The 71,702-nt window shown below is 38.3% G+C and overlaps 5 protein-coding genes across 6 annotated transcripts in view; 2 read left to right on the top strand and 3 right to left on the bottom strand.

Moving 5' to 3' along the window:
* The window catches only part of LOC128373312 (follistatin-related protein 1-like), a 6,372-nt gene extending 4,839 nt beyond the window's left edge, over nt 1–1,533 (bottom strand). Inside the window, exon 1 of the mRNA XM_053333601.1 lies at nt 1,456–1,533. Coding sequence (XP_053189576.1) covers nt 1,456–1,533 — 78 coding nt within the window. The remainder of the gene's footprint in view (nt 1–1,455) is intronic.
* A 16,588-nt stretch (nt 1,534–18,121) lies between these two features.
* LOC128372407 (gap junction alpha-5 protein-like) lies at nt 18,122–24,441 on the top strand. The gene is made up of 6 exons (XM_053332441.1): nt 18,122–18,190; nt 19,102–19,266; nt 20,394–20,711; nt 22,090–22,155; nt 22,266–22,414; nt 23,794–24,441. Exons 1-6 carry the CDS (start codon nt 18,122–18,124, stop codon nt 24,284–24,286), a joined length of 1,260 nt encoding a protein of 419 aa, XP_053188416.1. The 3' UTR covers nt 24,287–24,441.
* Nucleotides 24,442–34,149: 9,708 nt separating this feature from the next.
* LOC128372409 (cytochrome c) lies at nt 34,150–38,529 on the bottom strand. The gene is made up of 3 exons (XM_053332444.1): nt 38,446–38,529; nt 36,425–36,599; nt 34,150–35,614 (listed from the first exon to the last, which is right to left on the bottom strand). The coding sequence occupies exons 2-3, from the start codon at nt 36,591–36,593 to the stop codon at nt 35,469–35,471; spliced, it is 315 nt and encodes a 104-aa protein (XP_053188419.1). The 5' UTR covers nt 36,594–36,599; nt 38,446–38,529; the 3' UTR covers nt 34,150–35,468.
* A 3,714-nt stretch (nt 38,530–42,243) lies between these two features.
* Nucleotides 42,244–54,030, top strand: rbm45 (RNA binding motif protein 45). Of its 2 annotated transcripts, XM_053332437.1 has the most exons (12): nt 42,244–42,519; nt 44,266–44,388; nt 45,183–45,309; nt 46,085–46,231; nt 47,309–47,374; nt 47,719–47,889; nt 48,572–48,701; nt 49,653–49,746; nt 50,155–50,315; nt 50,653–50,728; nt 51,480–51,619; nt 53,315–54,030. In XM_053332437.1, exons 1-11 carry the CDS (start codon nt 42,244–42,246, stop codon nt 51,594–51,596), a joined length of 1,488 nt encoding a protein of 495 aa, XP_053188412.1. In that variant the 3' UTR covers nt 51,597–51,619; nt 53,315–54,030. The 2 variants fall into 2 exon arrangements, with proteins under 2 accessions (XP_053188412.1, XP_053188413.1); XM_053332438.1 differs by lacking the exon at nt 47,309–47,374.
* A 2,071-nt stretch (nt 54,031–56,101) lies between these two features.
* On the bottom strand, nt 56,102–66,503 carry zc3h15 (zinc finger CCCH-type containing 15). Its single transcript, XM_053332440.1, has 11 exons — nt 66,321–66,503; nt 63,690–63,791; nt 63,272–63,374; nt 62,997–63,149; nt 60,020–60,111; nt 58,882–59,064; nt 58,192–58,272; nt 57,545–57,610; nt 57,217–57,330; nt 56,730–56,865; nt 56,102–56,487 (listed from the first exon to the last, which is right to left on the bottom strand). Exons 1-11 carry the CDS (start codon nt 66,393–66,395, stop codon nt 56,300–56,302), a joined length of 1,293 nt encoding a protein of 430 aa, XP_053188415.1. The 5' UTR covers nt 66,396–66,503; the 3' UTR covers nt 56,102–56,299.
* Nucleotides 66,504–71,702: the final 5,199 nt, after the last annotated feature.

The following is a 71,702-nucleotide window of genomic DNA, read 5'->3' as shown; positions in this document are numbered from 1 at the left end:
GGCTATTTTAGACTTCAGACATTCTTCCCTTAGTAAAACTCTCCTCAGCCGAAAACCATTAAAATGCTGCAGTACACGTTATTTTCAGTTTTAGATGACTCAGCGTTCTTGGTCATGTAATGTTTAGTTTTAGTCAACTTTGATGTTTTATTTTCTGAATAAGTCCACACGTCTGTTGTCTTTAATTGACATTTTTGACTGGGAGGTGATAAAAACAGCTGGAGAGGACAGCGTCTGAACAAACAACGAGCCGAGTGTGTTTAAACCGGAATTACAGCTGCAGGGCCGAGATTAGAGATCAGCTGCTGACAACCATAATCAGCAGACACACACACACACACACACACACACATACCTGAGGACCTGCTCACCGGCTGACAGCTTTTAGAGGAAAAACACATTTAAATAACAAGAAAAGAAGAAAAAAAAACACACATTCACACACACACACACACACACACACACACACACAGAAACACACACTCCAGGGCATATTTGGGTCTTTTTCCTGCAGAGGTCAGAGGTCAACATCAGTCTTGTCTGGATGATTATCTGTGATGGATTTACACCAGGTTCAGGAGTTTGAAACACTTCAGGAGCAAAAATGAAAAGTGAAAAACAACAAAACTGGAAATGTCATGCCTTTTTTTCCCCCTAAAGTCATCGATAAACTTGTCAGACATTTGTTTTTTCACACAGAATATTGAAGATATCATTGCTGTTGCTGTTATCTTACAAGTGTCGATGCACCAAATTGAAGATTTAGCCTGAACACCAGGGAATAGTGGAGTTCAGTAAACACAATGCAGTGACTATTTTGAAGCTTGTATGATAATCATTTTTGGCCAACTTCAGCCTGTCAGAACCTGAGAAGCTTTTCAACTTAAGCTTGAACATTTAACCTAAAATCTAAAACACGGGTGAAAATGGTCCATTTTACGTCTTTAAAAACTCGTATTTTCATCTTCTGTGGTTATTATAAACAGTTATTTTATGTTATCTTATCCGACCTTTTAAATTGACTCTATTTTTTCCTTTTTTATATTTATCTTCATTTTACTGTTTTAATGTAAATGTGATAATTATTTGGTTTTATGTGAAGATTGTAGTGTGGTGTTTTATGCATGAATTGTGCTGTAGAAATAAAGTTTATTATAACATTTACATAATTCTGAACATTGTTGTGTTTAATTGAGAGTGACTAGGAGTCAAATTGCTTTTGCAGACATACTTGGCTAATAAAACAGATTCTGATCATTTAAAACTCCTGAGAAAGCCTTGAATTAGGTTGACTTTACACATATTTCATCAAATTGATTTTCATTAAGGTGGAATACACTTGTCAATAATCATCTTTCTCATCATAATCTTTGAGGTTAAGTTACTGAAATGCTCGTATGTGAGACATTTTTGTTGGTAACTGAATGATAAATAATTCATTCACACTGAGTTTACCTTGGCCAGAGGAGAGGAGGAGACAGGAGGAGAGGCGAGGAGCAACGGCAGCAGCAGGAGCACAGAGAGGGTCAACATCTGGACAGAGGAGAGGAGAGGAGAGGAGAGGAGAAGAGAGGAGAGGAGAGGAGAGGAGAGGAGAGGAGAGGAGAGGAGAGGAGCGGAGAGGAGAGGAGAGGAGAGGAGAGGAGAGGAGAGGAGAGGAGAGGAGAGGAGAGGAGAAGATAAGAGAAAAAAGGGCAGAAAAGAAGGTGAGAAAAGAAATATAAATCATGCATTTTTAATCATATAACCAGGAAAGTCTTATCAGTTATATAATATTGTAATAGTGAAATATTCACTATTGTAATGACAATAAAATTACAAATATTACTCATATACACTCTAAATACTACAACTAATAATAATAATAATAATAAAGCCGTACCTTGCCAGATTAAACTCCAGAAGCTGTTAATCTCTCATCAAGCAGTTAAAATAAAAATTTTAAAAAACTGTAAAAACCTGTCAGTCTGAATTCAGGGAATCAGTCGCTCCACAGTTTGTTTGTTCTCTTGTTCAGTCAATAGAAAAAGAAATCACAGAAAAATCCATGTAGAGAGTTTAAATCCAGCCAACGATCAGCATCTGCTTTCCTCTGCAGTCAAACAAAGTCTGAGCCAGCAACAAAAAGAAAAGAGGAGAAGAGGAGGAGGGATGCTGGAAAAGAGACCAGCTGTCCAGAGTCTCTCTCACTCACTCACTCACACACACTCACACACACACACACACGCACGCGCACACACACACACCTCCTCCTCCTCCTCCTCCTCCTCTTCTCCTCCAGCCCCTGAAACACACGAGCTGTCTCCTCCGCTGAGGAATGATGAGAAGGCACGCGACCAGCTGACATGTTCAGACAGCGTTACACCGGGAGAGAGAGGAACGCTCAACTTATTAGTCCTGAGTGACAACAAGACGAGATGAAATCTTCTGACCACTTTTTAAAAAACCTTGTGACATTTTTCTGACACACAATTATACTGTCAAAGTGAATGTTTTTGATCTTTTATTATTAAAGACAAAGATAAAAGAGAGAAGCTTCATATATTCTCACTGTTAGTGCTTTAAATGGACACCTAAAGGTCAAAACACTTTACTGATAACAGACACTCTCACACTTTATTATCTACTCTTTATCCTTTAATTATGGCTATTTTAAGTCATTACTTTTCATTCAGGCCCATTCATTCATTCATTCATTCATTTTAAATTGCTATGTTTCTTTTCTATATACTTTTTTTTTTGTCTTTCAAGGGAAACAATATTTAGGTTTTTTTTTGCTTGTGTATGAAAGTGCATAATGAAAAATGACAATATTTAAAGAAATCTGAAATGAGTCCAGGTAAAGGACCAAGCACTTCTAATATAATAATGATAATAATAATAATAATAATAATAATAATAATAATAATGATAGTAATACCAATAACAGTAACAATAACTATAAGAAAAACAATAGCAAATAAATACAAATAAATAAAAATAACAAAATAACAATTTGTAAAACAATTAGACATTTAGTAAAAATGACACTATTAAAAGCCAGCTTAAATAAATATGTTTTCAGCTGTTGTTTAAAAATGTTCAGAGCTCACATCTCTTATAGCTTTAAGTAGACTATTTCTTAATTTTGGAGCATAATTAAATTAAAGCTGCACTCAATATTTTCTTTTGTGCATAATTATTCAATTTATTTAATAATTATTTAAAAACCCAAGCAGTAGATGATCTGAGAGCTCGTGAAAGATTGTAAAAGAATGATCCTCAAATCATTTAGAGCTTTAAAAACAAGAAAAAAAGCTTTAAATCTATTCTAAAATATACTGGTTATTAAAGATGAACAATTACACAACATAAATCAATTTAAGTGCCAAATTAACCTTTTTTTCACAAGTATATAATGAACAAATATAGTTAAATAAAAGAAAGAGGCCACCGCTCATGCACAAGGACACGACTCTCTTTACAGTAAACTATCTCCATTTTGACCCAGACATTTACTAAACACCAGTTTAGTCAAAGCTCAACAAGCTGCCAGAGTGGAGTCAACAGGCCAACGTCTTCATGCATGAACGTGTTTCATAGATATGTGTGACTTCGGATACTTCAGATACACACACACAATACTTTTAAGTAGGATTGATTCATTGATGTTTTGCCTCTGCACATGAGCCAATGTAGACAATTCATCAGCCTTTTCCTTTAAGGGTGTCCAAACTATTCCACAAAGGGTTCATGTGGCTGCAGGTTTTCTTTCCAACCAAGCAGAAGCTCATTTAATCAGCTGATCTCAGTCTTCAGACACTTGATTGGTCGGCTTGTGTGCTCTCGATTGGTTGGAACAAAAACCTGCAGCCACATGAACCCTTAGTGGAGCAGTTTGGACAAGCCTGAACCCCTTCAGTAAATCTCAGCCTGTGAAAACTCTGTTGCAGTATCACACTGTGACCAGCAGAGGGCAGAGTCTACATAGAGGTGGTAGTTATTCTCATCAGTACTTTTCACACACACACACACACACACACACACACACACACACACACACACACACACACACACACACACACACACACACACACATTACTCCAGATGACATTAAATTAACCTTAAAACATCTCTTCATTCTAAAAGGTATCATTTACATTATGGGGACTTACCTACATTACGAGGACTTCCTTTTTCTCCCCATACAACGATATAAGTCCCCATAATGTGACTGTGTAACCGATTTATGTCCCCACAAGATTAGTAATATACGTCGATTAGAATAACAATATTTCTGATAACAACAGAGAAGCAAGAAATATAAAATATATAAAAATTAATTAAATGAGAAGACTGAGTTGAAGGGGAGCATTTGAAAAAGTATGAAGTAAATAATATAATTTTTAAATATAGGTCTTTAAAAAAAAAGCATAGGTCACAAACTCCTGCCAAATAAATAAGATTAGAACATCAGTAATTTATGTTTTGCATACTTATCATCTCTTAACTACTTGAGAACAGGATGACTGTGTCCATTCTCTCTTAATCAAGTGTTTTAATTTCGGTCAAGTTCAGCTTCGTTCTCTCTCTCTCTCTCTCTCTCTCTCTCTCTCTCTCTCTCTCTCTCTCTCTCTCTCTCTCTCTCTCTCTCTCTCTCTCTCTCTCTCTCTCTCTCTCTCTCTCTCTCTCTCTCTCTCTCTCTCTCTCTCTCTCTCTCTCTCTCTCTCTCTCTCTCTCTCTCTCTCTCTCTCTCTCTGTCTCTCTCTCTCTCTCTGGTGTGACTGTCAGCTGTGTGTCAGAGGAGGTGCTGAGGTTCAGATAAACCAACCCTGCTGGTGTGTGCTACAACACCAACGGAGCGCCTCCTAAAAATAAAACAGGGAGGTCAGCCAGAGTGTGTGCACATTTGCATGATGTGTACTTGTGTGCTCTTGTGTGTGTGTGTGTGTGTGTGTGTGCTCTTTTAAGGGAAGGTATGTTATCGTTGTTGATGATAGTGGAGGTGTGATACATGCACACAAACATGAATGTCAGGTCCGAGAAGCAGAGAGAGGAGACGATGACAAGAACGAGCAGTCTGCTAACACTCTTTCCTCGTGTCCCAACATGATTCAGCCTCTCTCGTCATTTCAAAACAGAACAAGAGACGATCCATTATTAGTCCGTTATAAATACGCTGCTGACATGTTTTTGAGCTGATAAACCTTCCCAACATCATTTATACACCATGAACGCTGCAAATAATGAGAATATTCAGCAGTCAGGGGCCCAAATGAGCACTGAAGTAGGGTTTTCTTGCTGTAATAATTCTGTAATTAGAATTCTAGATTCTAGAATTCTAGATTCTAGAATTCTATGCTATAAAGAATCTAGATTCTAGAATTCTATGCTATAAAGAATCTAGATTCTAGAATTCTATGTTATAAAAAATCTAGCATAGAATTCTAGAATCTAGAATTCTAGCATACAATTCATATTTGTAAAACTTCACAAACAACTTAAACATCAGCAATTTATGAGTCGACTAGATTCAAATTTGATAATTAAATCATCATTTTGAGTCATTTTTAAAGATATGATGCTAAAATTCTCTCATTCCAGCTTCTTACATGTGAATATTTTCTAGTTTTCTCAGTCCTATATGACAATTAATAGATGAATAAGGAAGATGATCCACAGATGGTGAAAATAACTGACAGTTTCACCTCCAGACATATTTTACAACATATAAAAATCCTTTTTTTCAGGCTCATAATGGCATAAAATGGCATGAAAATCAACGGAAATCAAGATAACCAAACAGCATGTATTTGTTGCAGTTTTACAAGATAAAAAATCAAACACTGTCTTGTTTGTTCTTTTGTTCTTGTTGTGAGGTCGAAGCTGTAAAAACCTCGAAATCTTATCATCATCGAGTGTAACTAAAATGTCATTCCCCCAAATCAGGTGATGTGCATCCAAATTGTTCATTCATTGTTTATGACGAGTGATCCGCTGCTTTTAGTATATTTTGGTTTCTCTTCAGATTCAGATGATGTGTTTGATAAGAATAGGAAAAGAATAAGCTCCACAAATAGGAAGGAGGGATGGAAAGAGAGAGGAAAGGAGGAAAGAGAGAAGGAGGAAGGAAGGACAGATGGAAGGAAGGAAAGAAGGAAGGACAGATGGAAGGAAGGAAGGACAGAAGGAAGGAGAGAAGGAAGGAAGCACAGATGGAAGGAAGGACAGACGGAAGGAAGGAAGGAAGGACAGATGGAAGGAAGGAGGGATGGAAGGACAGATAGAAGGAAGGAAGGAAGGAAGGACAGATGGAAGGAAGGAAGGAAGGAGGGAAGGAAGGACAGATGGAAGGAAGGACAGACGGAAGGACAGACGGAAGGAAGGACAGAAGGAAGGAGGGAAGGAGGGAAGGAAGGAAAGAAGGACAGATGGAAGGAAGGACAGATGGAAGGAAGGAGGGAAGGAAGGAAGGAAGGAGATAAGGAAGGAAGGACAGATGGAAGGAAGGAAGGACAGATGGAAGGAAGGAGGGAAGGAAGGACAGACGGAAAGAAAGAAAAACTGCTAAACTGTGCTGAACTCGTAGAAAAGGGGGGTGTTTGTTTTAATCATCAAATAAATCGTAAACTCTTATTCAAGAAAATGAGTGTCAACAAGTTTAGTGGATCAACTTCATGTCAGGAAGGGGAAAAAAAAGGTTTCACAAAACGTTTCATTGTGGCGGAGCTCTAATCACCCCAAGCTGTTTAGAAGTAGATAAAGAGTTTTTTTTATATTTTATCAATCCTCGAGTGTCACGCAAAACTTTGTGAAAATCCCTGTTTCAAAGTTCAGCTTTGATGAAGGTCATGTGCTGAAAAGGGAACGCTTGTTTTTATTTAAAAGATTAAAAATGAAATGAGCTTTCAAAAAACATCTGAGCCAGTTTTATATTGTTCATTTTTAACCTTCCTGTTGTCCTCCCGGGTCAAAGTGACCCCGTCTGTTTTGGCTGTTCCTTCTTTCCTCCCTTCCTCCCTTCCTTCCTCCCTCCCTTCCTTCCTTCCTTCCTTCCTTCCCCCCTTCCCCCCTTCCTTCTGTCCTTCTCCCCCCCCTCCTTCCTTCCTTCCTTCTTTCCTTTCCTTTCCTTCCTCCCTTCCTTCTTTCCTTCCCTCCTTCCTCCCCTCCTTCTGTCCATCTTTCCTTCTTGCCTTTCTTCCTTTCATTTCCTTCCTCCCTTCCTTCCTTCCTTCTGTCCTTCCTCCTTCCTTCCTTCCTTCCTTCCTTTCCTTCCTTCCCTCCTTCCTCCCTTCCCTCTGTGCTTCTTTTCCTCCTTCCTTCCTTCTTCCTCCCTTTCTTGACTTGAGGTCAACAGGAGGGTTAAAACCTCGAGAAGCGTTTCTTACACTTCCTTAGACCAAAACTAAGCAGCTCCTGGTTTTATGAGGCGTTGTTTCCCGTCGGGTTTTTACTGTCACATGGTGTAACCGCTGTTTCAAATGAATCAAGGGGAACTCGACCCTTCACGACAACACACACACGCTCACTTGATAACAGCCCGAAGGAAACCAGTGCGCATTTGACACTATCACAAGTTCTCTGGAGAAAAAAAAAAAAAGGACATCGCCTCTAAAAACTTTCCATGCTGATTAAAAGGAGCCTGGAGTGATATTCTGTCATAATATTTAACCTCTGTGTCACCACACGGAGTCATGAACTGGCAGTGAGCTGGCACGTCCGCTCAAACTGTGTGTAATGCCCAATTTGGTGATATTGTTTCTTTACTTTAAGGCAAAAAAAGGACTCTGACTCTGACCTGAGCTGAACTGTGCTTGGAGTTTAATTGCTAAAAGTTAAAATGTCTTGCATTATAAACTGAAATGATAGACAGACAAGACTTGCTGATTGTTAATATGCTGATGTTTAGCAGGTATAATCTTCACAATGTTCACTATCTTAGTTAGGAGATTTAGCACTTGCTAATTAGCACTAAACAAGAAGTTGATAGGAGTATCTTTAAGTTACTTTTGCAGGTGTTCATAAAAAAAACATAAGAAGTCTCCCAACACACATCCAGAACCACACATGAGAGCATTTTCTAATCTGGTGCCCATAGACACCCGTTGGTTTCCTGATTCCCGTTTTGAAGCCTCAAATTTGGCATTTTGACCGACACCATCTTGGATTTTTGGAGCCAGAAGTGTTAAGAAGTGACCATATTTGTATAAGAGGGAGAAACACTCCAGAGTCCAACTACAGCACCTCACACACCAGCATGGTAGCAACTTATCAATCACAAGGTAGCCACGCCCATACTCTGCTTTATTGTCTATTTTACTCTAAATGGGATCATAATGTATTAAAAGAACGTCACACTCTATCAAATAAGACTTGAAACTAATGATTGACACCTTAAACTCATTAGGAAACTGTTTACCATGGTAAAAAATTAAATGAGATGTAGCGTAATCTTCTCATAGACTTCAATACAAATGGAGCCGGTGGAGTCGCCCCCTGCTGGCCATTAGAGAGAATGCAGGTTTAAGTAACTTCCACATTGGCTTCATTTTTCAGACCCAGAACTATATCAGCTTGGTGACAAATTAAACTTACTCAGCATACAGAGAAACTATAAAGTAAATCTGACTTTTGACCGGAAAGTTGTTGATTCAACTTAAAACTTGAAGTGTGATGAAGAGTGATGGAAACTGATTTTAGGAATTAAGAGATTTGACACAGATGTTTGTTTCTGTTTTATATTTAGCTGTGTAAATATAACAATAGCAAATAATAAACATGTAAATTAATATTGTAAGAAACCCAAACGCTCCAAAAATGCCAAAAGACTACTTCAATACAAGTAACTTCAAATGTTTGTCATGATTTATTGAGAGCTACTGAAAATTTGCTTGTTTGTTTTTTTTCAAATCTGTTAAAAATACACACTGAATTTGGATGGAAATTATGCACCACTTTCTGGCACAAAGTGTGTTCAGGCCGTCCTGTGTGGTGTGAAAGTGGAAGCTCCATTTGTATTTTAAGATTGTACACTGCAGTCACAGCAATTAGCTCAGTGAATAGAGAGCAAGAGAGACAAAGAGGGACGTATAGAGAAGAATAGAGTGACAAAGAGGAATGCAGGACGGGGACCTGCGGCCATTGTGTCTTAATACAATATCTGACTTCCTTTAGATGCCAGACACCACAAACACACACAAGCACATACATGAGAGTTGAATAGCAGGCAGCGAGGCACCAGCCCAACTTCCTCTGGAGATGGAGACGATGGAGACACAGGGAGAGAGAGAGAGAGAGGGAGAGAGGGAGGGAGAGAGAGAGAAAAAGAGAGAGAGAAAGAGAGAGAGAGAGGGAGGCTGGGTCCAAGCTACAGTCTCACACTCATTTGAGTTCAGACCTCTGGACACAAACTGTGCTCTAATCTGTCTGCTGCTGGACTGACACTCTAACTTTAATTAACTTTAATTAACTCAACTTTCTCTGTTCATTTATCCATCCCTCTCTCTCTCTATCTCTCTCACTCTCTCTCTCGTTCTGTGGCTATCTGAGTATCCGCTGAGAGCCTCTGAAGCTTAACTTGGACTTCAACACTCCAGACTGGAGAGTGGTTATAATTCACTGTAAACTACTGGGAGACACATCTGGACCTGTGCTACTAAATCACACATAAAACTTCTCCTGTTGCTGCTCACTGAGCGGGAGTGCCTTGCTCAACAACCGCTGCTGCTGAGGAAGAAGAAGAGGAAGAAGAAGAGAAGAAGAAGAAGAGGAGGAGAGAAGCCAGTTTACCTACTTTACTCAAGTTTTTGAGGCTGTAATCTCCACATCGCGCTTGCTGCATCCTAAATCAGGTAAAAAGTGTGTGTGTGTGTTTGTTTGTGTTCATTTGTGGCAAGTGGATTATTTAACGCAACATAAGGTCTCCAACTTTAATTTAGATGTTTATTTTAAAGCACTAAATATTCACTAACAGATTCACTATCACCAATTTCAAGCATTTAAATTTAATCAATCACCTGTTCACCTCTGAAACTGCATTTTTTTTAGACTTCTGTGGGACTCATATTGGTTAAATTACACCAATGCATCGTTCAAACTGTTGAGGAACTTTAAATGAAGACAATAGAAGTAATAAAAATGTGCAAAGACAGCAAACCTTTAACAGATTTAACTGTGTGAAGCTGGGGTCAGAAAAAAGCTGCTGTCATCACAAATTAAGCAACTTTCTGATGTCTGACCAAATCAGTTGAGTTTCATCAGGACAGACAGGTGTTCAACTGGAGTTTAAGGAGGTGTCGCTAACTTTAAAGGACAAGTTCACAGTTTTTTCAAGTCTTAACACAACTGCAGATGCCCAGATGTAACGGTGTAATCATTCCTCCTGTTCATACTGTTTATTAAAAGATCCTTTCAGTATAAGTGATAGGGGGGCAAAAACAAATTTAAAAAGTTAATCTGAAGCTTATATGGGCCTTCAACAGTCTGTGTTCATCATATAAAGTGGATATCTGCAACATTTTCAGTCTGTTTAGCATCAAATTCCCTCTGTGTGTTTCTCAGGACAGTGTTTTCCTGTTGAGCTGCCTGTGGTGGAAGTATAGAAACAAAAAGAGGAAATTAGCCACTAAAACAACTGTAAAGAAATCTACTTGATTTGGCTCATTTAGACGCCAAAAAGTTTCACATGAGCTTGCACAGAAGGAGGACTGTGGATTTTGGCAGCAGTCCTTTACATTGTAAGTGTATTATGAAGGGATTTTCTAATAACAACATGAGTGCTTATTTGGGCTCCTGATTGTTGTTTTAAGACAGATTTGAAAACTTGTGAACGTTTCCTTTAATAAGATGGCAAATAATGTCTCATTGCTCCCTGTGTTAGAATAGATTACACCTTAAAATGTTAAAATGAGTTGACAAGAAACAAAACAAACCTCTCCTAAAAATCTACTAAAAGACAAAAATATAAACTTTGAGGAATTATATTTAAACAGATTTATTTTGGTGGGTTGGAAAAGCTTGTGTGTGAAAGTGTGAAGGTGAAGAAAAGTGTTAATCACTCAGTTCAGGTAATTTAATGTCTAAGATCACACTTAAAATTTGAATATCATCTAAATTAATTTACAGATTTAGTTTTTTTTAAAGTTTTTTTTTATGTATATGTCAGTTTTTTCTCTAAATTCGACTCCCCTTCTTTTGATGGATGCCTTACGTTTTTATCCTGTTATAAATATAAACACTTATAATTGCTGATTATTAATAGTGTTAAGTTATAAATATTTTTTTATCGGATTGAAAACATCCTCGGGTCAGAGTGATATCAGCCGTCCATCCTTTATTATTGTAAACCTACAGCGGAAAGAGAAGTCATTTGTGTGTGTGTGTGTGTGTGTGTGTGTGTGAGTGTGTGTGTGTGTGTGTGTGTGTGTGTGTGTGTGTGTGTGTGTGCATGTGTGTGCCCGTTATCAAGACAGGATGCAGAACAATACTGAGTGCTGGATAACGGGCACAGACACACACACACACAAACACACACACCAGCACATACACACACATGCACAAAAAGGTCAGGCGAAAGTCTATACAAGGAAGTAATATTGTTATTAATGATGCTGGGAGCACTTGTGAACGACATAAATACACACACACACACACACACACACACACACACACACACACACACACACACACACACACACACACACACACACACACACACACACACACACACACACACACACACACATACACACACAAACACACACACACACAGTGAGTTCAAAGCGTTTTGGGTTTCTCAATAACAGGATGGGAGGGGCAATAAATGCTTTAAGAAATAAATGCACAATCTAAAAAACTATCTTTGATTCGAGACTCTTCAGATTTCACAAGATGTCGTCCGAATGTCTCTTTTTCCCTGCAGGCAGATAAAGTTCAGCTTATCGCACTTCTTCATCTATAATCAGGACAGATTTGAACAATGCGGCTTTTGAAACAAACTCCCAAATGAAACTGAAAATGCTCAGAAGGGTTAAATGTTGAAGATAAATGACAGACACAGAAATGGCAGTGACGTGTGATCTGTACTCTGTGGTTAAAGACTAAATGAGTGGGACTAATTCTGCATTTAAAGTTATAATATTGAAGATTTTCATTAAATAAATGCCTTATAAGTCACAATCTATTACTGAATGAGGTAGCAAAACAGCCACTTAGCCTATTAGCTTGCTGATAAAAGCTCTTGCATTACTTTCTCGCCATGCATTCAAATCACAACAGATTCACTCTTGTAGAGATATGGGTGACAAAACAATACTCTCACTTCAGCTGCAGTTTCATTGCTCCAAAATATATGATTAATTCTGCATTTTTAAGTTATAATATTGAAGATTTTCGTTATAAGTCACAATCTATTGCTGAATGAGATAGCAAAATAGCAACATAGCCTATTAGCTTGCTGATAAAAGCTCTTGCATTTGTAGTTTTATGATTATTACGAATCAGGGGTCGGATATGGGTGACAAAACAATACTCTCACTTCAGCTGCAGTTTCATTGAGGCTACAGTTTAATAGCTCCAAAACATACATGCCTATTAGCTTGCTGATAAAAGCTAGTTTTATGATTATATGTCTCGTCATGCATTCAAATCAAAAGCGGTGATCACATTCCTTTGTGATTAATTGCCTGTTAATGTGCATTTAAGGCAATAAAGTTTTTTTTTAAAAAGCGGTGATCACAACAGATTCGCTCTAGGTGACAAAACAATACTCTCACTTCAGCTGCAGTTTTATTGAGGCCACCGTTTCATTGCTCCGACAAGCAGCTTCTCCCATTAAATTAAACTCCGACTCCTCAGAAGTGGAAGTGTGACGTTCAGTTAATTCAATTATCTGGTGCAGCAAGAGACGTGACACAGAAAGCGGCGACACCCTATTTGGGTTTTCGGCAGTGAGGCATGGATGTATAAAGAGAACTGGATACAGGAAGAGTGCCAGGCTTTGACATAGTGGTCAAGCTGTGTAATTAAAATGTCATGTGATGCTTTATGGCCCAAAAAAAAGACTTGTTCCCATTGACTTACATTGTGAAAGAGGTGTCTGTTTAAGCAGTGGATGCATTTTTTTATTCATTTCACTATCAGAATTTGATCCTTTTGGTCCAAACACATTTCAAAAGTCTAGAAAAGCTGCATGACTGAATCGTTTCAGGCCTAAATCGGAAGGGGGAAGTTATAGTGAGCACACTGTGGGCACATTGGGCACAGTTTGTCTTCAGGAAGTGGCATTTTTGGCTTCATGCAGCACTGAGCAACGTTGACAGGATTTAATGGAGACCCGCCTCTGACGCTGTATCCTGTTCTTTTTATCCATAGAGTGAAATTGAGTGAAGTCCAAAAACACACCTGTAATCACTGCTTAATGTGGTATAGTCCCACCAAAGAGAACCAAGCTGAGATCTTTAAGATTGCAACTTTAAAGTCTCTCCCTTTCACTCAATAATGAGTTTCCTTTTATTGTTCCTTCATGTGGATTTTGGAGCTCTATGGTGCAGAGGTTGTTTTCACATGCATCTGCAGAAGAGAGGGAAAGGGGGGGGGGGGGGGGGGGGGGGAGTTCTCTGTGCTCACCTTAAATCTCAACTTGATTTCAGCCCTGTCTCCAAGATTACATTCACAACTCCTGTGCTTATGATTGAGCTCTTATTTTAAAGCACTTTACATTTTAATCTTTCATTTGCACTCTATGTCCTTTTAATGATTTTAAAGCAAATCATTATTTTATCCTGCAATCTTATATTTAATGCTCTATTCTAGCATTTTATTTCTCTCTTTCTATTTTTCTGTACTTTGTTTTTATTAGTGTGTGTGCGTGTGTGTGTGGGTGTGTGGGAGGGGTGGGGGTGTTAATTGTATGTTTTAATGTTTCTCAAATTGCATGTTTGTCTGGCACATTGAGTTGAGATTGTGTATGAAATGCGCTATATAAATAAAACTGCCTTGCCTTGCCTTGTGCTCACCTTAAATCTCAGCTTGATTTCAGCCCTTTCCTCAAGATTATATTCACAACTAAACTTGAAACCTGCAGCAGCTAGAAAGGATGATACTGAATGTTTGAGTGAAATGTTAAATATTAAATAAACTCTAATAACACTTTCTGGTTATGTTGAGACACTGGCAGCATTTGATAAAGATCAGAGAAAGATTGAGTCTTGGTTTAATAAGAAAACAATCTGCAACATGTTTATTAATAGTTAAATGAAACCAGAATTCATCACTAATCTTACCCAGAGTGCTTTAGTTGTCTAAACTTAACCGCAGGACCCAGGATCTGAACCCGTGTCTTGTGGCGTCAGAGTCCTGATTCTTCACTTGTGTGTCCTCCATCCACCCTAAACTCCCCCCGCCTTGACTTCAGAGCGATAAATTAATTAACGCTTCACTCATTTAGGCAGAGATCATGTTTGGTTAAGTTATATATAAGACATAATTTACAGTTACATAAGTGTGATGTTGAAACCTGAAGCCTTTAAAGGACTTTTCAGAGGACATATATTTAGATTTAGAAGATATTTGCATTTTTATAGATTATGAATATCTCAGTCAAGCTGTAGATGTAATATTAAGATTTTTTAAATTAGGTTAATTGAACATTATTTGTAGGAGAAAGCAAAAAGAGGACATTATAGCACACGGTTAAACAACTAACATGGCAACAGGTTGATTTCTTTAATATCTGGGTATGGCATCAATTCATTTGGCCACATCTGCTCAGCTATTAGTGATGTATTTTGCATTTTTGTCCTTTTTTTTAGTGGTGCATCTTCCTTTTCTACTATCGATATCATAACAAAATCTCATAAATAGAAAATGCAGAATGAAATCCAGCTATAAGACTTACTGTACATCTTATTTCAGTAAATATAACCTGTATAGTAGTCTAAACAAACCCTTAGCATATAAAGATACAGTCTAGATTGAGCAGTTTCATGCCTTTAAACAGCTAATATTAACCTTCATGTCGTCCTCTCGGGTCAAATTGACCCCGTCTGTTTTGACTGTTCCTTCTTTCCTACCTTCCTTCCTTCCCTCTGTCCTTCCTTCCTCCCTCCCTCCTTCTCTCTTTCTTTCCTTCCTCTCTCTTTCCTCCCTTCCTTCTTTCCTTCTTCCATCCCCCTTTCTTACTTCCTTCTGGCCTTCCTTTCCTTTCTCCCTCCCTCCCTCACTCCTTCTCTCTTTCTTTCCTCCCCCTCCCTTCCTTCTTCCTTCTTTCCTCCCTTCCATCCTCCCTCACTCCTTCTCTCTTTCTTTCCTCCCCCTCCCTTCCTTCTTCCTTCTTTCCTCCCTTCCATCCTCCCTCCCTCCTTCTCTCTTTCTTTCCTCCCCCTCCCTTCCTTCTTTCCTTCTTTCCTCCCTTCCATCCTCCCTCCTCTCTTTCTTTCCCCCCTCCCTTCCCTCTTTCCTTCTTTCCTCCCTTCCATCCTCCCTCCTCTCTTTCTTTCCCCCCTCCCTTCCTTCTTCCTTCTTTCCTCCCTTCCATCCTTCCTTCCTTCCCTTCATTCCTTCCTCCCTCCATCCCTCCCTCCCTCCCTCCTTTCCTTCCTTCCTCCCTCCCTCCTTTCCTTCCTTCATCCTCCCTTCTTCCTCCCTTCGAGGACAACAGGAGAGTTAAGCCAATATTAAGAACAAGAAGTTGAACTTTTCCTTAACAAATACGAAAGACTTGTTGACTCACAACAGTCGCTGCTTTGACTAAACCATGTTGGAGCTCAGATTTGGCATACAGATAACCTTGCAGAAGAGTAGACAAAAAAAAAAAAAAGTTATTAAAAGAAGTAAAAGAAGTAACTGCCATGGGCTTAAACTTTTTTTTTATTCAACGCCGTCAGATTACGTCACAACAACAACTCTACTAAAAGAAACAAAAAACAAACTGTGAGAAAATTTCTTCTCACAGAGTCATGAATACCAAAATCAGTGTGTCATTCAATATGACAATGCACTAAGGAAACCTCCACCAGGACAAATAATTACCTTTAAGCCCCACGAATTGTTCAAGGGAAGAAAAATCATCAGGTTTTTTTCCAGCGTAATGAACACATCAGTCTCCGGGAACCGCTACACAAGATTTATACTGTCAGTTATGTTTGTATTTTACAGAGAAGTAGTAGAAGTTATACAATGCATAAACAAGAGGCTGTGTGTGTGTGTTTTGGTGTGTGTGTGTTTGGTGTGTGTGTGTGTGTGTGTGTGTGTGTGTGTGTGTGTGTGTGTCAGCAGTGTGTGTTTACAGTAGACGTAGTTTTTCCTTCCCCAGAGACAGACTCAGAGGGGAGTGTGGGAAAGTGAGAGTGAAGCTAAACTCAGACACGGGCACAGACGTTTTTATGAACGGGGTCGGAGGGGGGGGCACAGGGTCACGGGGTCACAGGGGGTGAAGATAATAGAAGTGCTCCACCAAAAAAACAAGATAACAGTAACAATTGGGATCAACTGTATTCTTCAATAGCAGATTATTTTCTTTAAGGGAATATTACTTTCTTCTTTTGAGCTGCCATGAAAACTGGAAAAAACATGACTTCCTGAAAGCACCACGGAGGTGAAATTTAAATCCAGTGCCTTAGATATTCTCGCTTAGATATTATATACATAGTCTTGTACCTTTATTATTACAGAATATACAGAATAAAGCACCAACTTGTTGTGTGATAGTTTGATTTAAATTTATCAGTTGTGTTTTTTCCCTGCAGGTCAGAATAAAGTTTTGTTGAATACGGTCGTTTAGCCTCATTAGGTTAAAGCTAATTTAAACTTTTTACTTCAGGGTCGCCCACATGCAACATGTACAATCAATGGGAGACTAATTAAACCTGCACTCAAGTCTTTGTTTCACATCCCACAGTCACAAATCCAACACATATTCTCTCATATTCTTCATGTCCATGCAGCCCTATACTTCAGATTACTGTAATTATTTGAATGCAAGTGAATGTAAATTTGAATATTTCCAAGTTTTTGCATTATTATCTTGCAAAATCAATCAATCAATAGGGAACTAATTAATTGTGTACCTCTTTAACATCACATATTCTCATATTCTCCATGTCCATGCAGCCCTATGCGGTAAATTAGTGTAAACATTTGAATGCAAGTGACTGTAAATATGAAGTTTGCAGGAAAAGACCTACATATGTGAGAACAAGGTATAAATCCAAATGCACACCTTTTTGACCAATTTAACATGCTATACTTACACTGCATTCATTTACATGTTAGTATATATAGACATGTTTGGTGCATTGATTGCAGCAGAAAAGACAGGCTGCCTCTTTTTTGAACTTCTCTGCTTTTCACATTCTGGGTTAATGTTAATCATGAACATGTCAGTGGAAGTGTTTGAGTGTTAATAAACTTATTTTGTTGAAATAAAACAGAAATATGACTAAATTTGAACATTTCTAAGTTTTATATGTGAGAATCCAAGTCACGTTGGTTTGTTCTCAAAAATAGTTTATTATAGTTATTATCTTGCAAAATGAAGTTTGCAGCCAGAAGGAAGTTTACAAAACTGCACATCTTTTTTTGACTGATTTAAAAACCATACTTTGATTACATTAATTAATTAGTATATAGTGTGGTTGGTGCATTGATTGCAGCAAAAAGCCTTTTTTCTGAGCTTTCCTTAAAATGTTCTTCTGCCTTTTCACCTATTTTTGGAGCTTTCCCTCATTGTGTGTACGTAAATCACAAATATGACCAAAGTTTGCGTGTTCATACAACTTCTTTGTTGAAATATAACAGAAAGGGACGCGCAGGTGGTCGAGTGGTTAGAGTGCATGCCATGTGCAGCCGACCCCGGTTTGAATCCCGATCGGAGATCCTTTGCTGCATGTCACCCCGTCTCTCTCCCATGTTTCCTGTCTGTCTACTGCTTAATAAAGGCGTCTATGCCGACACAATCTTTAAAAAAAAAAGAAATATAACATAAATTAGTTCATGAAACTTAATCTCATGAACTAATGAATGCACAAACTGACCCACATAAACCAGTTGCAGCCATTAAAACCAGTCGGCTCTGTTCTCCAGGTGAATCTTCAGGTACCTGCAGAGCGTCGGCTGAGTGATCTGAGCTGAGCTGTGATTGGTGATGGCTGACTGGAGCCTGCTGGGAAACTTCCTGGAGGAAGTGCAAGAACACTCTACCTCCATTGGCAAGGTATCGCACAAGAATACACACACATATAAACACACACACACACATATATATACACACACACACACACACACACACACACGCTGGATGCCAGGCAGCGAGGCACCAGTCTGACTTCCTCTGTACATTGTGCTCATATACACACACTCAGAATAAGTTAAACATTAATATATTTCCGCACCATCCTGTTTATTCCAGGTATTCCAGTCGCTGCTGTTTGAGTCTACCGATAATAAATTAACTTTATGTTTCTTCTTAACATCTTAAAATCCTTCACTAACTGTTTAAATACAACCACCAGAGATTATTCCTCTTCACCTTCAGGTCGTCCTCCCAGGTCAAATTGACCCCGACTGTTTCTTCTTTCCTTCCTTCCTTCCTTCCTTCTCTCTTTCTTTCCTCCCCCCTACCTTCTTCCTTCCTTCTTTCCTTCCTCCCGTCTTCTTTCTTTTCTCCCTCCCTCCTTCCTTCCCCTTCCTTCCTCCTCTCTTTCCTCCCCCCTACCTTCCTCCCTTCCTTCTTTCCTCTGTCCTTCTTTCCTTCCTCCCCCCTACCTTCCTCCCTTCCTTCATTCCTGTGTCCTTCTTTCCTTCCTCCCTTCCTCTTTCTTTTCTCCCTTCCTCCTTCCCTCCTTACTTCCCTTCCTTTCTCCCTCCCTCCCTCCCTCCCTCCTACCTTCCTTCTTTCCTCTGTCCTTCTTTCCTTCCTCTTTCTTTTCTCCCTCCCTCCTACCTTCCCTTCTTCCTTCCTTCCTTCCTTCCTTCTCCTTCCTTTCTTCCTTTCCTTCCTTCCTTGACTCGAGGGTAACAGCAGGGTTAATTACACATTTTTGATTTTCATTCATCATATTAATCCCCATATTCTTTGAGTGCTTACTGTTTTTGTTGTGTGTTTTTTTTAATCTTTCTTCACAGGTGTGGTTGACCATCCTGTTCATCTTCCGTATCCTGGTGCTTGGGACTGCTGCTGAGTCCTCTTGGGGTGACGAACAGGAAGACTTCGACTGCGACACTGAACAGCCAGGTTGCGAGAACGTCTGTTATGATCAAGCCTTCCCTATAGCGCATATACGATACTGGGTAAGACACATTACAGTTACACCAACTACACTGGGTGACGAAGATGTACTGGGAGTGTTGTATAATATTTTTCCACCCTCTCGTTTGTTAATTGGATGGACAGAGTATAAAGAGCACTTAATATAAAGCTCTCCAGTCGACCGTCACCATCCAGTACAACCTCAATAATAAACATACAGTAGAATTATCACCTTTCTGATAATGTTAACAGAAGATGAACATTTATAAGCTGTGTAATGCTGAATTTATGGCAGAGTTATATTGCACAGGTATACCTTATAAAGTGCTCAGTGAGTATATACACACACTATAAACACTATTATAAATATCTAAAATAAACTTTTTCCGATGCATTCAGGGAAACTCCTACATCTGAGTTTCATGCACTGCAAGAATCAACATCTTAATTAAAGTTTAATCTTGCAGTACTGACTTGTTCTTTATGTTTGAGCTTCACTAATCTTAAATTTAAAGGGTTAAAATGTGAAAATAAACGTATGAATAACTTGCACACATTCTTTATTTGTGGACCCAGCATCAAATTTCTGCTTTTAATCCATTTTGAGAGGATTATGATAAAAATGTCTAAGTGGTGTAACCATAAAAACTTTGTACCAAATAATTCAACTTGCTTAAAAACAGTAAATAGTCAATGAAACATCATATCAACTAGTTTGGCATGATCTTACATTATAACTTTTATATTAAATAAAGCTAATGGAATACAATTGTTCTAAATATTACATTTAATCTGGGTAACCATGGAGATCAGGAAACATTTACAGTCATTATTAGTATAAGTCCACTTAAATACACTGTAGGTGGTATTAATATTTATCATTCTTTTGTGGTTACACCATTTGACATTTTCAGGAGCATTCAGTCTTACTTTTGGTTAAAAAATGGTCCAAATGTCATTTCAACATTTCAAGATATTTTTGAATCACTCGTCTTGCCAACCCTTATTTATCACTGACCCGTTTACTATAAACACCATAAATATCTCAAATAAACTTTCTCTGATGCTTTTAGGTAAACTTTTACTGACTGGTCCTTTAACTTTGAGTTCCACAAACCTTTAAATTTAAATGTTTTTTAATTATAAATCTGTATAAATGTCTCCACAGGTGCTCCAGATAGTGTTTGTGTCGACTCCCAGTTTAATCTACATGGGCCACGCCATGCACATCGTCCGCAGAGAAGAGAAGGCGAGGGCCAGAGAGGAGGAAGAGGGAGATGGAGGAGGGAGAGAGGACGATCCAGGAGGGGGAGAAGGAGGAGGAGGAGGAGGAGAAGGAGGTGGTGGTGGAGAGAAACATGAGAGGAGAGAAGAAAAGGATGAAGGAAAGGAAAAAAGAGAAGGTGCATCAGTAGGTCGAGTCCGTCTGAAGGGGGCGCTGCTGCAGACTTACGTGATGAGTATACTCCTACGAACCATCATGGAGGTGAATACGACGGTTTTAGCATCTTTAAGCTCATTGTTTTGATTTGATTCTTCATTGACAGTTTGATTCAATCTCTAAAAGGATAAATCCACATTAAAATACTCAGCGTCAAACAGCTGGCAGACAGTTAGGGACTAGTGTCATCCTCCTCCCCTCCTCCCTTCCTTCCTTCCGTCTGTCCTTCCTCCCGCCCTCCTTCTCTCTTTCTTTCCTTCCTCTCTCTTTCCTCCCTTCTTTCCTTCCTTCCTTCCTTCCTCCCTCCCTCCCTTCTTCCCTCCCTCCCTCCCTCCTTCCTCTCTCCCTCCTTCCTTCATTCTTTCCTCCCTCCCTCTTTCTTTCCTCTGTCCTTCTTTCTTTCCTTCCTCCCTTCTTATTTTCCTTTTTCCCTCCCTCCCTCCCTCCCTCCCTCCTTCTTTCCTCCCTCCCTCCTTCCTTCCTTTCTCCCTCCCTCCCTTCCTTCCTTCTTCCTCCCTTCCTCCCTTCTTCCTCCCTTCCTCCCTCTTTTCCTTCCTTCCCTCCTTCCTTCCTTCCTCTTCTTCTTCCTCCCTCCCTCCATCCATCCTTCCTTCTTTCCTCCCTCCTCCCTCTTTTCCTTCCTCCCTTCCTTCCTTGACTCAAGGACAACAGGAGGATTAAGAAAGTGGAACATTTAGCAGCAGAGGAGTCAGATATTTTTCTGAGGAGGTGGTGAAGACCAAACCAGAGCTCGAAGTAGACTGAATATTAGCCTTAAATAATCGCTGATGCTGCTCTGTGTCTGCTGGATGTAAAAAGACATTCAGATAATTACCTTTTTTATTACAACCTGGACCTTATTTCTAGCATAAAATACGATCATTTACTCACCCAGACAAATTTGGTGTCATTTGGAGTCGTTCGGACGAAATTAGCTCCAGTGATGCGCTGCGTATATCTGTCTAATGCGAGTACATGGGGCACCGAAGCACAGCCTCTATATAACGCATTATCTGCCGTGAAACTAGTTAATTTCACCATGATATGATACGTGATACGTTAGCGCTATTCCCCTCCGAGCCGTGGTGGCATGTTATCAACATCCGGGGTCTGTAGGTCGACCTACTAACCTCTGATCTGGATGATGTCATTTCTGAACGTCTCTACCACAGCCCGGTTTATCATTGAGTGGAAATCCTCCAGTGTTGTGATACAGACGTTTATTGACACATCCAGACGCGTATCTCCTGGCCTCACATGCCACCACGGGCAAAAAATACAGATATTAATCAAAGTAAACTTACAGAAACTGAGGCAAAAAGAGAAATTGAAGTAAAAGAAAGACAGCTGTGAAAAAAAAGTAACTTACAGTAATTGAATGTTGAAGTTGAATGTCACTGACTGTGATTGGCTATCCATACAGGTGGTGTTTCTTTGTCTGCAGTACTTCCTGTATGGGATCTTCCTCCATCCTCTGTACGTCTGCAAGGTAAAAAAACCCCAAATATATTAAGCATTATTTTAAATTAAAGGAATAATTCAGACCTGCAGTCATTCTCTCTCTCTCTGTCCCCCCCCCCCCTCTCTCTTCTCTCTCAGGCCTGGCCGTGTCCTCATCCAGTGAACTGCTACGTCTCCAGACCGACAGAGAAAAACGTCTTCATAGTCTTCATGTTGGCTGTGTCGGCGGTCTCTCTGGTCCTCAGCGTCCTCGAGCTGAATCACCTGGCGTGGAGACACTGCTTCAGGTGAGGAGGCTGCACAGGCTCAGTCTCAACATCCTCAAATTTAATTCTGGATTAGGATTGGCTCAGATTTAAGATGAATGTGAAAACAGATTCTCTACATGCATCATCAGTAACAAGAAGCAAATCTCATTTTTGACACTTGCTTTGTGACTTAAAATGGACTTTAGTGTCTTATGAGTTCCCCAAATGTTATGAAAGTGAACTGCTGGAGTCTTTTAAAGATGTAAAACCAGCGTGAGGGAATAAAGAAGGAGACAAAGTCACGTTATGGTGCTTTGGGTTTAAGTTATTGGTTATTAGTCAACACTGAAAGGTATTCATATGTAGGCTAAAGAGAAATAAGGATTTGTGTTTCTTGTGAAGGTAAAAAGGCTCTTTGTGTTAGGATGTAAACAAAGCTCTTACAACATCTTAAGAGGCACATTTCCGACCCGTATGAGTCCTGCAACTATTTTAAGCCTTCAGTGATTCAGCTTTTACTTCCTAGAATTAAATATAAAGGCCAAACTGCTTGAGAGACGCAAGTCCGGCAGAACTGAGACGTGACTACTGCATACATACCTCTTCTGAGTATGATCAGCTGACTTCAAGTACTTTTAAAACTTAATATCTGCCTTACTGATGGGTTGTTCAGATGTTGTCTTGTCATCATTTCACAACATCATTCTGTCTGTCTTAAAACAGTCAGGAGCCTAAATGAGAACTGAAACCTGTTTTTGTGGCTGTAATTATTCCTCCTGTTCATACCGACCGTTAAACCGTTAAAATGAAAAGTGATGGAGGACAAAACCCACCGTGTAATTAACCCTCCTGTTGTCCTCGAGTCAAGGAAGGGAGGAAGGGAGGGAAGGAAGGAAGGGAAAGAAGAAGGAAGGGAAGGGAAGGGAAGGGAAGGAAAGGGAAGGGAAGGGAAGGGAGGGGAGGGGAAGGAAGGATGGAAGAAGGAAGGAAGGAAGGAGGGAGGGACGGAGAAAAGAAAGAGGAAGGAAAAGTTGATCTGAAGCTAATATGAAGTTTCAGCCGTCCAAATGAATCAAATCAAGTCTTCATGTTTCAACGTTAGTGTTTTTGGTGCCAAAGTCTCTTTTTGTTACTATACTTCCACCACAGCTCAACAGGAAACACTAAGAGAGAATTTGATGCTATAAAGACTGTAAATGTGTCTGATATCACTTAAAATGACTAACTCACACTGATGAAGCTGAATAGAAGCTGATCATCTACTTTTAAATGACTGTCTGGACACACTGTGGAGATCTTTTAAAAGTCAGTATGAACAGGAGGAATGATTACAGCCATGATAAAGTGTTTCACTGTTCACATGGGCTTCACTAATTTAATTCTTTATACCAAAAATTGTATCAAACTCTTCATTTCAGGAAATTAATCCACTCCAGGAAGGCCGCCACTCCTGCTGAAGCTTCGCTGAGCCGCCAGCTCTCCATATCTCCTCCACCTCCATCAACGCCACCTCCAGATTTCAGCCAATGTGTGACCGGCTCCTCGCACTTCCTGCCGCTCCCTTTCCCCAACCATCATTTAGCTAACCAACAAAACTCAGACAACATGGCCACCGAGAAGCACAAAATGGCCTCGTCTGCAGAAAACGAAAACAACCTCCAGATGAACTGCTACTCGGCCGAATGGCAGAAGAGCGGCAACGGTCAGATGAAAGACGAAGATTACCTGAGGTCCGACATTAGCGGCTACAGCCCAGCGAGCAGGGACATCAGCTGCCCTCAGATCCAAAATGGAGGCCCAGATAGGATCTTGCCTTACTCTAACGGAGGGCTCTGCCTGAAGGACAAACGCAGATTGAGCAAAACTAGCGGAACGAGCAGCCGAACGAGAGCCGACGACCTTTCTGTTTAGAAATAAGACAGAAACAGACAGATTTTAACTACTCACACACACACACACACCCGTATGACCTTTATATTCACACACATGCACATAATACATATCACTACACACAGCCTCCATTTAATCCTGACTGTGCCTTGCTCTGTTTGGCTCTCACTGCTTTTAAAATGTGTCTTTTCGAGTCCGCAAATTGATCAAAAAACTACTTTTTCTGCCATGTGGAGGCCTTAAACAGCCAATAGGAGTGTGACTGACACATCATGTGACCTGAGCATTGATCAATTTAAGATGGCGACTATACATACTTGTTTTAGTCTGAAGAAGAACAAAGTGCTCGAAATGTCAATCTTGATATCTCATTAAAATTACATCTGCATTGGGAGCTTTCTTTCTGCCTCACGTGGCCTTAAAAAGACTCAGATGGAGAACATGAAGATGACAGCTGATGCAAAGACACTGGAGCTCGTCAGATTGCGCTCTCCATTTCATTTTCCTGGAGAATAAAAAGCAAACCAACCTGTTTCCTGTCTGCCAAAAGCTTTTATACCTTGTCACCTGATGTCTGTGGCCAATCAGGGAGCGTCTCTGCAATTAGTGCCACTTTGACCCAGGTGTCCATCTCCTTTCATTTGGAGTTAAAAGGTTCAATATTAATCAAATGTATCCTCTCAAAAGGCAAAGCATACATATTGTTAGTGAGGTTAATAAATAAGTTTCTTTGGAAGTGACAAACAAAAATAGAAGAAGAAAAGATAGTTTAAAGGGGAAGTACACTCCTCCTTCTTAAAGGGTTGGTCAAGGAATTAAAATCCCCCCTACAGGAAACCTGTGTGAGCAGAAAGACTAAACACACACAAGTGAACAAGCATTTCTCAAAACATCACAAGTTCACTGCTTCCTCTTCACATACATACCAACACCAACTCCAGGAAATAACATATTGGAAATGGAGAACGTAGTCGCCATAGTAACAATGTATGGCTATTCTGGTCACTCTCCTGGGATAAAATCTTGCATCTTGACGTGAAGTTTGAAACCTTGAAGTACCGGTAACTACGGCAACCTGCCATCCAGCTGTTGCTACAAGCTGAGCTGCACATCTGGAACAAAGCTGATCATTATGTTTTAATCACAGTGAAATCAACCAAAGTGCCGCTCTAACTGATGGTTTAGACTTCAACTTTATACAGCTGCAGCTTCACAATCTGCATAATCTGTCATACAATGTTCATATTTCACATCTTGGCTTTGGACACCGGTGTAGAAATGACGAATATGCAACGTTTCTCCTATATTAATAACCTCAAACTGATGGTAAATGTGCAGTAATTCAGCCAAAGATTCACTTTTTACTTTAAGAGAAGCTTTCATCTTTATACAGCTGCAGCCTCACAGTCAGCTTAATGTGTTATACAAGATCAACTCTCATTTTCATATTTTTCTTTCCTGACATCGGTGTAGAAATGACGAATATGAGTCAGATGCTGCAACTTTAAGCAAATGTTCCCTTCAAACTACAAACATTTTAACTGATTATAAAGGTTTAGGTCACCCAAAACTAACCATAATAATAATAATGATGATAATAATGATAATAATTAACTTTATTCTAAAGCACCTTTCCGAACCAAAGTTATAAGGTGCTTCACATAATACGATATTAACAGAATAAAAACAATAGTCAAGCATAAAGAGATGAAACATTAATAGGATGACTTCTAACCTTCGTCTAGCATTGCTCTACTCTTGACAAGCTGCAGCCCTTGAATCTACCCAGGAAATTAAAAACTGAGCCTTTTATATTTGGGAGTTATGACACTGATGGTGTTTGAAACCTGATGCCTGAAACTAGATGCCTCCAGTAACCGTGGAAACTGTGGAAAGTCTGCTCACTCGTCTTAGAGCAGGGGTGTCAAACTCAGGAAGTGGGCTGGACCATTAAAACCATTCCTAAAATATAGATATATAGATAAATATAAAATATATACTTTCCTATAATTAACCATCTACTTATAAAATCTATTCATACATTAGTCTTTAAAATCTGAATCACTTTGAAAGTCAGTTATCTCAGATCAGAAGCCTCGACTGTGAGAATATTGGTGCAATTTATTGAAATATTGGAATACATTTTCAGCAATTTTCCCGCCTTGTAAAGTCACCCATGGGTGCTGATTGGACTCCTTCGCTCTATGTTTGATGCCCCTGTTTTTAGAGTGTCGACTTCTTCATTTTCCCATGAGCCAACAAAAACAAAACTGGCATAATTCTGTGAAACTATTTTAATGCAAGCTTCTTTTCCTCGTCGTGTATACTTACTGTATTTCCAGGAATCTAATAACATGTTGAGCTTTAAGTTTGAAGTGCAGGACGACTTCCTGTTTAGAGACGTTAGTCCGAACCATTTCATCACTGGGAGAGAATGTGAAGCCTCTCGCCACCAGAGTGTTTTTACCTTATTACCCTTTGTGTCGTCCTACCGGGTCAAATTGACCCGTCTGTTTTGACTGTTCCTTCCTTCCTTCCTTCCTTCCTTCCTTCCTTCCTTCCTTCCTTCCTTCCTTCCCTTCTCTCCTTCCTTCCTCCCTCCTTTCCTTCCTTCTTCCTCCCTTCCTCCCTTCCTCCCTCCCTTCCTTCCTTCCCTCCTTTCTTCCTTCTTTTCTCCCTCCTTTCCTTCCTTCTTCCTCCCTTCCTACCTTCCTCCTTCCTTCCTTCCCTTCTCTCCTTCCTTCCTCCTTCCTTTCCTTCCTTCTTCCTCCCTTCCTCCCTTCATACCTTCCTGCCTTCCTTCCCTCCTTCCTTCCTTCCTTCCTTCCCTCATTTCTTCCTTCTTCTCTCCCTCCTTTCCTTCCTTCTTCCTCCCTCCCTTCCTCCCCTGACTCGAGGACAACAGGAGGGTTAAGTGTGAGACACCAAAGTCAGTTTGGATGACAGCCGGTGAGACTCTTGTGGTAATATCTCATTCTGACTATGATCTCTATCATCTGAAATATCGATTAACAGCTCAGCAGATTTCCTCACTTTTCCCCACGATATTATCAAGTGATTTAAAAGTGTTGAATACTTCTTATGTATTACTTTTGTATTTATTATTCTGGTTTAATAATGTGAATGATTTACTGTACATGTTTAACTCTCCTGTCGTCCTCTCGGGTCAAATTGACCCAAATTTTTCCATCCTTCTTCCCATCCTCCCCTCTTTCTTTGCTCTCTCCTCCTTCCTTCCTTCCTTCCTTCCTTCCTTCCTTCCTTCCTTGACCTGAGGACAACAGGAGGGTTAAAACAACTTTACAAACACTGTCAGTCTGTTCTGTCTCTCGACACTGTAACACACAGGTAAACTTTACAGACAGAACTATGAAAACACGTTATAGCCTGGAAGACGTCACCGGTTTGATTTCCAAAATCATGCAGCAACTATCTGGACTCTTGAAAGTTGAAATGTATTGCTAATATATATTTAATCAAACATGACTGCTTTAATATAAAGTACTGTTGTCACTGCTTGAACTGCGGGTGCAAAGTCCTTGCAGGTTTATTTGTTGATGTTGTTTTTTTGTTATGTTATAAGTTGGAAAAGTTTCTCTGCAGCATCAAGTTAATTCACTGTGTCGACTGAATATGGTTGTTTGAATATGATGCAGGCTAAATGTGTATGAATTAGCCATTTGTAACGTTAAATAAATTATTTTCTCAAATCAATAGTTGGTGTGCAGATTTTTAAGATTTTTAAGATTTTACTCAGGAGGGTTTTTCCCTCATTTTTTAATATTTAAAATGTTACTGAATACATATATTGATGTTTTTAATTCTTTGAAATCAATATTTTTTAATATATATTTAGTAAATAAATCATGGTGTGGGCTTATTTGGAGCACACGTGGGCTTAAATGGAGTCACAGTACCAATTAAACTCACTTTATTCATCAAATATATTTATTTTATATTCCAAAATCTACATGAACTAATGAATACATTTTACAATGAGAGATAAATGTTGCTTTATAAGAAATGATCCCCCTTATAAATCATGTCAGTATCCATGACAACACAGCTGAGCTTAGATTTTGGTGCTTAATGGGAACATTTACCCTAACAGCCGAAAACATTGGTTAGAAAATTAGAAAAGTCATCAAATATAATAAGTTACATTACTTTGATTAAGTACCTGAAATAGTTACATTACTTATTACATTTTAGATAAGATAAGATAGAGATAAGATTTTAGATAGAGTAACTAGTAATCTGTAACCTATTACATTTCCAAAGTAACCTTCCCAGCTCTGTTTATGTGCATGAATTAATAGAGCAGAAACACAACATATTTGTATTTAATTGTCAAAACAACGCAGCAGCCACAGCTGGATAAGCAAAAAGAAAACAAGGATTATTATTAAACAAGGGGGGGTGGTCGCCCACCTCGTGGCCCATTTGTTAAAAAAATGCATGCTAAAGTGCCCTCTCGGGAGCCAAAACGCGTGCTAAGGTGCCCTCCTGGGTGGCAAAAACATGCACTAAACTGCCCTCTTCAGTGGAGAGAACGTGCTGTATGTGCCCTTTTTTTTCTTTTCGCCCCCGCCCTTCAAAAAGTCTGCACGCCACTGTTTAAACATATCACTCTCCTCTAAAACAACATCAACCTGTAACTTGCAACTATAATTTAACTTGTTTGAGGTAAAAAAAAACAAACCCTCAGATTTGTTTATAATCCGTGCACACACATTTAAAAACAAACATGCCTGTGAAATCTTTCTATCTTTCATTACCTGAAGACTCTTAAAATGTCATTTCTGACCGACTGACTCAGTTCCTTCATCATAGCCGAGCTGGATATACGAGATATTCAGAGATACACAAGCTGATGTCAAAACAGTAAGACAGACAAGCTGCTGAGAAAGAATGTATATTTAAAGAGAGGGGCATCCCAAAAAAACTCATGCCTGGTTCCCATGGCAAACGTCCAGTTTTGAACAAGGACTGATGGAAGAATTCCCAGCAGGGTCATCTGAATATATCAGGAATGTTTGGGAACAGAAACAGTGCAGGGTTTCTGTTTCCTGCCGCCCCTCCTCACCCATCTGTGCATGGCAGAAATATTCAGACCACACAGCTTCATGCTTCATGACTGAATTATGCATCTTTATATTAGCTCCTAAATAACTCTGGCCATTATGTTGAGAGGCAAACTATTATTTATTTATTTATATAGCCTAGAAAACTAGCCGTCCTCTCTTCTGGCCACAACCGATCCAGTGATGTCACAGCAGGTGTTTCATATTTGACACTGCAAAGTATCACAACGATAAGGTAAGATATAAATGAGAAAAAAACATAAAGTTCACCTCCACCCAAAGTTACGTCTCCTCTTGTGTTCGAGCTTCTCTGTGCAGAAAGCATTTATCTTTGGCTGAAGGACGAAAGTTTCTCTGTGCTCGTTAAAAATCTGACTTCGAGAACATTATTTATGAAGTTACAACTAGTTTGGAGCCAGTTATTGTTACTTATTATCAGAGCAGAGTATTTTTCTTTTTTACATGTCTTAATAAATGTCTAGAAGGGGATCTTTACATTTAAAATGACAATAGAAAAAGGCAGGAGTAAAATGGAAAGAGAAAAAATTTAAAAGGCTTAAAATAAAAGTTAAAGGATAATGGAAAAACAGAAATATTCATATGGAAATGTGGAACATGTTTGTGTATTTAGAGCATTGTGGATGAAATAATGTATTGAAGCAAACTGATTCAACTAATTCAGGTTCAAATTAACAAAAGGACACAAATAATGTCAGGTATCAACTTGAGGTAGTAAGGCGTATGGATGCATGAATTTATGCAAATATTATCATTAAAAAAAGGAGTCAGTGTAAATTTAATAACCAGAAATGTTCATATGAAAACACTTATTTTAGCAGTAAAAAATATTCAACTTATACATTATTGAAACTAAATATTCAACCAAGTGTTTTCTGTCCTGTAATCACTAGAAAACTAAATGATTTCGGCCAAAACTGGAGAACTCTGTAGATAGTGGCGCCATCTTGTGGCTGAAGTGTGTAACTGCAGTGCTAAAACGACCAAACAGCACTAAGCTCTTCTTTTATTTTAGTCTGGTAGATTTAAACTCTTCACACACGTTAACCAACACAGAAGATAAAAGAATAAACCTGCATTTTTCCTCAGATACTTCATCACCAACTCACTGAGTAGTAATAAGAAAGAAATCATGAATGAAACATCGACACCAGGCTGACTGTACAGACACAAACAGAAGAACATCCTCCCTCCATTAAAAACTATTTACTTTAACCCTTGTGTCGTCCTACTGGGTCAAATTGATTGTTCCTTCTTTCCTTCCTCCTTTCCTTCCTTCCTCCTACCTTCCTTCCTCCCTTCCTTACCTCCTTCCTTTCCTTCCTTCCTCCTTTCCTTCTTCCTCCCTTCCTTCCATCTTCCTTCCTTCTTCCTCCCTCCTACCTTCCTTCCTCCCTTCCTTACCTCCTTCCTCCTGTCTTCCTCCCTTCCTTCCTCCTTTCCTCCTTCCTTCCTTCCTTCCTTCCATCCTTCCTTCCCTCTTCCTGCCTCCTTTCCTTCTTCCTTCCTTCCTTCTATCCTTCCTTCTTCCTCCCTTCCTTCCTCCCTTCCTTCCTTCTTCCTCCCTTTCTCCCTTCCTTCCTCCCTTCTTTCCTTCCTTCCTTCCTTGACTGGAGGACAACAGGAGGGTTAACATTGTGTGACCCAGGTTTGAAATGACACGTGCTTATGGTATCACTCACACTGTATCTGAGGACTTTCCTTTAGAGATATAAATACAGCTGACATATGACCCAAATACAGGATTATGGATGCCGAGCAGCTCTGTGTGTGTGTGTGTGTGTGTGTGTGTGTGTGTGTGTGTGTGTGTGTGTGTGTGTGTGTGTGTGTGTGCGTGTGTGTGTAGCACAGTTGGCAGGGATCATACAGAGACCTCAGTGTACGTCTAAGTTCATGTGAGGTGTTATGAAGCCACAGTCCGAGTATACTGTATGATGATGAGTGTCTACAAGCTTTACAACCTCAAAGTGATTCTTGAAGGTTTTCTGTGTGTCCTTTTGTTAATTTGAGCTTTTATTAAATCAGTTTGGTTCCTGTTATGCAGCAGGAAAAATAGGGTTAGATAAATCCCATTTTTGTGCCAATACTCATAAAATAATGTCTAATTATATGTTGTAGTTTCTTCTCTTGCCAACCAAAGTGTGTGGCTCACTCTGTTTTAATCTATCTATCTATTTTAATCTAGTAAAGGTTTTTGTTTGGTAATTGGTCCAGTTACATCACCTTGCTGTTGCCCTTGGTTACATGCATTTTATTGTGAAAGAGCCCACCGACACCTGATCTGATAATTACTCCACCTTCCTTTGACCAAGCTCCTCCCTTTTCTCCTTCTGCCTCTAAATCTCATCTTTGTTAGTCCATAGATTTACATAAATGACATTAGGATGATCTTCCTTTATGCAAACTTTCAATTTACAATTTATTTGTCTTTGACTCAAATGCTGCTCACATAAATGCCTCAACACTTTACTCAACTGAATCCCTCCCTGATACAAGTATTAATGTATTTTCAGACATTATTTATTTTTAAATCATTTCTTTGTTTCTTCTTCATCACGTTTCCCCTTAAGATGCTCCGATAAGTCCTCTTATAATAACCCCATTTATCTTTGAGGAAATCTATATATTAAAGAAAAGCTTATAGGTTTCAAGCTCCTTCTATCTGTAATAATTTACATTTAAATATAAATTATCTGTGTTTATTTGGCTTATTTAAAAATGGTTTATTCTGATATTTTAAAACACATTGCTTGTTATTCTTAAATATATTTAGTTAAATGTTAAATTATTGTGTTATGAGCATGTTTGTTTTGTTCTGTACAGCCTAAACATGCAATAAAGGTGCTGCTTATTATGATATGTTATGTTCCCCTTTTCATTTAACGCCTTATAATTTATTTTTATGTCTATTAATTGTGGAAAATCACTCTTAATAATAAATTATTACGTCATTGCTTCTGTGTCCTATTTCCTGATGTACCTGTTATGTGAACTGCATCCATTTCTCTTTCATTACAAAAGTGTCAGTGTTACAAAATGCTTTTTTTTTTAAATGATTGTGTAACTCCTCACTCTGACCACCAGGTGGCACTAAAACACGTGAATGAATTTGTCCTTGGAGCAGTTACGTACCTTAACTTTCTTTACATTACACAAGTGGAAAGATACCAGAGAGAGGGAGGGTAATAAACCAAAACTACATGAACAATATTATAAAACAATAAAACAGCCTTTTCTGTGTCACATTATGTTATTAATCAGTTTAAATAAAGCTGTAAAAGTCACATTTAGACGTTGATCGCGTGTCAATATGGAAAAACAGGTGGATTATAAATCAGGTCAGGATATAATTAAGATGAATTTAATTATCCTCAACAGCTGTTAATCTTAATTATATTTGCTTGCAGACTGTATATTATTATGAGTTTACAGCACAAGCAGCTAAATGTCTTCCTGGTTGTTTGAGGACAGACCCGGACTGATCCAGATCCAGATCCAGTATCCAGACCTAGAGTCACGTCTCTGATGCAAACTGAGCTTTGATCCAAGAAGAAACATGACAAGCTGCAGGGCTCGAGCCGCCCTCAGCTGGCTCAGTTCCTAGAAAGACTTCCACGAGCAGAGGATTATATAACATAGTCGGTATATGACCAGGTGTGACTCCTCTGAGACCAAAGTCCAACTCCAGTGATGAAATCCACTTTGTGCTGCTGACGGCCTTTAAACAGGACAGAGGGCAAAAAATGACACTTTTACTGTTTCTGGTGTAGAGATCTAATCTACTCTCAAAGCTATTTAGACATTAAACAGACCGGAAATCATTAAGATCCCCAAAGGTTTCTGTTCTATTTAAAGGAAGAGAGAGAGAGAGGATCAGATTTGGCTTCACTACAAACACAAATCTGACATCCAGAGGTCAAAAATCAGGAAGTTTAAACCACAAATGTCACGTTCAGCTCTGCACTATAACTTGTTGATGTACGTTTAGCCAGTTTTTAAAAAGGCGATATTTAATTTTTAATTGCTTGTTTTACAGTTTAAAGTTTAAATAAATGTAACTGGAGTTAATGACGTCACTACACGTTTAATAAGATAAATGCAGCAAAGTTGTCTCCTTACTCTTCACCAATACATAAAACTTTACCAGTGATTTATGTCATTTTTGGCTTCAGTGTTTTAGCTTCTGTTAAACTGAAAGAATCTGTTGTGTACACTAACAGATAAAAGATAATAATGCATAATTGTCTTAAATCCTTCTAGATTAAGAAGCCACAAAAGTCACTTTTAGTAAGTGATACGTGCTTTCTCTACACTTTAAATATTTATTTATTTATTTTTTACTAATTTGTTGGATATTTAACCAGTTTTTAAAGGAGCAATATTTAATTTTTAATTGTTTTTTTTTTTTTTTACTTTAAAGTATAAATAAATGTAGCTGGAGTTAATGTCTTCACTACAAGTTTAATACCAGTGATTTATGTTTTTTTACTCATTTGTTGGAAATTTAACCAGTTTTTAAAGAAGCAATATTTAACATTTTTAGCATTTTTACAACTTTTATTTAAACTTTTACCAATGATTTCTGTACTTTTTAGCTTCAGTGTTACCATTAAATAATTATAATCATTTAGTTTTATTATTCTATTAATCCACATCCAATTATGAGCTTCTATTAAACTGTTGCTGAGAGGATTTGTTGTCTACATTAACAGTAAAAAGATAATAGTTTATTATAATGATCTTAAATCTTTTCTAGTTTAACACAAAACACACGAGTCATAGTCACATTTCTGGACGTTTTGTTTTTAATTGATCCTTCAACCATCCTGTCCACAACCACACAACATAGCTACCATATTATATAATATCATTGTAACCGATACATTATGTTGCTGCGCACACACTGACAGCAAGCAGCCCCGTGAAAATATTTTACAGCTTTTACACTATTGTCCGATTACAGTAAAATAAGTTAAAACATACTCGTTCAGGCCTGTGAAACCAGGTAAATAACAAAATCTTCCTTCATTATGCAACTGATAGTTCATCTATTTGATCAGTACCTCTAGAAAAAACACTGTCGGCATGGTGACCGGATGCCAGCTTATCTCAGCAATGGTGGCGTATTTCAAGGCATTGGTACATAATTATACCCCACAGCTATAAAAAGGAGGAAGATAACAGTGTGTAACTCTTAGTACAACTTCTTTTTAAAAACCTCATATTGAGTGTGATGACAGGAAAAGAGGGGTAAGAGGGGTAAGGGGGGTAAAAACAGGAGAATGATAGGGGCTGCTTCAGTAGTCTGACAGATTAAGCCTCTGTCAGGAGACCTTGAACGCAACAAGGAGGTATTGCCCTCGACGGTATTTTAGAGGAGAAATTCTTCAGTTCAGTCTGTACCTCGAAGTCTAAAAGAGCTATCATGGAAAAGTGTAGTTTCTGACAAAGGGTAGGATAGTTTAGGACAGAGAGGAAAGAGCTCTGTTAATGTTGAAGAGGAGCGAGCTACTCCTTTACACAAAAAAAAAAAAGGTCAGAAACTGCAGTTAGCATGAAAGCTAATAGCGGATTGTATCAGCACCATTTAACCACCCTGTATCATGGACTTCACAGATTTTCTTCTTCTGTTTTTTTTTGTTGTTTTTTTTTAAATGTTTAGTTACAGTTTTTAAAAATGAGGTTGATGGCGGATGGCCCAGCTATCAGACAATACCAGACACGTGTTGTCATGGAAACAGTATGAGTGACAGGTCAGGCAACCTATCGAGAGGCTAGCATGTTTTTTTTAAATAATGTGATTAGTAAATATTGGAGGACAAAAGAAAAAAAAAAAAAGATGAGGACTTTAGTTTTTATGTTTGGCCACTTGTACGGTTTCTCGCACCTCTGACCTTTAAAAAAAGGAAAGTGGAACTTAGTGTGAAGGACTCACAGTAAGTGCCATTTTTCTAAGAATCCTAGAAACATAAATTATCCTTCTGTACAAATGTCTAAACATAAAATCATATATTTAGCAAGTGCAAGCCTAATAATAAAACAAAACAACAACAAAAAAAAACATTAAAATGACATTAAATATTCAGATATTCATGTCAACTTCATGATGTTGCTGATTTAAGGTATGCGATGAGATCCTGGCGCTCTCCCTTCTTCTTGATGCCAGCGAAGATCATTTTGGTTCCAGGAATGTACTTCTTGGGGTTCTCCAGGTACTCCATCAAAGTGTCCTCGCCCCACACGATACCTGAGGACAGAGAGATGAATAATCAACGAATGCAACTACGAAACATTCAACCTCTACGCTGGAGGAGATAAGACGTTAGATATTAGGGGTCAAAGTTTACAGCTTTACGTATAGAACTGATAAAAGTGCTGAAATGACAAGTTGCTCAATATATAGATAGAAACTATTTAACTAGAATTTTAATAAATGATTAATAAGTTCAGTCATATAGAAAACCATACTGTAAAAAGATTTGCCAGGTTCAGCTTTTAAAATGTGAAGATCTTTGAAAGTAAAGTTCAATTAATGTATATAAAATGTATAATTTAAAATGGCTGCAACTTATTTTCATTATCAAATAATCTGTTGATTCAATAAAGTAGCTGCTTGGTGACTATAAAGGTTGATCATGGTTTCTTTAAGTCCACAATGATGTCCTTAAACCCAAATATATCCAGTTTATTATCACCGAAGACTAAAGAAACCAGAAAATATTCACATTTAAGAAACTAAAATCTGAGAATTTTGACTTTTCTTTCTTATAAAAATGCCTCAAAATGATTAAACAGCTATCACAATAGTTGAGGATTTATTGAATAGCTGTCAACTAATCTATTAACTGATTAATAGTTGTAAATCTAATTATGTATTCATGTTTGTAAGTGACATTTAACTACCTCTTCTTTGCATTAGTTTAATTCTAGCTTTATTTTAAATATGTTCCTCACTTTGTAGCTGTGTACTATTACTAGCTTTGAATAAATGACTCTCCCTTCTTGACTGCATCAAGGGTTAAATACGAGAGTCCAATCTGAGCACCAGTGAACTGACCTTTACTCTTGTTGGCATCCGTGTACGAGTAGCCCTCGGCCTGCCCGGTCTTGCGTCCGAACAGACCCCAGAGGTTTGGGCCCACCTTGTGCTTGCCACCGTTCTCTACTGTGTGGCACTGAGCACACTTCTGGACAAAGGCCTTCTTTCCCTTGGCAATGTCTCCCATAGTCAGCTGGAGAGACACAAAGTTCAGAGAAAAAGAGAACAAGTCAGAAACTGATAGTGGAAGAAGTATTCAGATATTTTACTGTAATAAAAAAAAAGTAATAAAAAATACTCCAGAAGTACATAAGTATAGCTTGATGTAGTATGTAGTATTACAGTAAAAGTAGTGGTTTGGTCCCTCTGACTGATATATTATTATATATGACATCATTAGATTATTAATAGTGAAGCATCAGTGTTAGAGCAGCATGTTACTGTTGTAGCTGCTGGAGGTGGAGCTAGTTTAAACGACTACTTTATACAGTTAGCTAGTTTATACTACTTTATATACAGTTAGCTAGTTTAGTCCAGTGTTTCCCAACCTAGGGGTCGGCCCCCTCCAAAGGGTTAGCAGAAAAATGTGACAGGTGGTGAGATGATTAATGGGAGAGGAAATGGGAAGTCTACAGTGTTTAGTTACTTGATACCACTGTCAGAAACACAGTGCAATTATAAATAAAAAAATAATAAAAAAAATACATGTGTGGATATTGGATCCATAAATGAAACTGCTTCTATTCATAGACTCTGGCTTATGAGAAGTTTGCCCGACGCCATCTTGTGAAGGTCATTTAAGGTGATAAGTTTGACTGCTTTCCTTTTTTCTTTTCTTTACTCTGCATACCACACAGCAAGAGTCATTCATTTCAAAGAAACCAGATAAGAAAACTACACCCATTAAACCACTGTTAGCTGTCACCTTCATATTACCATTACTCATGTCTCACAGAGTAAATAAGGTTTCGGTTAATAGTCAAGCATAGATTAAATGTATCACCATTACAGTGAAGCCTACACAAGAGTTTAATTAAGCCAGGGTTAATGCACTTAGTGTAAAACACGAGCAGGAGACTTTGACAGGTGTCGTGAAAAAATTCGTCTCCTTTCATCTTTCAGTGCTCAAATTACCGTACAGGAAACAAGCGAAAAAGGGGTATTAATTACGACATAAGCTTGACTTTTATACATATTTTTATTGTTTTTTTTTTAAATTAAGTTCAAGTTTTGAGACAAATTAGTCGTAATAATATGTTATAAGTCGTTATGAGGAAGTGAAGGGTGGGAATAGTTGTAGAGGGGTGACGAATTTTGACGCAACACCCCGGCGTCTGTCCCCACGTGACCTCAGTGAAGACGTGACTGCTAAAAATCTAGCAAATGTGGTATTAATTTAACCACAATTTACACACAATTCAATGCGTATTTGAAGCAGATAAATAACCTTTTAAGTCAGCATAAATAGACATGCTAATGCACAGCTATTCGTCACCTTTCTCATGAAGCAGAATGAAGGATATTCGACACTTTTACTTCATTTAAAGACTGAAAGCAGCATTCACGTATAGCTATAATTGCATTTACACTCATATTTTTGTCATATGATATTGCATTGTGCACTGAAACACGACTATCTTTCTATTTCGGCCTTTTTATCCTTCCTGGTTGGCTGTCAAGGATGCTTCAATGTCGGTGTCAGATTATCTCTTAACCTTCAAGATGTAAAATGTACTATTAAATAACACATTAGTAATGTTAACACTTAATGAGACAATAAAACATTTGCAATATCCATTAAATCCATTGTGTAACGTCATTGTAACCATTGAATAACAGGCTAAGTTAATAAAAAAGCCATTTACGCAAAAAGCGCAGCGGTGCTATTCACCAACATTGAAGCCGTAACATTGACGCAGCATCTCCTTTTTTCTTCTCTTTATCATCCCTTTTGTAATTCAAGCATCCCTTTTAGGACAATAACCATCACCCACACCGTGATGTGGGTACATGTGGGACATAAGAAGTGTTAAATCTACCTTTTGGTGAGGATATGACGGATTAAATGGCTTGAAGCTGCCTCCTTCTTCAGGTCCGGTGATCGGTTTGTGGCGGTCGCAAAGAAGGTCACTTCACTTTAGAGGCAACGGCGTTTGACGTCACCGCGCAATCACGTGCCGAAGCGCTTTTCCTACTGAATTGTGACGTGGTGCATTTTATACATTCCGGGCTGCGTCTCATTTCAACAATAGAGACCTCCTTCCTCCTATACTCAAATCGTATTGTTTGTAAACTACTATGGCTATTGGGATGAAAAGCACACACACTGATAATCTTTCACTCTCAAATATCTACAATACAAGGTCACATGTTCTTATCATTATTATTATCATTCCCACACAGGTAAGGAGATGAGGGTCCAGGGAGTTAGGCGAATATTGAGGTTTGGTGCTTGTCCCAGCATCTTGTCGCATTCCCTATCATCCACAGAGGGGGGGGGGAAAGCACCTGCTGGAGTAGCCTTATAAGGAGATATAGATCTTCAATAAAAAATACATTTATTTACTTTTCAGGTAGATAAACAATCATTTTGATCATTTCAGTTGTACAGAAACATTAGCTTGTCACTTATATTCCATTTCCAACAAAATACCCCCAATTAGGTTGGGGTCTTTTTTGTTTTAAATATAACAATGGGCATAAAATAGTTCAGCTTTTTAAAGGTAAACTATCTTTAATATGAATAGGATGGAGAGACATGCATTCACATTGCACAAACACTAACTTTAGAAAACGCTACCATCCAGGCCTACCTGAGACTTAGCCTTTTAAAAAACAGCCCAAGGGAATATTCTTTAACTTTATCTATCATATAGAGTAGTTCAGTAATACTAACTGTGAAGTAGTGTGTTAGTAATAGTAAAGAAAAAGTTCATACATGAAGTATTTCACATATAGTAGACATCTTGTGGTGCTAATGTAAAAATACATTAGCAAGACATTAAAATAAAGACACATATAAAAGTAATGGATTGAATTTAATAAAACTAAACAAAGGTAAGTCTATACAGAGCTGCTTTTTTAAAGGTGACCTCACAAGAAAGAGAGAGCACTTTAAAGTTCAGGAGTTACAAAGTCAAAGGCACCTTCAGTTTTCAAAGTTCAACTGGGGTGATATTTTTAAAACACCATAACTTTGTCCTACACGTATGTTTAGTGCTGTAGAGTAGCCTAGGGCATGGACTGTGTTTCGCAACATGTTACTGTTGTTTTTATTAATGAAGTTGCAAATTACTGGCAAAATAAAAAGAAAGAAAGAAAGAAAGAAACACATAGCACAATTATATTAAATAGACACTGAAATGAAAGGACAGGAAAGGAAAAGAAAGGAAAGAAAAGGAAAGGAAAGAGAAGGAAAGGAAGTTTGTCCTTAATAAGGGGTCATTCAACAGGCTCATTTGAGGTGAACTGAGTCTCACTTCCTCTGAAAAAGTGTGGACGGCATCAAGTGCCAGCACCAGGAGGCGGTGACCAAAAGCTGCAGTCAAGTCAGACAGTTTCCTGCAGCCTCCAAAGAATAAACAGGAAGTTAGAGAAAGAGTTACGTCCTGTTAGAGCTGCTCCTAATTTAATAAAGTGTTACCAGGTCAATCTACTTAAGCTTGTATTGACTCAATCATTGTTTTAATGGTGTTTTATATGACAGGGTGGGCCTATAATCTTTGTCCTGGAGCCTGCAGCATTCATCTTGTGTTGGGAAGTTTTGGGAAAGGTCTTGGTATAAGTTTCTCCTACCTCTCCTGCACAGATATTTATTCACTTTAAATCAATGTATAGCTGAATATATGCAGGAGCAGGTGTGTTTTTGTAACATATATGTGAATGACTTTGTGAACATATCAAATCTTTAAATACTTCTAAATTAAGAATATATTAAAACACCAATCAATACTCACAATGAAAGAAGATAATAGAAGTAGACATTATATCATTTATGTATTAAATATTCAGACATACTAAAAATGACTGATGCTGTCCTTACTATTTTAAAACCAGGAACATTGCACACATGTATATAATCTCAGGAACTTTTGCATATTGCACATTTACATACTTTTTATCACTTTTGTGTAATATCTTATGTGTAATATTTGGTTACTGAATGTCTCTTTGGCTGATAAAGGTTTTCATCAACACATCTGATTTTTTTAAGTTCAAGATCAGAGTTATAAAATAAGATAAGAATAATCTTTACAATCAAACTAAATCAGCTCTTTGATCAGGTGACAGCCAGCCAGGCGTTTCCTATCATGCTCTGGGTCCAAAAATTGTTAGACAGCAGCTGCGGGGCCTGGCTGCACACACACACACACACACACACACACACACACACACACACACACACACACACACACACGGGCATGTAGTGAGACATTCCTCATACCCTCTCAGACCCCCGACCCCTACTCCACATACTAGTCACAAGCCTCTGACGCCATATGATCAGCTGACAGTTTTATGGACCTTGCCGTCTATGACGTAGATCAGTTACGTAATACACTTCTTTACGTATAGACTGCTATAGATCACACGTGGCGTTTGAGGTTGAGGATGGCCCGTAGGAACTTATTTTGCCTCCATAAAAGATCGCCCATGTTATAATGTATACTTCTAATAAATGAAATGCTTTTGTTAATTTATATATAGTCTATTCATATAAACTATTTGATTATCGTTTTGCCTGATAACTTAATATGTCTGTGGTTTTATTTTAGACTGTGTGCATTTAAAATACTGTAGTGCACTTTCCCTGGCACTTTATTCACACTGAGTATTATATTATTATTTATTACATGTATAGCTATACATATAATTGTTTTATTAGCACAACCTTTAGTTCATTTTCAGTATTATGTTTTTAGTTTTTTCCATTGGATAGTCAGAGGTGTGTTTCTATGTAATGTTATATCTGCTATATCAGTGTGATAATAGTAAGTAATAAGTAATATCTTACAAAACGTCTCTGCAACATCCTTTTGTAACTTTCATTGAACAGATATGGGCGGAGTTTGGTGCTTTTATATCTCCAGTACACTAGATGGCAGTAAGCGTTTACTAGCTACACTACTGATGCCTTCAGGGATGTGGGAATTACTAATGTCATTTAACATGAGCGCCAACACCCTAAAATACGTGGTGGGAAGAGTACTCAGATCCTTAACTAAAGTAAAAGTAACAGTACATCAATGTAAAAATACTTAAATACAAGTAAAAGTAAAAGTATTATGAGTGATGTAATGAAAGTATTACAGTAAAAGTACTTACTTACACATTGCTTTTTGTAAAACATGAAAAGCCAAAAATATTGGAAACTGGATTCATGTTTAACGATGTGTTGTATTTTAAAAGCTTGTTATATTATCCAAGTGCAATATTTCCCTCTGAAATGTAGTATAAAGTAGCATAAAGTGAATAACCTTAAAACTGTAATTAAGCACAACACTAACTAAGTAAATGTAAATATATTGAGCTACCTTCCACTACTATTGACTACTCCTTACCAGATTAACTACATTTACAGTACAAACAAGAGGTATTAAAACTGTAATAAAGTGTTAAAAATGAAATATCTAGGCTTATGTGTGGAAAAAATGTCATGGAGGCCTCTTACACAATGTATGGAGTCAAAAAATGCTGTATAAATATAAAAACACACACAAAAGCAGCTACTATTCTGGATCTCTGCACTGTTTGGAAAGACCGCTCAAACCAGAAACCAGAAGTTCCGAGCAACATTTAAACGCACCACCCGCAGCTACAAGCTACAGGCAGCAAAGATGGAGGAGTACCCTGCAAAACAAGGCACCGAAAACCTCGACGACCCTCCTAATAGCAGACTTTTCGTGGTCACCAGTCGGTCAGTAACCGAGGATGAGCTCAGGGACAGTTTCTCCGTGTTTGGGGACATTCAGGGGGTCTGGGTGGTCAAAGATAAGCAGACAAAGGAGTCCAAAGGTATCTGCTATGTGAAGTTCTCCAAGTCCTCGCAGGCCTGTCTGGCCATGGAGGAGATGCATGGCAAAGTGTTGGTGGACGGTACTAAACCCATTAAGGTAGGTGTGCAGAGAGCTTATGGAGACTATAGAAACCGTGTAAATCTGTAGTTAATACTCTGCGAGAAGGAGATAATGGGAGAGGGGCTTACTGATACTGACAGTGCGATGATGTATTAAAGGAAAGGCGCACAAGTTTGAAGTCTGTCTGTAAACACCAACTAGGAGATTAAATTAACATTAAAGCTGCTTTTGTTTCTTGCTGTAATCATTCCTCCTGTTCATAATGACCATTAGAAGATCCTTTTATAATACATTTATAATATACATATTTCTAAGTGATGGAGGACAGGCAAAAAAAATGTTTTTAAAAGTTAATCTGAAGCTAATATGAAGCTTTAGCCGTCTAAATGAATCAAATCAAGTCAATGTTAATTATCTTATTAGAGCCAAAGTCCCTCTTTTTGTTGCTTTAATCATTATGTTATGCTGCACACTCATATTTTTATGCTCTATTTTAGTTTAGCTTTTTGTTTCGCTTTCTATTTTAATGTATTTTGTTTCATTTTCATTATAATTGGGGTTTTCTTTTTTAAATTGTATATTTTGATCATCCCCATTATATAAATAAAGCTACCTTGCCTATACATGGGGATTAATAATGATGCTATAAAGACTGTAAATGTGTCAGATATCACTTAATATGACTAACTCAAGCTGAATACAAGCTTCACATCTACTTTTAAATGCATTTTTCAGACTAAATAAGATTGTGGAAAAAACATTTGAAGATCTTTTAATAGTCAGTATGAAGAAAAACCTTTTTCACTTGTCATATGGTCACATGACAGCTGTTTTAGAAACATAATAAACATTTCCTTTAAAGATAATTAGTGCATCCAAACTATAAAAGCTGTATTTTCTCACTCACTTCTAATAGTGTATTTCCAGGCAGATAGTTTTTTGGTTTATTAGTTAAGGTTTTATTAAATGCAACAGAAGTGCTTGAGGCTGAATTGACACACACACACACACACACACACACACACACACACACACACACACATAAAAATCCCCCAACTCAACAGCAACTCGACTTTCCAGAAGTAAAGTCTCTGTTATTCAGGATGATCGACATTCTTCACCGTCAGCAGTTTCCTTCTTACTCTCCACTCAGAGAAATTGTGATTCAAGAAAGAAAGGATGGAGGGACAAAATGAAGGAAGGAAAGAAGGAATGAACGAAAAGACAGGGAGGAAGGATAGATGGAAGGAAGAAAGAACGAAAGGACAGATGGAAGGAAGGAAGGAAGGAAGGAAGGAGGGAGGGAAGAAAGAGAGGATGGAGGGACAAAATGAAGGAAGGGAATAAGGACAGATGAAAGGGAGGAGGGAAGATGGAAGAAAGGAAGGAGGGAGGAAAGAAAGGATGGAGGGACAAAATGAACGAAGGGAGTAAGGACAGATGGAAGGAAGTTATTCAGGATGATCGACATTCTTCACCGTCAGCAGTTTCCTTCTTACTCTCCACTCAGAGAAAATGTGACTGTCACTGTCAGACTGGGAGAAAAAAAATGTGAACTGCTCCTTTTTTTTAAAAAAACACAATAGCTCAGATTTAAAGTTTGGAAATATTAAAAAATCTATACTTTACTTCTTCGCTTGTTTGTAAGTTACTGAATGTTTGTATTGTGCTTCAGTTGTGATGATTATTGTAATTTTGTGTTTTGTGTGTGTGTGTGTGTGTGTGTGTGTGTGTGTGTGTGTGTGTGTGTGTGTGTGTGTGTGTGTGTGTGTGTGTGTGCAGGTGTTCATCGCTCAGTCCCGATCTTCTACGAGACACAGAGACGTAGAGGATGAAGAGCTGACCAGGATCTTCGTTATGATCCCTAAAACGTTCTCAGAGGAGGATCTCAAAGACACGTTCAAAGTAAGTACTCCGACTCCTCCAGCAGTCCTTTCTTTAAGTTTATATAAAACAAATTAAAGTTAAATATCAGTGAGATTAGATGTAGATTAACAGATTTATATAAAAGTATAAAGTGAGAGGAATAAGATGAGGCTAATTTACATTGCCTGTGTTTTTCCTGCTTCCTCCCTCGCTCCTTCCTTTGTCCTTTCTTCCTCCCTCCCTTCTTCCTTCCTCCCTTCTTCCCTCCTCCCTCATTTCCTTCTTTCTTTCTTCCCTCCTTCCTTACTTCATTCCTCTCTCCTTTCCTTCCTTCCATCTGTCCTCCCTCCCTCCTTCTCTCTTTCTTTCCTTCCTTCCTCCCTCCTTTCCTTCCTTCCATCTGTCCTCCCTCCCTCCCTCCTTCTCTCTTCCTTTCTTCCTCCCTCCCTCCTTTCCTTCCTTCCTTCTTCCCCCCTTTCCTTCCTTCCTTCCCTCCTACCCTCCTTCCTTCCTTCCTTCCTTCCTTCCCTCCTCTCTCCTTTCCTTCCTTCTTTCTTCCCTCCTTCCTTCCTCTCTCCTTTCCTTCCTTCCATCCTTCCTCCCTCCCTTCCTTCCTTGACTCGATGACAACAGGAGGGTTAATTTCTGTTATATGCTTCAACTAAAACAGATGAAACCTTCCTCAAGTTTCATTTTAAGCTCTCTGAAATATGCAGATACCCTAAAACACATTATACTGACTACAAATGCCTTTTCCCTCCATTTGGAAACATGAAATAATGCATGAAAAGGAAGAATAAACATCTTTCTGTTTCTTCTGTCTTGTCTTCCAGGAGTACGGAGATATTGAATATTGTGTCATCATCAAGAATAAGTTCACAGGAGAAAGTAAAGGTCTGGGTTACGTGAGATACTACAAACCCTCCCAAGCTGCCGTCGCCATAGAGAACTGTGACAAAAGTAAGAGTTATTTATTATTGTGCAGAGAGACTCTTTATTTAAACACTTTCATAACTAAACTCAGGTACACTTTAGAGGCAGAGGGGTCAAACTCATTATCATTCACATGCAGTACAGTTTGATCTCATGTGGGCCACAACATTAAAAAGATGGAAGGATGGAAAGAAGGAAAAGAAGACAGGAAGGAAAGATGGAAGAGAGGGAGGGAGGAAGGGAAGAAAGGATGGAGGGACAAAATGAAGGAAGGAATGGAAAGAAGACAGGAAGGAAAGAAAGGAGGAAGGATAGATGGGAGAGAGAGAAAGAAAGAGAACAAAAGGAAAGAAAGAAGGAACAAACTGAAGACAGGCAGTAAAGATAAGGAGGAAGGATAGATTGAAGGAAGGAACAGAAAGAAGACAGGAAGGAAAGACAGATGGAAGGAGGGAAGAAATGAAGGAACGAAAAGAAGACAGGAAGGAAAGATGGAAGGAAGAGAGAGGAGGGAAGGATGGAAGGACAAAATGAAGGAAGGGAGTAAGGACAGATGGAACGAACGGAAAGAAGACAGGAAGTAAAGATGGGGAGGAAGGATGGGTGGAAGGAAGGAAGAAAGGGAGGAAGGAAAGAAGGAAGGAAAAGAACACAGGAGGGAAAGCAGGCCGTATCGGACCCCTCGGCGGGCCAGTTCTGACCCACGGGCCTCATGTTTGACACCCCTGCTTGTAGAGAATGTCTTGTATGTTTTTAACGGTGACGGCTGCTTCCTGTCTGTGTTCATTATTTCTTTTATTAGCTTACAGAGCGATTCTGGCTGAACCTCGAACCAAGGCTGCAACCACAGAGGAGTATCCTTCAGGAGGAACGGCGAGAGGCGGAGAATACATGAACGCTGGAGACGCCATGAACCAGTACGCCTTCCCCATGGGGACGCAGCTGACCGGTACACTGATGTTTAATATTACCTATCTGTTATATTTGGGTTTAAATGAGCGGCAGTTAAATCAGTCAGACATGAGATGCCTCTTGAAATGATCTGTCAAGGGAGTAAGGACAGATGGAAGGAAGGAAGGGAGTAAGGACAGATGGAAGGAAGGAAAGAAGGAAGGACAGATGGAAGGAAAGAAGGGAGTAAGGACAGATGGAAGGAAGGCAGTAAGGACAGATGGAAGGAAGGGAGTAAGGACAGATGGAAGGAAGGAAGGAAGGGAGTAAGGACAGATGGATGGAAGGAAGGAAGGGAGTAAGGACAGATGGAAGGAAGGAAGGAAGGAAGTAAGGACAGATGGATGGAAGGAAGGAAGGGAGTAAGGACAGATTGATGGATGGAAGGAAGTAAGGACAGATGGATGGAAGGAAGGAAGGGAGGGAGTAAGGACAGATGGAAGGAAGGAAGGGAGGGAGGGAGTAAGGACAGATTGATGGATGGAAGGAAGTAAGGACAGATGGATGGAAGGAAGGAAGGGAGTAAGGTCAGCTGGATGGAAGGAAGGAAGGGAGTAAGGACAGATGGATGGAAGGAAGGAAGGGAGTAAGGACAGATGGATGGAAGGAAGGAAGGGAGTAAGGACAGATGGAAGGAAGGAAGGGAGTAAGGACAGATGGAAGGAAGGAAGGAAGGAAGTAAGGACAGATGGAAGGAAGGAAGGGAGTAAGGACGGATGGAAGGAAGGGAGTAAGGACAGATGGAAGGAAGGAAGGAAGTAAGGACAGATGGAAGGGAGTAAGGACAGATGGAAGGAAGGGAGTAAGGGCAGATGGATGGAAGGAAGGAAGGAAGGAAGGAAGTAAGGACAGATGGAAGGAAGGAAGGAAGGGAGTAAGGACAGATGGAAGGAAGGTCCATCAGCTGTAGTTGAGATTATTCTAACTTTTATCATGTAGCTGATATTTAAAGGCTGTTATTTAAAATCCTCTGGGGCTTTTTTTTTGTTTAATCCCTGGTAGAGGTATTTATCGAGTGGCTTTCTCTATATTTATTTTCCTGCCAGTGGTTTTCTCACTATTCACTGATCTACAGGTGGCAGCAACGTACAAAGAAGTGCAGCAATGCTTCACCAAGGGCAGGAAAGAAGACAGCTAGCAAGTAAAAAAAAGAAATATAAAACAATCAACAACATCTGGCAAATATCATGATAGGAGGAAGGAGATGCGTTTAATTAGTTAGGCCTCAGAAATACACACAATATTCTGCACTGAATGAAGAGGCTTAAAGTGTCTTCAGATATTTAAGGCTTATTTTATTTCAGTATTTATTTCATTCAACATCAAACTTTGAAGAGAAACAGAAACACGTGTGAAACAGAAATATTAGACTTGAATCTTAAATATTTTTTTTGTGTGTTTTTTCAAATTTTTTTTTTTAAGGAAGTCCTTTACTGTATTTGTGACTGTCCTTTCATTGACCGTGTTGTTCCTCTTCCTGTACAGCTGACCCTGGGAACTACCCGGTCATGGACTACCGCTCCGGTGACTTCACGCGCTGCCTGATGATGTCGACACGGGCCGCTCTTACCCAAGAGCAAATCTTTGCTCTGTTTGACCTCATTCCTGGCATGGAGTACTGCGAGCTGCAGAGAGACGCTTACGGCATGAGCAAAGGTCAGCAGGAGAACACAATGACTTAGTGCTTCGAGATAAACTCTGCTGGTTTAGGCCGGTGTGAAAGCTGACAATCAAATTCTGGTGCAGACTTTCATCACCAAAATGTTCAATGAAGGATTTGCCTCTTGATCTTTGTCATTTTAGTTTTTATAAAAATGAAAAGACGACAGGAAGCACAGATGGAAGGAGGAAAGGGAGTTAGGACAGATGGAAGGAGGAAAGGGAGTAAGGACAGATGGAAGGAAGGAACAAAAAGAAGACAGGAAGTAAAGAAAGGGAGGGAGGAAGGAAGGAAGGAACAAAAAGAAGACGGGAAGTAAAGATAGGGAGGGAGGAAAGAAGGAAGGAACAAAAAGAAGACGGGAAGTAAAGATAGGGAGGGAGGAAAGAAGGAAGGAACAAAAAGAAGACGGGAAGTAAAGACAGGGAGGAAAGAAGGAAGGAGGGAACAAAAAGAAGACAGGAAGTAAAGATAGGGAGGAAGGATAGATGGAAGGAAAAGAGAAAGAAAGAAAGGACAGATGGAAGAAAAGAACACAGGAGGGAAAGCGGGCCGTCTCGGACCCCTCGTCTATAATAAGACAATAGGAGAGAAAATAATGAGAGAAAATGTCAAGAAGGTTATTTTAAAGGGAGGAAACTGAGAAAAGCATCTAACTCTCTGTATGTGTTCCTGCAGGTCACGCTTTGATCCGCTACAGTAACCTCGGATCAGCTGTTTACGCCAAAGATAAGCTCAACGGGTTCGAATACCCACCAGGAAACAGACTGGGTGTGAACTTTGTCGACGATGGAGAAGATCGCAGCAGGTAAACACACACACACACACACACACACACACACACACACACATGCATCATTATGCTTTATTTACACATCAACACACCTTTCTGTCTTAATTGAGCCTTTTGGAGCAGATATGTCCATTTTAAAGTGAATATATTAACTTAAATAAATGAAGAAACTGGCTCCAAAATGTCTGTCTATCCTTCTCTGCACGTCTCCGTCTCCTCCGTCACATTTTATTTGTCGTCAAACATTCACGGGTGAATTACTTCCACCGCAGGGCGCCCTCATGAAGAAAAGTAAAAGCAAAGCAGCCGATTAGTAAACAGAGAATTAAACTATCTGCATCGGTTAATAAGCAGGTTTGGTTCGGCTCAGCTAAATGTCACTCTACACTTTTATAAAGTCTTTATGACACAGATTGAGTTCTTATTTGATAGTTTATACAGTACAATGCTGAGTTAATGTTCTTTAAAAAAAGGCCAAAAATGCTTATGAATAAAAATAATACTAAAATAATTTCAAAATAAAAGCACGTTACATAAAAAATGCATCAGGGTTGAATATAAAAGCAACAAATGGTAAAATAACAATACATTTAAACACAATTAAAGTCTTAAAAAGGAACTTTAAAATAAGCTATAATAAAATAACACTGAATAAAACTATATTAACCCTAAAATGTTGATTTTAATAAAAAACAGAAAAGTCTTCAGCTGTGATTTTAAAAGAATAGAGATTTGGATACAAACACACTGAATCCTTTTTTCTTAGTCTTACACATACAGTTTTATAATTAATGTGTAACCGTGGCAACTCGATGTAAACAAAATAACTATATTAATATATACTAATATTAAGAAATTAGATCTTTAAGTGAGAGGCTCTATCTATTTCTCAGTATGAACCATTTATATACACATTAAAACTGTGTGTGTGTGTGTGTGTGTGTGTGTGTGTGTGTGTGTGTGTAGTCCTGTAGGTCGAATGGCGATGCAGTTCGTAGCGGCCCAGATGATGTCAGCAGTGTGGAACGGACCGTCGACCAGCCAAGTGATGAAACCTCCTGTAAGTTCTCACCTGGTTCTCAAACTGCTATAATAATAAAATAACAGCTGATTTAGAGAGTTTATCATAGTAGCTCAATTCAACTTTTTTATTGACCAAAAAAAAACGGATCGCTCCCTCCCTCCTCTTTCTTTCCACCCCCTTACATTCCTCTTCCTTTCCTTCCTTCCTCCCTTCTTCCTCCATTCCTTCTTCCCTTCCTTCCTTCTTCCTCCCTTCCCTCCTTGACTCGAGGACAACAGGAGGGTTAATTATTCTTTATCAGGTTCAACTAAAGTTTAAGGAAGCTCTTCTGCTCTGAAAATTAAACACACTTTAACTACCATCTGATATTTATAAGTAATGCAGGTTTTATACAGTAAAGTGTAAATAAATGTTTTATATTGTATATTTCTATGTATCGTTCAGGGCTACCCCCCACCCGTCTCCCAGATGTCTCGGGTTCAGACGGACGTGAACCTTCCTCCTCTGAAGAAACTCGCTCCGCCCGACAGCAAATCAAAGGAGCGCCTGTTTGTAGTGTTCAGCCCTTCTCCGCTGCCTATGGATGTGCTGGAGGATGTTTTCTGGTAAATATCCCATACAATGTGTCTCATCATTTTATTTTACTTGTTAATTAACGCTGTGAAAATGTGCTGATGAGTAAAATATAAACGCTGTATGATATATATGTCCATAAAGTGCATAAAACAATCACATGGTGAGAAGGATTGTCCATTAGCTGGGAGGTTAAAAGTTCATTTGATCATAATTTTAAGCTCAGTCGTTGCTAATTGCTCTGAATGAATGTTTTAAATGACATCGTAATGTTGCCATCAAATCTCCAGAGAATCAGCTTTAACAAATGTTTCTGCTCTTTTCTTTTCTTTTGCTTCCTACTGTCTCTCCTTCTGTGTGCATCTTCAGTCGCTACGGCTCGCTCATCGAGGTTCATTTGGTTCCTGGGAGGAAAGTTGGATACATGAAGTATGCTGACAAACAGGTGAGGACCATTTAAGGAGGGGGAAGGGTCACATTTGGTGTCTGAAGGGAGGAATAACTGCACAGTGGGATGAATAGTAGAGGATGAATGAAGAGGATAAAACCAGGTGGGGAGTTCCTGTCCTCTGAAATGAGGCCAACGCGGAAGTAACTTAGAGCTTCATTCTATCAAAAGGCCACCAGGGGGCAACCGTCTCTATACAAGTCAATGGAGAATTCACCAACTTCTCACTTGATTTCTAACCTCAGTAAACGTTTTCAAAATGTGTTTATGGTCTCAATCGCTAGTTTAAAGCCTTCTTCAATGCAGTATGATGTTCATTTGGGACATTTTGGCCTCCCTGATTTTATATGTGATGATAAAGCAGGGTATGCATTAGGGCTTGGCTACGTCGTGATTGACAGGTTGATTGACCAATGTCCTCGAGATCCAGCCCTCGCAACCATAGCAACGTTCCCTAACCCTAACCCATAGGGGGGAAAAAAATAAAAATACAATAAAACATAAAATTAGACTAGTAGACAAATAAAAGAGTGTGCGATGTAGAGCGATCCCTAAAAACCATTTAGATCTTAAAAACCATTAAGAGATGCTTAAAATCTATTGTAAAAGATACTGGGAGCTAAAACTGAAGTAATGCTCTCTCTCTTCCTTGTTCCTTTTTTTTAATGCCAATCTGAATGAAATGTTTCTCCCTAAATAAAGCTGCGTCTTCATCCCTCTGTATGTTCTGTCTCTCTCTTCCTCTCAGTGTGCAGATGATGCCTTGGCGGCGCTGCACGGTCGCATTGTGAACGGAGTAAAAATGAAGGTGATGCTGGCCGATCCTCCCAGAGAGGAATCCCACAAACGTCCTCGGACCTACTGAACAACATGTGAAGGAAATGACTGGTAAGTCCAAGATTTACTCCTGTAGAGGAATAATCAGTAAAAATAACTGGAAGTTTTGACCCCAACTATTTCTTTTTAAAGATTAAGTAACGTTGTGTATTTGTGAGGTTTTTGTACGAGCACACAGAGCAGAACAAGTCACATTTCTGCTTCAGGTAGAAAACGCTGACTCAGGAGCCGGTAAAAGAGTTTATTAACAAACATCAAAGTCTGCAGTTTATTTTTATATATTGCAGAAGGAACTAATGTAATACCTTATCAGCTTAACCCTCCTGTTGTCCTCGAGTCAAGGAAGAAGGAAAGGGAAGGAAGGAAGGGAGGGAGGAAGGAAGGAAGGAAGGGAGGGAGGGAGGAAAGGAAGGAATAAATGAAGGAAAGGAGGGAGGAAAGGAAGGAAGGAGGAAAGTAGGACAGAAGGAAGGTAGAAAGGGGCATAGAGGAAGGAAAGAGAGTGAAGGAGGAAGGAAGAAAGGGAGGAACAGTCAAAACACACAGGGTCAATTTGACCCGGGAGGACGACACGAAGGTTAAACACAGAAAAAATGTCAGAGAAAAGACAGTTTTAGAGAAAGAAAACCAAATCTAACTCAAGATAATTAAAAAAAAAAAAAAAACTAACCAACTTAACATGAATGCTGCTCTCTGACTAACATATAAGGTACTCCTCTGTATTGTCTGTCGGTATCTCACACACACACATATATATATATATATATATATATATATATAAATAATAAATATATAAATAATAAATAATAAATATATAAATCCAGGTATTGCTTTGGAGCAGAAGCAGACAGTCATTGAGCTGCGGAGGGAGAAGAGTCTGTAAGTTTCAACTCCAGTGAGACTCTGCCACATTATTACAGATATTACTTCTTCTTTCTTCCTCGGTGAGAGAAAACTTGGAGACTCTTCTCGACCCTCCGTGTTTAAAAAAAAAAAAAAAAAAAAAAAAAAAAAAAGCAGCATATGTCTGTCAGCTCAGTCTCAATACTGAAACCTTTACTTTGATATTCAGTGTTTTTAATTAATAATCTGAATGCTTCAATGTGTGGAAGAAACATCAGGTTCAAATAAATCAGTTAAAATGTTGTTGTTTTTTAAAATTGTATTAATTTGCATGTTCAGTTAATTCCTGTTTATTCCCATTATATTCCTATATTTCCAAAATTCCCCAGTTTAACTTCACATGGAAAGTTTCTGGAAATGTATCAAAAATTTTCCGCCTCTATGCAACCTTAGCGATATCCAATCCAGCTATTTGACTCAGTTTCGGACCGATATCCGATCCCAGTATCGGTTCCTCTCTCGGACAAAGGAAGCGAACATGTCAGCAGAGTTTTTACTTTAAGCCAAATAAATATAACTCCAATATTCTGCTTTCATTACAGAGTGTAAGATGAACTTTATAAAATAGTTTCAGCACACAAACTTTAAAATAATTAGCATTTTTAGTAGACAGAGCGTAGGAGGAGTATTTCCTCCAGTCCTCCACACACACCTGTCGCTTTGCACTCAGGTGCATCATTTAAATTTAATATATTTTTTTAATTGACAGCATTAACTCTAAATCCATCAGTCACTGAAGATGTCTGCTAATTTTTATTTTTTTATTTTTTATTTTTTTACTTTAAAAAAAAAGTTTGTCGTCTCTGTTCTTTGTGAATAACTCTTCAGCTTCTTGTTCCCTAGGCGACTGTTGTCATGACACAATGACACCTGACCTGACCCGACCGACCGACATCAAGACCTTCTGACACACGACCTTTTATGACAACAACTGTCTGACGTTGCTGTGACCCCAAACCCCCCCACCCAACCCCAACACATACACACACACACACACACACACACACACACACACACACACACACACATTGATTTTTATTTTAACATGTGCACTGTAGCATCACCACTACTGAAACTGAAGCCTTATTATATTCAGTCTGTGAACAGGAAGTGCATATTGTGTGTAGTTTGTGGTCAGTTAGTCGAATTAAAACGCTTTTATTTTGAAGTTTAAAGGTACATAATTTCAATTTCGACACTTTTATTGGTTCTTGTGAGCCGAACAAACGGTTGTACATCCGCTGTAGTCTCAACACGTGATTTAACAGACTACTAAGTGAAATATTTTAAGTTTTAAACATATCACGTTACACATAGTTTAAGTTTTTTGGTTGGAAGCATTTTCATCTTTAGAGAGACGCTTTAGATATTTACATTTATGCAGTTCAATCTATACTTCTTCTTTTTTTTTAATTTGTTTTATTTAGTTTGACTTTGCTCTTTTTCTCTCAATGCCATGCCTTTTTTTTTTTGTATTCTAATGTTTAGCTCAGTTTGAAGGTGTTTATCTGACTGACTGTGAGCTTTTGTTTCAGAATAAAATAAAAGAATTGATTAAAACAAACCACTCTGCTTGTTTGGTCTCTTTATTAAAACACTCTTTCTATAATTTGAAATGTCAAACACAGTTGGAGCGCTCTAGTGTCCTGCTGAACCTGAAAGCAACACAACACCTTTTTAAAATGAATATATTATGTTTCTGTGGTGCCTAAAATTGTTGCTTTTACTTTGAAATCTTCATGAATTTCCTTCATTTACTGCTTAGATTTGATTTATTTATTAATGGGATAGAGACTGTAAGATGTGGAGTTGATCAAATAACATGCCACTGCTCCTAGCTCCTACTGTATGTGTAACTTTACTATAACAATTATTAAATTAAATGGCATTGCTGCATTATTTAAAAAAAATGATATCTGAATGATAGCTGAATCAGGTGTTTCTCAGATCAGTGACTTTAGACTGCAGCCTTTTAATGGTCTAAAAACTTTGACAGTAGTGTCGACATATTTCTGTGTGGGCTAAAAGCTGCAAATGAATCCATGTGCTACTAACCTTTTCTCTCTGAAGACAAAATTCATGTTACTTTAGTAGCTTCGAGAGAGCAGGGGTGTCAAACTCATTTTAGTTAAAGGGCCACAGGAAAACCATTGCATGATAACCTCTAAATAATAATACAAGTATATAACTTTACGATAATAACCTACCTAATCTATTAACTGTGACAATTAGTGCAATTTCAACAATATACCTCAGATTACTGATTACTTTGTGCAGAAGCTGCTGATGTTCAATATATTAATTTTTTAGAGAATTATATTCATGGTCAGGGTGAAATAAAAAAATCCAAAAACATCTGAAGCAGCAGAAAAATAGGAATTACTTTTCTGCAATATTCATAATCCAGTGGACCAGATTGGACCCTTTGGCGGGCTGGTTCTGGCCCCCGGGCCTTATGTTTGACACCCCTTGGGGTAGAAGATGAATTCTGGGCATACTGCACATTAATAAATGGTCCTATTTGAAGTGTTGGGATCAGCCGCTCACTGACTAAACCATGAGGAAGAACTCCTAAAACCTGCAGCAGCTTTGTAATAATGTGAATTTATAACATTTAGAAATATAAAATATATAATCTGAGACTTTTAACATCATCCAAGAAGAGACACACAATGGATGCACAGCAATATTTTATTTTTCCCGTGGAGGCATCTCATGAGAATATTATTTACAATACTGAGCTGGCAAATGGGATTAATGTGGGGTTTTCTTCCTGCTGGAGTTTTTCACAATAAGAGCGCTAATCTTGGATCTGAGAAAAAAGGGCCACAACATTTCAGAAGCTAACTTTTATTTTCTCCCATTAAACACACAAAAATAATAATTATGTGGGTTTTAACTTCAGCTGGATGGACATTTATTAAACTGAAGTGTGAAGGCCATTAAAACAATTTGACTTTTAATTTTCTTTTTTGGTTTAAACATGTGAAGCTTTGAACAAGACTGAATTTCTTACAACAGAATCACTCCTGTTCATTTCCCTCCGCTGTGTTAAAAAGCCTCCGTTTCACAACAAAAGCTCCTTTTAATCAATAATCTTTAAGATTTATTGAAGCCTTTCTCCTTTCTCCTCCTTCCACATTACAATCTTCCTTTATTCATTTTAAAAAGTACAGTGCTTTTCATTTCTAAGCCCTTTTATTTTGTAATATCTCACTCTGCAAATCACTATATTTCAATATTTAAACTTTGAATTGGGTAGAAAAAGCAATTTGAAGCCTAATTTATTCAAAAAAAGGTCAAAATTTATTCCAATGGAAAAGAAAAGAAGACGAGCGAGCTTGTGGAGCGACCCAAGAAAAAAAAAAAAAAGACGGAAAGTGCACGACAGCAGCTAAAGTCTCTCTTTTTTTTAATATTTCTGAGCAACATTCATGTGGAGTTGGCCCTGATGAACCCTAAATTGGCCGTGCTGTGGAAATCTGTGGATACCCGATAAGTGGTGGGGTGGGGGGGGGAAACAAAAAACCCTGAAGACTTGGTGGGCTGTGAGAAAAAGAGAGAGAGAGATTTTGGGGAGGCGTAAGGGGGGGTGATACAGAAAACAGAGGGGGCAGAGACAGGCAGTGATGTCATGATATAGTCAGGCTTTATTACTGGAGTCTCTGAATTTCTTTTTAAAATCATTCAAACATCGGGTCTCTTTGTTGTTTAGCTCCATGCACCCATCAGTCCACCCTTAAGTCACTTTAGTCCATCTCCAGCTCCCTCCTTCCTCCTCCTCCTCTTCCTCCTCTTCCTCCCTCCTCCCTCCTCCCTCCTTCCTTCTCAGTCTTCCAGCGCCATTGTGTTGAGCTCCTCGTCGAGTTCCTCTAGATCTTCTCCCGTGAACAGGTTTTCGTCCACCGGCACATCTTCTTCCTCGTCTTCTTCCCCTCCTCCGTCCTCTCCGCCTCCCTCGGCTCCCGACAGCCCGTTGGCCTCGGCGCCGCCGCACGCTCCGTTCAGCTGGTCCTCTGCAGACACGACGACGACGAAGAGGAGGAGAGAAGAAGATACAGACAGGAAGAGATGATTAGAGATGAGGGTTTTTGGGTTGTATTTTATTTTGTAGTTATTTGAGTAATTTAGACTTTTTAAATAACTTCCTTTTAAACGTCATCTTTAGTTATGATTTGAATATTATGTATTAGACGCTGACAGTTATAAAAAGATACTGACACTGACGAGGCTAACCATTTTCTAGAGTTTTTCTTACCATTGTCTTCTTCCGCTGGATGAGTCTTACTCCTGGAAGTGAAACGGTCCGTGGACGCTACGGTAATGCCTGAGTTGTCGACCTCTTGTGGAACGAAGCGGGATAAGTCTATGTCCTGGATATTTGTAGTGTCAATCTGAAAGGTACACACACACATCAAGATTTAGAAAAATAAGGCTGGAAACTGTTTATTCACTTTTATTTACAGTTAAAACATTTCGCCGTGCGGCAGCTTCCAGTCTAAGCTTTTCAAAATAAAAGCTTTGTTATTGAGCGCTATCTCATTATTATTATTATTAAAAATCGTTTCCCCTCGATTTTATTAGTTTTGAGATCGTTTGGCCCCTAAATCATAATCACGATCAAACTTTGATTAATTGAGCAGCCTTACGATAGAAGAGGAGTCTCCTCTGTCCAACTAATTCAGCGAGTGTGTGCCACAAATACTATAAATTAAAAAAAGAAGTGTTGATAACTTCATGATTACCTCTTCCTCATACTCTTCATTGTCTTCTTTATTGGCGTATCCAGTGTCGTCGGCCTCGTCGTCGTCATCGTCAACGAGCTCTGGACGGAACTCAAACACCTCGCGACCGCTCACCTGCAGATTACAAAGTGATTTAATTCATAAATAAATAATTTAAATAATGTTTTACTGGAAATGGAAATTATCTAGTTCAGCCTCACTGTTGGTGACACAAGACAAACGGTGAGCTCAGAGGGAGAGATCACGGACAACACACACACACACACACACACACACACACACACACACACACACACACACACACACACACACACACACACAGACTTACCACTAGCGATTTTCCAGCCTTAAAGTCGGCCTTCTTCTTCTCCATCTCCTCTCTCGCTTTATCCACCTGTTAAAATCAACAGCAACCAGTTAATACTTTATTACTCTTTCATTTAGTCATAAATTAAAACCTTAACTCTTTCATACTAATCATATTCTAACTCATAATTTAGTCTCTACACCAATTCAGATTCATAAATGCCCCCATTAGTTATTAATAAATGTTTAATTAATCCTTAATGAAGCTGTTAGAGAGTGTATTCTGTTAATCTAATGGGGGAAAAAAGACATTCATAATCACAATATGTGGTCCAGGAGCACATTTTATAGAATATAAAAGAATAATAAAGAATAAATATAATTAATGAAGGTCATATTTATACATTTGCATATTAAAACAATGTGTATGAGTTGTACAAAAACAAATTAAAATGCATTATATATCAATTTTTATATATATCTTTTTCTTACCTGCTGTTTTAATTTGATTTGATTTTTAACCCATGTCAGGAAAAGTATAGGGTATGTTTTACAGCTCTATGGGTCAAATTTGAGCCAGAAAAGTATATACAGGTTGAGAAAAGCTGGTTTTCTTTGGGGGAAATATTAAAAATACATAACGCTGATTTTAGTAAAACATGTTCCAACCTTCTCCTGCCTTTTCCTCTTCTTCCAAGCCAGGAAAGTCTCCAGGGTGATCCGAGTCACGTTGATACCCAGAGCTGCACGCTAAGAGAGAGAAAGATGGAGAGAGAGAGAGAGATGGAGAGAGAGAGAGAGAGGGAGAGGGAGGGAGAGAGAGAGAGGGAGAGAGGGAGAGAGATGTCAGGACATGATGAGACAAGAGAGAGCTTCCAGGGTAAAATATCAGTCACACAGTATTTAAGAGAGAAGTTGACATTTGACCCCCCCCCCCCCCCCCCCCTCCTCTTGTCTGGCAGCCATATTGGATATGGGGTCTTCATCTTTTGGGTGACATCCAGCTTGCCCAGTGATCTTTATTGTGTATTAAAGGGCACTGTAACAATTTATCAACCCAGCTTAAACTTGTTTTTAATGTAGTTTATAACATTTTATTTCTCTTTATGTCTGTAAAGCACTTTATTTTGTCTCCAACTAGCTAAAGATTTAATATCACCAAATATTAAATGTGTTTACTTATCTTTAAATTAGTAACCATTAATCTGGCCATTAGAAACCTCATCGAGCATTTTGAGGCTTATGTTAATAAAGTAATATACACAAACTCCCCCTCTACCTCTAATCACTTGTGCACACCCAGTTCTCCACGGATCTCCATGACAACACCCGGATTTCTACACGGCGTCCATCCCTTACCTCGTTCTCTATCAGTTCCTCCAACGAGATCTCCTCCTCTTTCTCCTCCTTCTTCTTGTCTTTCTTCAGCACGAAGCCGGGCGGCAGGGCGTGCCGGTACATGCAGACGTCGGCCCCTCCTGGACACACCCAGAACCAGCCGTATTTATTATTCTCTATGGCATCCAGGAAGTGTTTACACACCTGCGGACGACACAGAAACAGTAGTTAACCTTCAGAAAAAAGAAGAAGTGGAAACAGACGGAGAGCATCTTCTGAATCTTAAATGTAACTGAGTGGGCTGGCAGTGCGACTCAATCCTTCACTGACGGAGATTTTACATTTTAAATTACCCTAATCTGTGTGTTTTCTGAGGCTTGGCAGGTGACTAAGTTAACAGCCAGTTAGGCTTTAATTATCTGGACTCTCGCCCAACTGTGAATGCCGCCAGCAATTAAAAACGGAGCACATCTCAGGTCAGAGATTTGTGTAATAATATATCTAATCCAAACCCCCCCAAACAAACACTCAACCCCAATTTCAGGGTAGCTCTTAAACCAGGGGTGTCAAACATGCGGCCCGTGGGCCAGAACCGGCCCGCCGAGGGGTCCAGACCGGCCCGCTTTCCTTCCTGTCTTTTTATCCTTACTTCCTTCCATCAGTCCTCCCTTCCTTCCTCCCTTTCTTTCTTTTTTCCTTCTTTCCTTGCGCCCTTCCTGTCATCTTTTCCTTCCTTCCTTCCTTCCTTCCTTCCTTCCTTCCTTCCTTCTGTCCTTCCTTCCTTCCTTTCTCCCTCCCTTTCTTTCTTTTTTCCTTCGTTCCTTCCTTCCCGCCTTCTTTTCCTTCCTTCCTTCTTTTCCTTCCCTTCTTTCCGTCTTTTTAAAGATCCGGCCCACATCAGATCAAATTGGACTGTATGTGGCCCTTGAATGAAAATGAGTTTGACACCCCTGTCTTAAACAATTTTATGTTCTTCCTTTCCCCCCTTTTTTTTTAAAACCAAAAGCCTCATCTGAAAACTTCCTGAATACCAAATTTATCTCATCTTATTTCCCTTCTTTGCCTTTTTCCATCTATATCATTTAAGATATTTTTTAATAATAATTTTTCCATCATATGATTAAAAAAAAAGCTATTTCCTTCCGTTCATCAGACTTACAATCTGTGTTTTGGCTTTCTTCTTCTCGGCCTCTCCGTGTTTTTTGTTGACCACTTCCTCCAGCTTCTTCTCGTCCCAGTTCTCCATGGTGTCTAAACGGAGGAACAACAGCCTCACGTTAATCACAAGTCACAGTTCAGAGTTTTAACAGCGTTATTCGACAAGTTAAAAACAATAAGAATGTATCTGCAAGCAGCAATTTGCAGGTTCAAAGCAGCTCGATTGGGTAAAATTAAAGCCGAGAGCAGTAACGAGCGAAATCCAGGCTTCACACAGGTGAGTAAAGTTACTGCTGCTAGTTTAATTAAGTTTAAAGAAGTAGTGAGACTTATTACACACTTGTTTCAACATCACAAAGCCCAAAGCAGTTCAGTAATCACACACTTAACCCTCCTGTTGTCCTCGAGTCAAGGAAGGAAGGGAGGAAGAAGGAAGGAAAGGAGGGAGGGAGGAAGGATGGAAGGAAAGGAGGAAAGAAGGAAGAAAGGAAGGTAGGAGGGAGGGAGGAAACAAGGAATGCAAGAAGTAGAAAGGAAGGGAAGAAGAAAGGAAAGAAGGAGGGAGGGAGGAAAGAGAGGAATGTATGAAAGTGAGAAGGGAGGAAGGAAGGGAGGAAGGAAAGGAAGGGAGGAAGAAGGAAGGATGGAAGGGAGGGAGGAAGGAAGGAAAGGAGGAAGAAAGGGAGGAAGAAGGAAGGAAAGGAGTGAGGGAGGAAGGATGGAAGGGAGGGAGGGAGGGAGGGAGGGAAAGAGACAGGAATGAACGAAAGAGAGAAGGAGGGAGGAAGGAAAGAAAGGAATGAAGGGAGGAAAGAAGGAGCAGTCAAAACAGTCGGGGTCAATTTGACCCGGGAGGACGACACAAAGGTTAAAACTTCACCGTTCATCCTTTCTTCATCGGATGTGAACGAATCTTAGTGCATCGGCCCGACCGATACATTGGTACCAGTGTGTATGTCGTCTGATATGTGTCGATACTTTTTAATAGTTAGCATAGCATTAGCATAGCATAGCATTTAGTTAGTTATAGTTATTTATAATGATCAAATCCCCGGTGTGGTTTCCTGTTTCACTGCTGTCATTTTATACAATACAGTTTATTGTTAGATGTTAAAATATCATTCCTACCCATTATATTAACCCTTTATTGGGCAAATAATTATATTTGGTAACTTCTGTAAATATCCCAAAATATCCTTCCTTCCTTCCTTCCATCCATCTGTCCTTCCTCCCTCCCTCCTTCTCTCCTCCCTTCCTTCTTTCCTTCCTCCATCCTTCCTTTCCTTACTTCCATCTGTTCTTCCTCCCTCCTTCTTCTCCTCCCTTCCTTCTTTCCTTCCTCCATCCCCCTTTCTTCTTCCTTCCTTCTTTCTTCCCTTCCTCCCTCCCTCCTCTCTTTCTTTCCTCCCCCCTACCTTCCCTCCTTTCTTCTTCCTCCATCCCTCCTTCCTTCCCTTCCTTCCTTCCTTCCATCTTTCCTTCCTTCCTTCCTCCCTTCCTTTCAATGAGTTTCCTATAAAGGGTTAATATTGTGATATAAGACTAGATATTGTAACGTTGTGACATAAGGGTTGTTTTTCCTGTTTTTTAAAGCTGAATGACAGTAAAGTGATGTAATTTATGAATTCACCACTCTGTTTTAGCTCTTCTATTATTTGCCTTTTACTCACTTAGTCATTATATCCACATTACTTAAGATTATTTATCAAAAACTCTCATTGTGTAATTGTTAAGGCACCGATAGTAAGCCCTAAAATATTGCTGTAATATTGATATCGAGGTAAATGGTCAAACATTTTGTGATATATTTAATTTGTCCTTCTGTGCAAATTAGCAAAAAACCCAACGGTCCTTTCCTGTAGAGCACACTGAGCTGCACTTGTGTGTGAAATTTCAAATCAATCGGTCTCCAAAATGTAATCTTAGGGCCTCAATTAGAGCGCCATCATGTGGCTAATTGGGCTCATATTTCTTAGGAAGCAGATTAACATAATTTCCAGTTATTGGGTCGACTTTTATCGGCTTTATTTCGTTCCTTCCAGCTCACAGAAAATTGAGCCGCTGCAGAATAAAACAAATAATAATAATAATGATAATAAACCAACATGAACACAGAAGGGTTCTTCTTATCCTTCGAGGTTCGAACACTAATAAACAAAAAGTCTCCTCCATGTTTACAGGAGCGACTTTTGTTCAAGTGGTTTATTAAGTTGGACGTGTTATGAGCTCTGCCTCGCATCGCCACGGCTCAAATGACGAGTTTCTTTTCATTTAAATACATCGTTTAACGAGAGAGAGAGAGACGCCTTTATTATGATTCATGCTACTGTAATAATCTCACTTATTTATTTTAGCCATTTTAGGTGTTATTATAGCTGTTAACAGTTTTAACCCTTACATAATGTTCAGGGTCAAATTTGACACATTTTGTACGTCTGAGAGCTGTAAAATCACCTTATACAGATTTATTTTAGCTCGACTTTTTAACTAATGTGACCCAGAGGTTACATACATGGAAATAAAATGCATCTTTTTTAACATAAATGTACAAAATCGACTTGTGTTTATCAAAAAATTAAGTAGTTAAAACTTCATATTCTATAAAATGTTCTCCTGGATCTGAAAATAATGATTATTAATGCCTTTTTTTCAGCAATAAATAAATAGAATATACTCTATTTGCTGTCTGACAACTTCATTAAGGATTAATTAAACATTTATTAATAACTGATGGAGTTATTTATGAATGTGAATTGAAATTATGAGTCAGAATATGAAGTAGAATATGTAAGGGTTAATATAATATAATCTGTCTTTAGCAAAAAAAGAAAGAAAGAGCTTGTAAAGATTATAAAATAAATGAGTAATTAGTACTAAAACTAACTAAAAACTAAACTAACTAAAACACATAAGGCGTTCCACTCACTGCCGTTATTACAGGATCAGGTTTTTGGAGCAATAAAAACAGTTTTTTTAACCTTTCTCCAGTTCTTCGTCTCTTTCGTCCACGTAGACGCTCCTCTTCTCACATTTACGCTCCATAGACAAGTCATGGCTGAACTTGCACTTGTCTCCTTTAGTACACTGACCCTGCTTAAAGAACGCACACAGCACTGACTTCGGGTCGACACCTAACAGAGAGAAAGAAAAGTGATTATAGATACAAACATTTTAACGTGAACGTCTAAAAATGAACCATTAGCCAGATTTTTTAAAATAATTACATCGTATTCTTTGAAGGTGTGTTGGTTACCTTTACTGACTTTCTGGGCAGCGACTACAGGCTTGAAGAGCTCGTTGAGTTCATCCAACTCTTTCTTTTTATCACCCTTCTTGTTGGTCTTATCTGCATCCGTCTGGAGAACACACACACACACACACACACACACACACACACACACACACACACACACAGATATTATTAGATATATTTAAGGAATATTGGATCCAATTCAATTAGAGGATGAAGACTTCAATGAGTGGAAAATAGTATCTCCATAAAGCAACAGGTGACCAAAAATATGTATTCAGTTGTCTTTTTCTTTTCCCCTCTCTCTTTATTTTTTTTATATTTTACATTTTTTAACATGAGAAACAGTTAATTCTCAGATAATTCAAGCAAAAGACAGTCAGAGGTATGAAAAGATGGAAAAGAGGAGTTTCTCCCTCACCTGTTTGGCACTTTGTTGTCCATATTTGACCTGATGAGTGACGTTCTTGATGAACTTCTGTTGCTTGGCTCCCTTCTTGTTTTTCAAGCCAAATGTCTTGTCCTAGGAAAAAAACAAAAACAAAAACATGTTAACCTAGAATCAATGTCCTGATTAACATCTAAATGCGTCATACAACGGATGACGAGGAACAGAGTTTAACACACACTTTGTGATTTTGGACTATCAAATAACTATAACTAGAAATATGGAGAAATCTCTGCTGTTATAAATCCAAAACATTGATTCTACATTAAACTATGAGACTGAAGACAGATTTACAGTAACAGCATCCTTATAGCGATACCAATACCAATAGGGTACTTCAGATTCAGATTTTATTGAGACTAATTTTACACAAAGTGACATCCAACAAACCTTCACACTGTTATCTTACAGTATAAAGGACGACTCGGATAAAGGACTAAAAACATTTCTTTTTAGCAGAATATTTAACTTTTAAGTACCTTGCTGGTTGTTGCTTTTATGCTCTTATTTTAAAGATTTATGTTAGTTTTTTTAATCTGCCTTTTATATTGATGCTTTTACCTTTTAAAGCACTTTGAAATTTCCTTCAAATGTAAAGTGTGTTACAAATAAAATGTATTATTATTAGTATTATTATTATGTTAGTGGTTATAAAGTGATTTAAGCTTTCGAGCCACTTAAATCAATTTTTAAAAAACAACAAGTCTCATTGTTGTAATGTTTCAAGTCTGCGATGGCGACAACAACCACTGAGTCTAAACTGTACAGTACCAGCAATTGTTTAAAATCTCTAAAAAGGAGGCAGAGCTGTAATCAGTCAGATGTGACAGCTGCTTTCCTGTTGGACTTTTGTGGAAACACTCTGCTGATAATTATCCTGTTTGTAATTCAGAATATATTTTACACACACTGCACACATAATGAGATAATATTTATTTAATATAAAGTAGACCAAAAGCATTAAATGTATTGGTCCATCTCAAAACTTTCTGACCTCACTCTATCATCTGAGATACTGAAACTCGAGGCCACTGGTTCCCATTTAGATCAGATTAAAGGAAAAGGTTCACAATTTTTCAAGTCTGTCTAAAAGAATTAGCTGTAATGATTCCTCCTGTTCATACCGACTATTAGAAGATCCTTTCATAATGTTCTTACAATGTAAGTGATGGAGGACAAAATCCACAGTCCTCCTTCTGTGCAAAAAAAATGTATTTAAAAGTTGATCTGAAGCTAATATGAAGCTTCAGCCATCCAAATGAATCAAATCAAGTCTTCTATGATTCAACATTAGTGTTTTTAGTGCAAAGTCCCTCTTTTTGTTACTATACTTCCACCACAGCTCAACACAAAGAGGGAATTTGATGCTAAAAAGACTGTAAATGTGTCAGATATCACTTGATATGACTAACACACACTGCTGAAGCTCAATAGAAGCTTCACATCTACTTTTAAATGACTGTGTGGACACACTGTGGATTTTGACCCTCCATCATTTTACATTTGAATATCTTTTAATAGCCAGTATGAACAGGAATGATTACAGTGAGGCAAACCTCTTTCAGTATTTATTTTGGCACCTTACTGCTGTTTCTAGGCATAGTTGTAAATTGTGAATTTGTCCTTTAAGCAACAATGAGTTTCACATCCAGAGCTATCACAGGTTATAAACGACCTGTTGTGAACTGAAAACAAGTTATAAGATAATTTTCAACTCATTCACTGACTATGAATTGTTGCACAAGACATTATTTGATTATTTGAAGTTGCCTCAAGTTATTTAAGACACGTAACTACACATATAACCAACCTGGCACTTTATTTTTTACAGCTTTTAAGAGTAAAATCCACATTGACATAACTTAACTGTTTTATATCAAACACATATTAGTTAACAAACACCTAGAAACGTGTGCACAGGTTCATATTTAGTCCTTCATCTGTTTTATTCAAATGGTAAAGACTTTCCCAAAGTAATGACTTTGTAACTCAAAATAATGAGTTAATATCTCAAAATAACGACTTACAATCTCAAAATAATGAGTTCATGTCTCACAATTATAACTTAGTATCTCAAAATAATGACATAGTAACTCAAAATAATGAGATATTATCTCAACACAATGGCTTAGTACCTCAACTATAGTTATATAAGACCAATTGAAAACATGTAACTACAAATATAATCAACATGGGACTTTAATAAATAGGATGTGACAGTTTACAGCTTTTAGGGCCACATATTGTTTTTTAACGAGTAAAATCCACATTGACAACACTTCTACTTTTATATCAAACACATATTAGTTAAGAAACACCCAGAAACTTGTGCACAGGTTCATATTTAGTCCTTCATCTGTCATGTGAGGCCCTGTAGAAACAGGCCCATCGCCCACTATGGGTCTACTTGTCAAAGACAACCACACCAATCATGCATTACACCATAAAAATATTATTATTAAAGCTTTAAACTTTAGCTGCTGACCTTACAGATATTTATAAACCATAGTAGGACACGTGTGGTCACATATTAAGGCCCTGCTATCAAGCTAATGCTAAGCGCCGATATGCTAACTCGTGTTTCTTCCTTTTAATTTCTTTTACCTCAATTATCTTTTCCTTTTTCTTCTCTTGAGTTTTTTTATTTCCCGCGGCCGGGGCGGGTTTCTTCGGAGGCATGTTGGCTCAGGTTTTAGTCGTGTACAAAGCAGGTGTAGCGGTGTAATATGTATTTAGATGAGAGATTTAAGGTGGGAAGCCAGCTCCACATTAACCCGGCTGTTGCTAACGCAGCACAGCAACGGCGCGCTAAAGCCACGTGTGGGCTGTGGCGTCACGACGCACGGCGAGAGGCATGACGGGTAATGTAGTCTACAGAGAATCCCAAGTTATCTTAGTACAGTCGACAGATACTTTATTATGGAGGCCAATTTAGGTAGAAAAAAAAATATTTTATTATATTATATTTCATAATTATATTTTAAATTATATTTAAAAAAAATATGCAAGTCATTATAATGAACATTTTTCTCAAAATAATGAGTTAATATCTCACAAGAATGAGAAACTATCTTAAAATAATGACTTAATATCTCAAAATAATGAGTTAGTATCTCACAAGAATGATAAACTATCTTAAAATGACTTAATATCTCAAAATAATGAGTTAGTATCTCACAATGAGAAACTCTTAAAATAATGACTTAATAACTCAAAACAATGATACTATCTCAAAATAATGACTTATCTCACAAAAATGAGGAACTATGTTAAAATGACTTAATATCTCAAAATAATGACATAGTATCTCAAAATAATGAGAAACTATCTTATAATAATGACTTCTCATTATTCTGAGTTACTAAGTCATTACTTTTAGAAAGTTTCTCATTATGTTGACTTACAGGATCTTTTTTTCATTGCATTGGTGGAAATGAGCTTCAATTTATTAATCCCAAAGGGAAATACAAATGTTAAAGCAGCCAACAATTAGAAATAAAGAACCAAATTCAATGAAACGCTGATTTATATACAATAGCTAAATAGACTAATATTAATAATAAATACAACAAAAAGAATAGAATGGTCAGCTGGATATTGCTACGGTAAAAAAGGAGCATGATTGTCCATGAGTGTCAGAGTTGAGTGTACTAAATATTGACACCTGACTCATCTACAGCGTGTATGTAATAATAATAATAATAATAATAATAATAATAATAGTTGATTACATTTATATTATCCTTTATCTTGATACCCAAAGTGGTTAGCAGTGAAGGGAGGAAACTCACCTCAGCCCATCTAGGTGGTGCTCAGCAGCCCTTTTGCACCACATTCATCAGCTTGAGGTGGAGAGGGAGGGAATCGTTTAGCCAATTACACTAAGAGATGATGAGGTGGCCAGATGCAGAGAGCCAGGGTGGGAATTTTGCCAAGACACCGGGGAACCCCTTACTCTTGGCAATAAGTGCCATGGAGTCTTTAATGATAACAGTGAGGCAGGACCTCACTTTAATGTCTCATTCGAAGGATGGCTCTCCTAAAGCACAGCGTCCCTGTCACTAATCTACACAATACAGTATTACAGTAAAAGTACTGCAGTATTATGAGTGATGTAGTATGCAGTATTACAGTAAAAGTACTGCAGTATTATGAGTGATGTAGTATGCAGTATTACAGTAAAAGTACTGCAGTATTATGAGTGATGTAGTATGCAGTATTATAGTAAAAGTAGTGATATATTATATATGACATCATTTATATACAGTTAGCTAGTTAACTCTACTTTATATACGGTTAGCTATAGTTTACACTACTTTATATACAGTTAGCTAGTTTACACTACTTTATATATGGTTAGCTAGTTTACACTACTTTATATATGGTTAGCTAGTTTACACTACTTTACATACGGTTAGCTAGTTTACACTACTTTATATACGGTTAGCTATAGTTTACACTACTTTATATACAGTTAGCTAGTTTACACTACTTTATATACGGTTAGCTATAGTTTACACTACTTTATATACAGTTAGCTAGTTTACACTACTTTATATACAGTTAGCTAGTTTATACTACTTTATATACAGTTAGCTAGTTTACACTACTTTATATACAGTTAGCTAGTTTACACTACTTTATATACGGTTAGCTATAGTTTACACTACTTTATATACAGTTAGCTAGTTTACTCTACTTTATATACAGTTAGCTAGTTTACACTACTTTATATACAGTTAGCTAGTTTACACTACTTTATATACAGTTAGCTAGTTTATACTACTTTATATACAGTTAGCTAGTTTACACTACTTTATATACAGTTAGCTAGTTTATACTACTTTATATACAGTTAGCTAGTTTATACTACTTTATATACAGTTAGCTAGTTTACACTACTTTATATACAGTTAGCTAGTTTACACTACTTTATATACAGTTAGCTAGTTTATACTACTTTATATACAGTTAGCCAGTTTACACTACTTTATATACAGTTAGCTAGTTTAGTCCACTGGTTCCCAACCTAGGGCTGGGGCCCCTCCAAAGGGTCAGCAGATAAATGTGAGGGGTGGTGAGATGATTAATGGGAGAGGAAAGAAGAAAAAAAACAAAGTCCTGATACACAAATCTGTTTTCAAACTTTGAACTTTTTCTCTAATCTTTGATATTTGGTGAAATATTGGATCATTTGAAAATGTTTTGACATGATATAACTGTAGACATAAAAATCCAATCCAACTTTATAAGTCAAGCACTTTAAAACAACCACAGTGGACCAAAAAGCTGTACACAAGAATAAATAAAATACACAACACGATCAAATGAAATAAAATACCATAAAAAACATACTTTTACTTTAAATTGCTGATTGGAATATCTCTCACAACATACAGATGAAACAGATTTAAAGTCAACAAAAAAAGACGCCTCCCTGGTGAGGTGTTCAGGGCACGTCCCACCGGTAGGAGACCCCGGGGAAGACCCAGGACACGCTGGAGAGACTATGTCTCTCGGCTGGCCTGGGAACGCCTCGGGATCCCCCGGGAAGAGCTGGACGAAGTGGCTGGGGAGAGGGAAGTCTGGGCTTCCCTGCTTAGGCTGCTGCCCCCGCCACCCGACCCCGGATAAGTGGAAGAAGACGGATGGATGGATGGAAAAAAAGACGACATCCATGCTAATCTGTTGCTTTGTACTCAGTACTTTGATCTGCGTTATGCTGATACTAAACAGGAACAGATATAGTATAATGTTTACCATTATCATCATTTAAGTTTAGCATCTTCACAGATTAACATCTGCTTATTTTCTCAAAAGACAAATTACAGATGAAGTTGATAGAAACAAAATATAATTATACAAGTACTTAGTCATAAACCAAAGTATTGAACAAATTTAAATGTTTACTTGATGGTGGTACGTAATTAAAAAAGACCCCTTGACATAACCTGTTCCAACATCTCCCTTCTGGTAGGCGCTACACCTTCTGCTAGACCACTTTAACACAAAAACAACCAGACACAAGAACAGTTTCTTCCCACACGCTGTCACTCTGATGAACACTTAATTCAGTCGCTGTGCAGTAACCCTCTAACACTATAATACCCACTGTGCCTACAAATTATATATATTTATTTTTAATTTAAGGTATAAAAAATGTGCAATAACATGTATACATATAATTCATTCATTACTCTTAATCATATATTTAAGCTGGTTGTATATAACTGCCTATTGTACGTACTTATCACCCATATTTTTACCCATTCAATATTTATTACAGCACTTTTTCACACCTTATTTGCGAGTACGTCTCTACTTGTAGATAATAGTGATATGTTTAATTATCTCGTTGATTGGCTCGTTGTCCTTGTGTATCTCTCTGAAGATAAGCACATTGAGAGCCACTAGAAACCGGAGACAAATTCCTTGTATGCGTAAACACACTCAGCAGATAAAGCTGACTCTGAAGTGATTACAATTAATTCTGAGGATGTTGGATGTTTGTGCCAAATTTCATGGCAATTGGTCTGATAGTATTTGAGATATTCCACTAGATGTAAACCTCATTGTGGACCTAGAGGAAAAGGGATTTCCAAGGTCTCCTTCAGGATTCGTCGACTGGGTACTATCAATGTCCGTAGAGCATTTTTGTCTCAGTACATCTGGTAGAGTGTGCGATATTTCACATTTTATTCCACAGGATAAATGAAAACGTTGACCTTCTCGTGGCACAAGATGCAAAGTCAGTGGATCACCAAAGTCCTCTGGGGGACCACGTGATCCTAGAGAAAAAGGTCATGGGATTTTCCAAGGTCTCCTTCAGGATTCATTGACTGGATACCATCAAGATCATTTTTGTGCCAATACATCAAGTAGACATTTGACTTCATAAGACAAATGAAAACTTTGACCTACAAAGTCAGTGGATCACTAAAGTCCTCTGAGGACCACGAACGTCTACCAAACCATCCATGAGTGGATGAGATGCTTCAGTCTGAATGTGACGGCGTGGCAGGCTGACGTTTGCATTTAAAGCAGCATTTAAAGCAACATGGAGAACACTAATAGGCAATAATTTCACACAGAGGATAAAAGAGCATATAGATAATGTAATTTAAAGGAATTTACTAGATTTAAAATCTGTTACAGTCATAGTGAAATAGCCAAAAATGTGGAGGAGGATCCATCTGTAGGATTGATGTCCCAGAAAAAGATCTTCAACATAATAAAATACACCTTGTATATTTTAATGCACCTTTTTCTGATGCTTTTGGTCATTCACACAGCAAATGGCCCTTCTGTGTTTGTCACTGCAGTTCCAGCGTTTAACCACCAGGTGTCAGTGTTGTAATATCTGCCGGTGGAGATGAGCCGTAACTGATGAGGGAGAGGAGGCACTGACCAGTTCAGCAGTCAAGTATGACCAAAATTCAAACCCCTGGAGGGCGCAGACATGAGAACAAGAGGAAGGAACCTTGTCTTAAATAGAAATTATTACGAATTATTATGGCTTGAATCATGGAAGTGCAGAGATGCTGAATAAGTGCTGAAGTTGGGGATGATTAGATGAATGTATTTAGTAAATTAAACACTATCACAATGAGTTTTTTTTTTTTTTTAAAGTAACACTTGAGCAGAAGTTGGTGCAGTTGATTCAGCATCTGCAAGGAAATAATGAAAAATAATTGTCTTTCTATTGTTGGTGGTTTATAAACATTAAAAAAGGTCATTACAGAGCCACCATCTGGCCAATGTACATAAGCCTGTTTTATTAGCGTTTTGCCTCTATTTAATAGTTTGATAGTATAGACCATCAGTCCATCAAGACACTCCTGCTATGCCTTTTATTGCTTATTGGATGAGATTACAGCTTCATCTGGTATCTGGTCTCCAAGATCTAAATGCTTTAGGGGGAGAAATTAAGTACACAGCAAAAGAGGAAGAAGAAGAAGAAGAAGAGGAACAGGACAACAGGGCCGC

The sequence above is a fragment of the Scomber japonicus genome, chromosome 14 (assembly GCF_027409825.1).
Source record: "Scomber japonicus isolate fScoJap1 chromosome 14, fScoJap1.pri, whole genome shotgun sequence".
NCBI classification, from domain to species: Eukaryota; Metazoa; Chordata; class Actinopteri; order Scombriformes; family Scombridae; genus Scomber; species Scomber japonicus.
This window is presented reverse-complemented; position numbering and strand designations above follow the sequence as displayed.

Coding starts and splice junctions, on each gene's coding strand:
- LOC128372407 (XM_053332441.1), top strand. CDS start 18,122: ATGGCTGACTGGAGCCTGCTGGGAAACTTCCTGGAGGAAGTGCAAGAA. Junction 19,267..20,393: donor TAGCGCATATACGATACTGG/GTAAGACACATT, acceptor ATGTCTCCACAG/GTGCTCCAGATAGTGTTTGT. Junction 20,712..22,089: donor TCCTACGAACCATCATGGAG/GTGAATACGACG, acceptor CTATCCATACAG/GTGGTGTTTCTTTGTCTGCA.
- LOC128372409 (XM_053332444.1), bottom strand. CDS start 36,593: ATGGGAGACATTGCCAAGGGAAAGAAGGCCTTTGTCCAGAAGTGTGCT. Junction 35,615..36,424: donor GGATGCCAACAAGAGTAAAG/GTCAGTTCACTG, acceptor CTCTGTCCTCAG/GTATCGTGTGGGGCGAGGAC.
- rbm45 (XM_053332437.1), top strand. CDS start 42,244: ATGGAGGAGTACCCTGCAAAACAAGGCACCGAAAACCTCGACGACCCT. Junction 45,310..46,084: donor CATAGAGAACTGTGACAAAA/GTAAGAGTTATT, acceptor TTCTTTTATTAG/CTTACAGAGCGATTCTGGCT. Junction 49,747..50,154: donor GCCAAGTGATGAAACCTCCT/GTAAGTTCTCAC, acceptor TGTATCGTTCAG/GGCTACCCCCCACCCGTCTC.
- zc3h15 (XM_053332440.1), bottom strand. CDS start 66,395: ATGCCTCCGAAGAAACCCGCCCCGGCCGCGGGAAATAAAAAAACTCAA. Junction 63,150..63,271: donor TGCCCAGAAAGTCAGTAAAG/GTAACCAACACA, acceptor TCTCTCTGTTAG/GTGTCGACCCGAAGTCAGTG. Junction 58,273..58,881: donor AGGAACTGATAGAGAACGAG/GTAAGGGATGGA, acceptor TCTCTCTCTTAG/CGTGCAGCTCTGGGTATCAA.